The 72089-nt window shown below is 41.6% G+C and overlaps 2 protein-coding genes across 2 annotated transcripts; both read left to right on the top strand.

Annotated features, from left to right (window-relative positions):
- The first annotated feature begins 15838 nt into the window (after positions 1-15838).
- Positions 15839-33428, top strand: snapc2 (small nuclear RNA activating complex, polypeptide 2). Its single transcript, XM_083788720.1, has 8 exons — positions 15839-15894; positions 23363-23629; positions 25639-25812; positions 26455-26857; positions 27519-27614; positions 29050-29138; positions 30284-30380; positions 32166-33428. Exons 2-8 carry the CDS (start codon positions 23393-23395, stop codon positions 32498-32500), a joined length of 1431 nt encoding a protein of 476 aa, XP_083644846.1. The 5' UTR covers positions 15839-15894; positions 23363-23392; the 3' UTR covers positions 32501-33428.
- A 3973-nt stretch (positions 33429-37401) lies between these two features.
- Positions 37402-47615, top strand: LOC310875280 (sodium- and chloride-dependent neutral and basic amino acid transporter B(0+)-like). The gene is made up of 14 exons (XM_083788463.1): positions 37402-37517; positions 38817-38948; positions 39295-39441; positions 40153-40267; positions 40754-40886; positions 41412-41552; positions 42010-42145; positions 42454-42546; positions 42669-42794; positions 43155-43273; positions 43744-43843; positions 45896-46005; positions 46407-46574; positions 47387-47615. Exons 1-14 carry the CDS (start codon positions 37448-37450, stop codon positions 47504-47506), a joined length of 1710 nt encoding a protein of 569 aa, XP_083644589.1. The 5' UTR covers positions 37402-37447; the 3' UTR covers positions 47507-47615.
- The last annotated feature ends 24474 nt before the right edge of the window (positions 47616-72089 follow it).

Genomic DNA, 72089 nt, shown 5'->3' with positions numbered 1-72089 from the left:
GACTGAATTGCCAATGGCAGGACATGTGAGGTTCTCAAACGGCTCATCGTATGCCTTTAATCAGATGGTGGGTGGATCGTTGTGCATGGAGAACAAATTCAGCCCCCTCACCCACTCCTCTAATCAGTCACTGCTGTGTTGTCATCAGCTCAGTCTGCAGGGAGATAACACTGCCCCTCATGCGCTGCTGTTTAATCAACCCGAGGTCACAGCCAAAGGTCATTATTTACAACGACCCTCCATTCAATCTATACCGCCTGTCTCACCCTCACAGCTCCATTCAATCTGGACCGCCCTGTCTCACCCTCACAGCTCCATTCAATCTGGACCGCCCTGTCTCACCCTCACAGCTCCATTCAATCTGTACCGCCTGTCTCACCCTCACAGCTCCATTCAATCTGTACCGCCTGTCTCACCCTCACAGCTCCATTCAATCTGTACCGCCTGTCTCACCCTCACAGCTCCATTCAATCTGGACCACCTGTCTCACCCTCACAGCTCCATTCAATCTGGACCGCCTGTCTCACCCTCACAGCTCCATTCAATCTGTACCACCTGTCTCACCCTCACAGCTCCATTCAATCTCTTCCACCTGTCTTACCTTATCAGGCCGACAGACAGACAGACAGACCGTGTCAGTGCACAGATCCACAATCTGCCATCAAATGTTAACGAGAAATGTATAATTTATTCATTTCTATGTTTCAATTCTTTAAGTGGCTCAGGGAAGCAAGATGGATAGATTTTATTTTCCAATATGTTTTCTAACAATATGTAGCCTAATGTATTGTATGTATTATAAGACATATGCAATGCATTGATGTGTATTATTTATGGAATTCTTTATTTGAAGAAAATATAATAACAATGCAGATTTGTTGTGGACGTCTGAATGTTATATGTTAACCCATTTAGACGTAAGAACAGATTCCACAAATGTCTTCTAAATCCTAACAGTTTTCTGAAAAACCTATGTTTCTATTTAAGTTGGTGCTTAATCTTTTTCATATCAAGGACCCCCATAATTTCATTTATTTGGCCGCAGACCCCCATCTGAACATACCGGTACGTTGTTCCAGGGACCTCCCAGAAGCAAAGATTGGAGTTAAAAATGTTCGCTGTGAAAGAATATATACAAGATATGAGCTTGTAGATCTGCTATTTTTCAATAGCTAAAGCATAACCTAATGCATGAAACACCATAAGGGGTTCCTGTACAGAATGGGTTAGGTTGGCTGTTCAAGGTTTTGATTTAGCCTTGGAGAACAATATATCCATAGGTTGCATGTGTTTGGTCTGACGTATACTAACAGTCCGACAGGTATTAGTCCAACACCCTAGGTCCCTACCCACAACCCAAACCCTAAACCTATAACCTTGCAGGTTAGTTTTAACCTGCCACACATGTCACAATTGAATTGACTACAATGGACCTAATCCTACTAATGTAGAACGTAATCAATGAATGAATCAATCAAGCAAGCAAGCAAGCAATCAAGCAACCAATCTCTCTCAGTGGTCCTTGGCCTGAAAAACCTTAGACCTCTGATTTAGACGAAGTTCTGATGATGCCGACATAGAGGTGTGTAATAATAATACATGTTTTTACAGTATTTTTCCAAATAAATACTGTACAATGTGGTACGCCACCTCTGACGCAAGCTGCACTGCAGGGGGCTGTGTGTGTGTGTGTGTGTGTGTGTGTGTGTGTGTGTGTGTGTGTGTGTGTGTGTGTGTGTGTGTGTGTGTGTGTGTGTGTGTGTGTGTGTGTGTGTGTGTGTGTGTGTGTGAGTGAGCGTACGTGCGCGCTGCTCTGTGCATCGAACAAGTAAGTGTGTGCCTCTACATGCCCATGTCGTTCGCACGCACGCACACACGCATGCATGCACGCACAGCTGGTGCCCCAGATGACTTTGCAGCAGCCGTGGTGTCATTAGAGCACCTCCTCTCCTCTCCTCTCCTCTCCTCTCCTCTCCTCTCCTCTGCCTCTGCCTCTGCCTCTGCCTCTGCCTCTGCCTCTGCCTCTGCCTCTGCCTCTGCCTCTGCCTCTGCCTCTCCTCTCCTCTGCCTCTCCTCTGCCTCTCCTCTCCTCTGCCTCTCCTCCCTCCTTGCATCCCACTGTCACACTTCCACACATGTATAGTATCTAAATTGGTTATAGAATTTTATGTAATTTTGATATAATAATTGTTTAATTCCAGTTTTCTTTACCATGCATCTCTTTATCTACAATTGTACAATGTGTAGGCATTCATCAGACACTGTTTATCCAGAGTGACTGGATAAGTATAAGCGAGATAAACATATGCAGAGAATGCACAGAATGTATATAAAAAATATAAGTGATCTGTCTCTGAAAGTTTCATGTTCATTTTGGCATGCGCAAATTCACATATATTTATTCTACTTTGTAGGGTAGACAGACAGACAGACAGACAGACAGACAAAAAAAAAATAGTCTCTCTGTCTGTCCATGTGTTTTCTTATTTTTCCTCTGTCTCTCGCTGTCTCTTGATGCAACTACAATGAGTGTGTGTGCGTGCGTGCGTGCGTGCAGAGTACACAGTGATGTGTCCAATGCTTTCATTTCCAAATTCCAAACTGCCAGCCGACATCAGATCACCAAACCAAAAGTCCTAGAAAACATACAATGAAGTCAAACGTAGCCTACAATATTTCTATTATAAATGTAGTGAAGTCAAACGTAGCCTACAATATTTGAAATGTATACTGAAATCAAACATATAGCATACAATATTTCTATTATAATAAAAATTCACTGGAGTGAAATTCATCAGCTATAGGAAACAAATAAAATCCTGCAAAAAGTGGTCCTCACACAAGCTCATAGCGCGGCACCGAGTGCCGCACTACGAGCTTGTAGATCTGCTATTTTTTTTTAAAGAGTGAAAATGTGTCGCAAATCTTTGAATATATACAGTAGCCTATTCTTTCAGAGTGAACGTTTTTAAGTCAAAACTTTGCTTCTGGAGGGTCCCTGGAACAACATATTTTCAGATGGCCGAAGGCATGGGGAGAGAGTATGTTTTGCACTCCGTCCGTCAGTGCGGCCGTCCGTCAGTCCGTGTAATCTAATCTCTGGCACCGTTAACCTGTTCGATGCCAAACTTTGCCCACACACTCCCTGGATGCCAACGATGAACCTCTGCCCCCAATGTTCCAGAACGGCCTGTTATAGCGCCACCAGGAGGCCGACTTTTGTAAAACCTTTTTTTTTATATTACTGCAAATCGTTACACAGTATCTCTATAGTCCTGTGTTCAAGACGGATCTGTCCGATATTTCGTATTTCCTAATTGGCTAACATTGGCTTTCAAAGTTTGCAGGATTGGCCCGTTTTGAACAAAAAGCCTCAAATCATGAACGTAGCATGCAATTTACGTGAAATCTTTCACGCACTTTCCTACTAGGCTGAGGAATATATCCTTATACCCTTTTCACATTGGCCTGTTATAGCGCCACCAACAGGTGAATTTTTGCAAAACACATAGAAAATGCCTCAAATCGTCCATTGCCATCAAAGGCGTAAGCACAAATGGCACCCTTTTCACATTGGCCTATTATAGCGCCACCATGAGGCCACAGAACAGAACAGACAGACAGGTCACAGAACAGAACAGACAGACAGACAGGTCACAGAGCAGGCAGACTGGTCACAGAACAGACAGCCAGGTCACAGAGCAGGCAGACAGGTCACAGAACAGACAGACTGGTCACAGAACAGACAGACAGGTCACAGAGCAGGCAGACTGGTCACAGAACAGACAGACAGATAGGTCACAGAACAGACAGACAGACAGGTCACAGAACAGACATACAGACAGGTCACAGAGCAGGCAGACAGACAGGTCACAGAACAAACAGACAGGTCACAGAGCAGGCAGACAGGTCACAGAACAGAACAGACAGACAGGTCACAGAACAGAACAGACAGGTCACAGAACAAACAGACAGGTCACAGAGCAGGCAGACAGGTCACAGAACAGAACAGACAGACAGGTCACAGAGCAGGCAGACAGGTCACAGAACAGAACAGACAGACAGGTTATAGTCAGCAGAGCAGTCACGATATAAGAGGTCCACGTGCTGCACACTGCACTCCTCCAAACGCACGCACACGCACACACACACACACACACACACACACGCACACACACACACACACACACACACACACACACACACACACACACACACACACCTAGAGGCGTTTCCACAGAGCCTCTCTATAGGTCCTGATAGAACTCATCACAGCATGATGATGAAAAAAACTCTGTCCCGTTTCACATGCACGTTTCTAAATATCAAGGAGTCGGACCCCCGAGTGCACGTGACGTGTATATGAGTCCGGCTGCACGCAGGCGGGCGGGCCCCCATCAGAGGGAGCCGGCCGCGGGGCCAGCACTTTGACACCCTAAATATAGCATCTTCCCGCACTATATCATCCATCCATCTACCTATCTCATCCATCCATCCATCCATTCATCTACCTATCTCATCCATCCATCCATCCATCCATCTACCTATCTCATCCATCCATCCATCCATCCATCCACCTATCTCATCCATCCATCCATCCATCTACCTATCTCATCCATCCATCCATCCATCTACCTATCTCATCCATCCATCCATCTACCTATCTCATCCATCCATCCATCCATTCATCTACCTATCTCATCCATCCATCCATCCATCTACCTATCTGCCCGCACAGAATACAAAACTCTGATGCTGGCATTCAAAGCAACCAAAGGTATGGCTCCCCCATATCTTACAAGTATGATTGAACCCTACAAACCCTCCCGCGCACTCAGATCAGCCAACGCAGGGAAGCTGGAAGTACCCTCACTAAAAACGCCGGGACAACGCTCCACACGTCCCAAACTCTTCTCCCTTCTGGCTCCAAAACTGTGGAATGCACTTCCCATTGCAGTCAGAACTGCAGCATCACTCCCAATCTTCCGCCGTAGCCTGAAAACCCACCTTTTCAGACTCCATCATGGCCCTTAGCACTTACCCTAAACCCTTAGATAGCATTTCTGTTGGATTATATAGCATTTGATACAGACTTATAGCATGTTATGTAGACAGCACTGTAATTGTATTGTATGTAGTCATAGCACGCCATAGTACACATATATAGCATAGTAGTAAAGATGTATAGTTTATATGTATAGTGTATGTATAGTTTCACTATATAAATATTCCACTGTTACTTTCTTAGCTTACGCATGTTTCATGATAAATGCTTTTTATGTGATGTATTCCCATGCTTTGTTCTTGCTTAAATGTAAGTCGCTCTGGATTAAGAGCGTCTGCTAAATGCCTAAATTGTAAATTGTAAATTGTATCTCATCCATCCATTCATCTACCTATCTCATCCATCCATCCATTCATCTACCTATCTCATCCATCCATCCATCTACCTATCTCATCCATCCATTCATCTACCTATCTCATCCATCCATCCATCTACCTATCTCATCCATCCATTCATCTACCTATCTCATCCATCCATCCATCTACCTATCTCATCCATCCATCCATCCATTCATCTACCTATCTCATCCATCCATCCATCCACCTATCTCATCCATCCATCCATCCATTCATCTACCTATCTCATCCATCCATCCATCCATTCATCTACCTATCCATCCATCCATCCACCTATATCATCCATCCATCCATCCATCTACCTATCTCATCCATCCATCCATCCATCCATCCATCTACCTATCTCATCCATCCATCCATCCATTCATCTACCTATCTCATCCATCCATCCACCTATCTCATCCATCCATCCATTCATCTACCTATCTCATCCATCCATCCATCCATCCATCTACCTATCTCATCCATCCATCCATCCACCTATCTCATCCATCCATCCATCCATTCATCTACCTATCTCATCCATCCATCCATCCATTCATCTACCTATCTCATCCATCCATCCATCCACCTATCTCATCCATCCATCCATCCATCTACCTATCTCATCCATCCATCCATTCATCTACCTATCTCATCCATCCATCCATCCATCTACCTATCTCATCCATCCATCCATCCACCTATCTCATCCATCCATCCATCCATCCATCTACCTATCTCATCCATCCATCCATCCACCTATCTCATCCATCCATCCATCCATTCATCTACCTATCTCATCCATCCATCCATCCATCCATTCATCTACCTATCTCATCCATCCATCCATCCATTCATCTACCTATCTCATCCATCCATCCATCCACCTATCTCATCCATCCATCCATCCATCTACCTATCTCATCCATCCATCCATTCATCTACCTATCTCATCCATCCATCCATCCATTCATCTACCTATCTCATCCATCCATCCATCCATTCATCTACCTATCTCATCCATCCATCCATCCACCTATCTCATCCATCCATCCATTCATCTACCTATCTCATCCATCCATCCATCCACCTATCTCATCCATCCATCCATCCATCTACCTATCTCATCCATCCATCCATTCATCTACCTATCTCATCCATCCATCCATCCATTCATCTACCTATCTCATCCATCCATCCATCCATTCATCTACCTATCTCATCCATCCATCCATCCACCTATCTCATCCATCCATCCATCCATCCATCCATCCACCTATCTCATCCATCCATCCATCCATTCATCTACCTATCTCATCCATCCATCCATCCACCTATCTCATCCATCCATCTATCCATCCATTCATATACCTATCTCATCCATCCATCCATCCACGCAAAGAATCCACAATAGGCAATTAATTAATTCACCATCTCCAACATGAGATAGATAGATAGATAGATAGATAGATAGATAGATAGATAGATACCTATCTCATCCATCCATCCATCCATTCATCTACCTATCTCATCCATCCATCCATCCACCTATCTCATCCATCCATCCATTCATCTACCTATCTCATCCATCCATCCATCCACCTATCTCATCCATCCATCCATCCATCTACCTATCTCATCCATCCATCCATTCATCTACCTATCTCATCCATCCATCCATCCATTCATCTACCTATCTCATCCATCCATCCATCCATCCATCTACCTATCTCATCCATCCATCCATCCACCTATCTCATCCATCCATCCATCCATTCATCTACCTATCTCATCCATCCATCCATCCATTCATCTACCTATCTCATCCATCCATCCATCCACCTATCTCATCCATCCATCCATCCATCTACCTATCTCATCCATCCATCCATTCATCTACCTATCTCATCCATCCATCCATCCATCTACCTATCTCATCCATCCATCCATCCACCTATCTCATCCATCCATCCATCCATCCATCTACCTATCTCATCCATCCATCCATCCACCTATCTCATCCATCCATCCATCCATTCATCTACCTATCTCATCCATCCATCCATCCATCCATTCATCTACCTATCTCATCCATCCATCCATCCATTCATCTACCTATCTCATCCATCCATCCATCCACCTATCTCATCCATCCATCCATCCATCTACCTATCTCATCCATCCATCCATTCATCTACCTATCTCATCCATCCATCCATCCATTCATCTACCTATCTCATCCATCCATCCATCCATTCATCTACCTATCTCATCCATCCATCCATCCACCTATCTCATCCATCCATCCATTCATCTACCTATCTCATCCATCCATCCATCCACCTATCTCATCCATCCATCCATCCATCTACCTATCTCATCCATCCATCCATTCATCTACCTATCTCATCCATCCATCCATCCATTCATCTACCTATCTCATCCATCCATCCATCCATTCATCTACCTATCTCATCCATCCATCCATCCACCTATCTCATCCATCCATCCATCCATCCATCCATCCACCTATCTCATCCATCCATCCATCCATTCATCTACCTATCTCATCCATCCATCCATCCACCTATCTCATCCATCCATCTATCCATCCATTCATATACCTATCTCATCCATCCATCCATCCACGCAAAGAATCCACAATAGGCAATTAATTAATTCACCATCTCCAACATGAGATAGATAGATAGATAGATAGATAGATAGATAGATAGATAGATAGATAGACAGACAGACAGACAGACAGACAGACAGACAGACAGACAGACAGAGAACTGAAGACCGAAATGAAAAATGAAGACCTCTCAGAATAAGCAGTGCACCTTGCATCCTTCCTCAGGGGAAGACAGAAGAGGAGGAGGAATATATTCCTTATAGAATGTGAATCCACCGGCCACAAAATGGCCGATTAGACAGAAAAGGATGCTGATCGACACACGCACGCACACACACACGCACGCACACACACACACACACACACACACACACACACACACACACACACACACATATAATGTACATGATCACCAGATCGCGTGCGTGATCCATTCCGCGGGCTATACTGTACAACAGAATCTTTGGGCTACAGTGGAGGAATCGTGACGGGATCGCTTCATACAAACACACGTATAAAAGAAGAGCCGTTTTCTACAGCATAAACCAGCCGTATATAGTTCCTGTCTATCATTCATCATATGTTAGCCTATTAGACATATCAATTATTGATGATATATATAGCTATTCATTTATTCACCCAGACATTCAATCTGAAATAAATGGTATAACTTCATTTGAATATGCTGCATGCAGGAACATATCACGCTCATTTTTCTTCATTTGTAGGCTATGATAATAAAATATAGGCTAATAAAGCGTTTATCGAACAATAATGCAATTGTGTGTTTCGTAATTTAATTATTATTATTATTAAAACATTTTACCGTTTATTGTAGCCCGGTTGAGTTGCTCTGGTGTTGTGGGTTCGTTGCGTTGCTGGTTGGTCGAATGGATCCGTGAGTCGGTGGTCTCTCTCTCTCTCTCTCTCTCTCTCTCTCTCTCTCTCTCTCTCTCTCTCTCTCTCTCTCTCTCTCTCTCTCTCTCTCTCTCTCTCTCTCTCTCTCTCTTATCTCTCTCTCTCTCTCTGTCTCTCTCTCTGTCTCTCTCTCTCTCTCTCTCTCTCTCTCTCTCTCTCTCTCTCTCTCTCTCTCTCTCTCTCTCTCTCTCTCTCTTCTCTCTCTCCTCTCTCTCTCTGTCTCTCTCTCTCTGTCTCTCTCTCTCTCTCTGTCTCTCTCTCTCTCGGTTCTGAGGCGGTGGGTTTTGTGGAGGCAGAGAGACAGACAGGCCGAGCGGAGAGAAACAGACAGGAGATGGGGGGGGGGCGGGTCTTCCTTCCTTTGAATGTGACACATCGAGGATGGGAATAAGCCCCTCCCTCTTATTACCCCCCCCCCCCCCCTTATATCTCTCTCGCATACCGCATGTATGGATCGACTGGATGCCGCACAGTGCATGCGTGCGGGTGCGTGCGTGTGTGTGTGTGTGTGTGTGTGTGTGTGTGTGTGTGTGTGTGTGTGTGTGTGTGTGTGTGTGTGTGTGTGTGTGTGTGTGCGTGTGTGTGTGTGTGTGTGTGTGTGTGTGTGTGTGTGTGTGTGTGTGTGTGTGTGTGTGTGTGTGTGTGTGTGTGTTTGTTTGTTATTATAGCTGACATCTATAAATGACAGCTATTATGTCAGTTATTACACTAAATAACCAATACACAACATGTAGTCGAACAGGGGTTTTCCCTATATGACTCTAGGGACCATGCAGCAGCCTGACTAATCATTCTCCTGTATGGGAGAACCACTGTGTCTGCTGGGGATATGGGTGAAATTAAATAATGACAGCTATAGTGCATATGTTGGAAAAAATATTCAAGTGTTAACTTGACAAGTTTGGTTTCTTTTCATTTGCTGCTGTGGTGTACTTTGAATCATATAGCATATTCATAACTACTTGGTTAGTCATATTGCAAGCCATTTCTCACTTCATCACCCACCACAATGTCTTAACTATTTGCATATCAATTGTTCCACAGGCAGGAATCCTTTGACTTCTCAAGATAATTCTTGGGAGTGATCTTTTGATCTGATATTATCTTTAGGGTCTCCAAACTAGACCACCTGGAGCTTTAGCTTTAGGCCTTCCTGTTTGACTGATAAGTGACAGAGGAGCCATTCTTTAGGGTAGGAGGCTACAGTTTGTCTCCATGCATTTTATGAGTAGGCAGGGATTGTCACAGTTGGGGGTCTTTGTGCTGTTTCCCCTGACACACACACACACACACACACACACACACACACACACACACACACACACACACACACACACACACACACACACACACACACACACACACACACACACACACACACACACACACACACACACACACACACACACACACACACACACACACAGGGACAAAAGGTGACAACCCACTGCATGAGAGAGATGTACTGTATATGCGTTGGAAATGACTTGAGGAGAGTTGGAAAACGGAGGAGGCCATGCAGGACAGGCTTGACCTGGCCTGAATGTGCGATACCATGATAAGATGACTTTGCTATGCTTGTAACCTAATGTATTGGGAGATGCCTCATTGTAACCTAATGTAACATGGGAGATGCCTCATTGTAACCTAATTAGTGATGCACCGAATATTCGTCCGCAGAAAATATTCGGCAGAAAATGGCTAAAAATGCATTTTCGGCCTATTCGGTTTCGGCCCAAATAGGCAGAAAATATATCACCGAATAGTGTATGCAATTAATGCATTCAAAGAGCTGAATAAATGTTTATGGATCCATAACAATTTAAGTTAACATAACATTTGTAGAATCAAACTCAGGTTAATGGGTTAAGTGAGGATACTAAAACAGCGATATTCAGTTACACTTCATACCAATGATACTGTGCGGGTGTAGGTATGTTAAGTGATAACCACTTTCAACATGGCATTATAGGCAAAAGCTTTCTAAATCTTTCACATTTTCCAAACATCTACAAGCTTGTAGGTCAACATTTTTTTCTATTTGTTGTACAACAAAGTATATAGTGCTTAAGTGGCATTCTGGACTAGACCTGTATGGCTGGAAACATTGTGGTTGCAAGGACTGCATTTCTGACCTTTCAGATACAGGACTGTGTCACAGTATACCAAGTGATTGAGAGATTATTTATTCTGTAATTACTCTGTATAAAAATACTATTTTAACTAGTGATGCACCGAATATTCGGCCGCAGAAAATATATAAATATATAAAAATATATCACCGAATAGTGTATGCATGCAATTAATGCATTCAAAAGGGCTGAATAAATGTTTTATGGACCCATAATAGTGATTATTATTTAAGTTAAGTTTGGCCATAACCATTTATTTTGCCATAAATCAGGTAGCTTTAAGGTACGGCCATGACAGCAATGGTATAGGAAAAAAGATGTATAATATTAATCATATTCGGATATTTGGTATTCGGTTTTCGGCCAACTGTTTCCTATATTCGGTATTCGGTTTCGACCAAGAATTTCCCTTTCGGTGCATCCCTAAACCTAATGTAACATGGGAGATGCCTCATTGTAACCTAATGTAACATGGGAGATGCCTCATTGTAACCTAATGTAACATGGGAGATGCCTCATTGTAACCTAATGTAACATGGGAGATGCCTCATTGTAACCTAATGTAACATGGGAGATGCCTCATTGTAACCTAATGTAACATGGGAGATGCCTCATTGTAACCTAATGTAACATGGGAGATGCCTCATTGTAACCTAATGTAACATGGGAGATGCCTCATTGTAACCTAATGTAACATGGGAGATGCCTCATTGTAACCTAATGTAACATGGGAGATGCCTCATTGTAACCTGATGTAACATGGGAGATGCCTCATTGTAACCTGATGTAACATGGGAGATGCCTCATTGTAACCTAATGTAACATGGGAGATGCCTCATTGTAACCTGATGTAACATGGGAGATGCCTCATTGTAACCTAATGTAACATGGGAGATGCCTCATTGTAACCTAATGAAACATGGGAGATGCCTCATTGTAACCTAATGTAACATGGGAGATGCCTCATTGTAACCTGATGAAACATGGGAGATGCCTCATTGTAACCTAATGTAACATGGGAGATGCCTCATTGTAACCTGATGTAACATGGGAGATGCCTCATTGTAACCTGATGTAACATGGGAGATGCCTCATTGTAACCTAATGTAACATGGGAGATGCCTCATTGTAACCTGATGTAACATGGGAGATGCCTCATTGTAACCTGATGTAACATGGGAGATGCCTCATTGTAACCTAATGTAACATGGGAGATGCCTCATTGTAACCTAATGTAACATGGGAGATGCCTCATTGTAACCTGATGTAACATGGGAGATGCCTCATTGTAACCTAATGTAACATGGGATATGCCTCATTGTAACCTGATGTAACATGGGAGATGCCTCATTGTAACCTAATGTAACATGGGAGATGCCTCATTGTAACCTGATGTAACATGGGAGATGCCTCATTGTAACCTGATGTAACATGGGAGATGCCTCATTGTAACCTAATGTAACATGGGAGATGCCTCATTGTAACCTGATGTAACATGGGAGATGCCTCATTGTAACCTGATGTAACATGGGAGATGCCTCATTGTAACCTAATGTAACATGGGAGATGCCTCATTGTAACCTGATGTAACATGGGAGATGCCTCATTGTAACCTGATGTAACATGGGAGATGCCTCATTGTAACCTAATGTAACATGGGAGATGCCTCATTGTAACCTGATGTAACATGGAGATGCCTCATTGTAACCTGATGTAACATGGGAGATGCCTCATTGAGTGAATAAAAAGAAGGACTTTGCCTGGGAAATCGGAGCTCATTTCTTGTTCATTCTACATTAGGAAAATAAGGTGACAATCTACAGACCCCTGGAAGAAATTATACGAGTCTGCTTTCTTTCGTTTGAACAGTTTTAGCTATATGGGAACGGGGCCGCATTCGAACAGTGGCTATTCTACAAGCTCACTGATCTTGTAGATCTGCTATTTTCGAGTGGTGCAACATATCACTCCTGGCTGTGTCCCTGCTGTGTCCGAGCAGAACATATAACTTTTGGTTGGTTTTCATAAAGTGTCTCTGTCATGCAGCCCAACACACACACACACACACACACACACACACACACACACACACACACACACACACACACACACACACACTAAGGCTGTCCCCGAACATTCGGGGTTCGGACATTCGCTCGTTAGGGTTGGCACTCGAATCTTATAATTAATGGGCTGCATGAGTTCAAGTCTGTTGCTCTGCCCAGGTTGGCGGAGGGTGCAGAGCCCAGGATCACATTAGATAATTGACACAGGGCTGAAAATGGGTCACAAAATCGTGGGATATTCTTTTTATAAAAAAAGGTCAATAACAGGTCTATAGACATTAGTTAGTAGCAGTAGGCTACTTGCACGCTCTGCTTGCACACAAGTAGGCCATGTATGGCTGATGGATATTTTATATTTGTTAACAAACAAATGCCATGTTTCTCCATGTCTTCAAATTTGTCTGGTTACATCCCTACATTTTGTTTTTCGGAATTTCTTGTTTGTGACTATACAGTATGTTGTTTTCCATTAGAATTTAATATGTCATGTCACACTGATTTCATGTTCCTGAAGGCCATGCTACAAATCTGCATTTTGTTTTCCAGTGTGTCTCCACTTGCTAACCTCAAGGTCGGCGGGCCTCTCCAAGTTGCATCAAGGTTCGAGAAGCTCATTCCATCCACGTGTGGGACCAACAAGGACGCATCTAATCACGACAGTCCGAGCTGACGTCATCTCCCTCATAAAGCCATGGACAATGCTTCAGAACTTCATTCAGACTCTATTCGGATGTAATTTCTGAATCTCACAATACTTTCTTATTTCTTATTATTCTCTAATTGAATTATTCTTCACTAACTTATCCAACCTATAGGATTTGTTGTGGTCTCAATTCTTGCATCTTCTCTAAATTAATATTTTTAGGGTTCTTTCTATAAGTATTCTCTGCCTTGGTAATTTGAGGTCTTTAAAGGGACAATGTACTAATTTTGAGTAATATTTAAAAGGCACTTATATTATCATCTTATCTTTTTTGAACTAAATCTTTATCCCACATTTTTTCACTGAGTGTAATGTAATCCTGGGCACTACACTTCCCCTGCCAACCTGGGGGGGGGGGGGGATGGGCGCTGACTGACCTCATGCTTCCTTCTATGCATGAGGAGTCCAAGCTGCTTCTTTTCCCCTAGACAGGGGAGAGTTTTCCCGGCCGAACGTAGCGCGTGAAAGGAACACGTTATTCTGACCAGTTCCTTTCCCCTCCATCAGGCCCGTGGGGCGTGGGGCCTCTACAGCGGTGCCCGTCGGGCACTGGCCTGCTTGGAATGATGCAAGTTGGAAATTAATGCCCCACCCAGATATTATGTCTGTGTCCATTATATGCCCATATATGGAGTTCTTTGTCAGGCATGCCCAAATATGTCCCTTTTTCATGCCCATATATGGAGTTCTTTGTCAGGCATGCCCAAATATGGAGTCTATGAAGACATCAGAACAGGCCAGCTCCATGGTCACTGGTTATGGTCAGGGGCCCTGTCCAGAGCCCGGGCAGAGGCCTTTTTGGGGCGGTTCTGGACAACCGTGTGTCAGACCGACTCGACACCGCGGGCACTGCACCCCCTGTGGTGGGAATCTGAGATGGAACGTGTGTGTCGAATCTGAAATCGGTGGGGCGAACGGTTCTCGAGTTTTATTATCATTTATCTTATTTATCACTTATTTATTATTTTTAAACTGAACGTGTGAGTGTGAGAGGCACTGAATAAGTTGACGTGCCTACAGTGTCACCTGCTGGAAGAAATTAGGTACTACACAGTAGTACAGTAATATCAGAGTTTATGACGTGTACGTTTTGTTACCTGTAGCCCTACTTTCGTTTGAAATGTTCCCATTCTGTATAAATCTGTGAAATACAATTTTCAATCAACCAATCAATAAGTCTTTATTAAAGGTTTTCAGGTCACTTATGGTTTAACGTTAAATAGGAAAATGTGCGCGCGGTGCATCATGGTAGCGTGGCCGAGCGGTCTAAGGCGCTGGATTAAGGCTCCAGTCTCTTCGGAGGCGTGGGTTCAAATCCCACCGCTGCCAGCCAAGTTGGCTGAGCCAACTTTTTTATTTTATTTTAATTAATTAAGATGTCTCTCTTTTGGTCAGCGGTGGTGATTGAAAGATACATAGTTAGGCCTAATGGTGATAAAGTAGTAGGAAATAAACAAAACAACAATTACAGTGGGAACTAAGTAGCCTACATTATGAGTAGGCCTATGACTTACAATTTTGAGATTTGTGTAGGCCAATTTCCAATTTAATATTGTACTCCACTACATTAAAAAAAAAAAGTTGAATTAATTTGTATAATATTTCACCACTTACAGTAAAACACATTGAGACAGAATCTCTTTTTCGAGTGCAGGGAACTGGCCAAGAGGCAGAAATAAAATGACACATAGGCTACATGACATTTAGACATTACAGAATAAACATCCATGTTTAACCTCACAATTATCATTACAAAAACATGCATTAATCGCTTGGAAAATAGCTGATAGGCGATTTTTGCATCTCGTTTAGTCCGCTCCGTACCGTAACTGCACGCACAGACGCGCAGCAACAATCCAAACAATGGTTTTGGAGCGCAGTCAGTTTTACGTTGATTTCTTTTGTAGGTGTTTTACGGTTTTGCTACGTTCTGTTTGGACCACCACGCACGCGCAGTAGCAGGAGCTACTTCCGGAATTTCCGGCAACAAGCAGCAAGAACGCTCGAGCGGCGTGGATGATCGACAGTTTTATGTAAGTATTTACATATCATATTTAATCCATTTAATGAATACTATCTCTCTCTACCATAACCCTGGGCAATGCCATAGGCTGATTGCCTCAAATCGTATCGAAGCAGTGATTAAGGCAAAGGGATTCCCAAACAAGTATTGAAGATTGACATTTCTGTTTTGAAAGTACCATATTTTGATTGATTTGATGTGATCCTAATTTCTTAATGTGACATTCAGATTAAAACAGTCATGCTCTGCAAAAAGTAAATGATGATTTCTTCACAGTATTCTAATGTTTTGAAATTCAGTGGCTTTTATGCCTGGGCTGGAAGCCAACATTGTGTAAAGATAAACTACTGTAGGCTCGAGGATCGTTTGCTTTTGCCTGAAGGCTGGCGTGTTTTGATGACGCAGTGTTGTGATGCGCCAGAGTTGGCTGTGATGAGCTGTGTGGTGGAATAACAATAAACGGAGCGACCGGTGGCGTTCCAATGATAAACTCCTTGTCATCTATCCTTATAAAGAGAGTCTAAAGCCTGCATATTCTTCTAGCTGCGGCCGGCGCTACATTGGTGGCAGCGGTATTTGGATTGTGGAGTTTTTTTGACAGTTTCTCTCCGTGGATAGTTACTGGAGTTTTGAATCAGGACTGACTGTGTTTACATTGGACTTGAGCACGATGTACGGCGGATATAAAACTAAAAGCGAGGACGCGTGGGAGACGGATGGAGACGAGCGCAGACGTGCTGATTTGTCTGTGACTAACTTCAGAGTGGAGCTCCCGCAGCCGTTCCGTGGGGACGGACAGAAGCCGTTTGCTACATGGATAAAACAGTTTGAAGCCGCGGTTCGCGCTCAGACGAGGGGGGCGTCGACCGCGGTCTACATGGATACTTTAGCCAACATTCTACCTACCAGGCTGGACGGGGCAGCTTTCCTGTTGTGGGACAGTCTACATGGATCTGTACAATTGGATTATGGACGTGTGAAGGAGAGGCTGAAGGAGGCATTTGGGATGAAACAATACATGCTGTATTTTCAGACCTGCGTGAATGCACGTCCCCGCCAAGAAAACGAGAGTTTGGAAGTTTATGCAGCAGATATTTCCAGGCTTGTGGCAGAGGCGTTCCCTGAATATGACTGGGCTGCACAGAATGGTGAGAAGTTTAGGCGTTTTCTTGCTGGACTGGACCCTGCTCTCCAAACTAAGTGCCACGAACAGGGAGCGACTGACATGGACGAAGCCTTGATAATAGCGAGCCGCTGTGAACGAGCACGGCAGTCTGTGCTGGGGGTGGGCACGGCACCTGTGTCGCCCTACAGTCTTCCATATCCTGCTGTTGTGGCTAGCCTAAGTTCACCACCAGCTGCTGTTGTGGACTGTAATGCTAATGCTGCAGAGAAGCTCGTGCATGCGGTCGAACGCCTCACCTTGAAGATGGATAACTTACAGACTGAGGTGAGGGAGCTGAAAACACGTGGCCACAGGTCTGAGGAAGGCAGACGGGGCTCCCTTAACCGCGAGGACCGGCGTAGAGACGCAGGGGAGCGCGGAGGACAACGAGATGCCTGTCACTGTGATTGTGGCAGGTCTGGCTGCAGGTCTACGTTCGGGAGCCACCAGAGGGATGACCGTGCGAGGGGCCGTTCTCCACAACGTGAGCCGCAGAGAGGTTACAATGCCAGAGAGTGGTCCCCACGAGAGCGGGGGGCCCGAGCTGACTTCTCGCCACACCGGTCAGACGATGGGGAGCGGCGCGCCACAGAGGATCGACAACAGAGGCGTGGAGTGAGGTTCCTGTCTCCCGCCAGGAGGTCACCATCTTCATCCCCGCACGGACGGCAGCAGGGAAACTACAATTAGCTGGCGTCGGGACCCAGATGCCAGCTTCACCACCCAAGGGTCAAAGTGAAATCTCAGCGACAGCAACTCCAGGTCAGACGGACTCATGTGCGGTGGGTGAGTCCAAGTGTACGGCCTATGTTAAAGGGGTCGTAGAGGGTCTAGACGTGACTGTACTTATTGACTCTGGTTCAAGTGTTTCATTGATTTCTGAAGAATGTAGAATGTCCATTCCGACTCTAAGTAGACGTGCATTGAGTAAGCAGTACAGCTTTGCCCGTGCAGTTAATGGTCAATTATTGGACACCTTGGGTACGATGACTCTGCCCATACGGATGGGTGGCGGTCACTGGGAGCACGTTGTTCATGTGGTACGGGGGGCAACACAAGCGGTTCTGTTGGGGTTTGATTTCATGCTGATGAACCATGCTGTTTTGGACACTGGTCAGGGACTGCTCAGCCTCGGAGATTTTGAAGTGCCTCTCATGCATGTCGATGATTTCATACCCGAGTGTTGTAACATATCTGTGTCTGTTGCTACGACTGTACCGCCTTTTTGCGAAATTATTGTACCGGTTCGGGTTGAGCCACCTCGCCTTGCTGGACCACACACCAGTTCTTATTTAGGTTATTTGGAGCCTGAGGTGCGTGACACGCTAGGCCTAGTGGTCGCACGCACGGTGGCACCGGTAAAAGATGGGTGCACGGTGGCGCGGTTGCTCAACCCAACAAACACTGAACTGAAACTTTATCCTGGTTCCCGCCTGGGTGTTATTCACCATGTTAATGAGTGTGATGTACTTAACGATGCAAAGGTTGTCACTCCTGCACAGGATGCGGTTTCACTGCCAGATTTAAGTAACTGTCCATTGCTTGTAGAACAGAAGCGACAACTGCAGGCTCTGGTGGAGGAGAACCGGGTGGTGTTCCGCACCGGACGGGGCGGAGCAGCGAACCCGTCTCTTGTCAAACACAGCATACAGACGGGTGACAACCCCCCAGTGAGGCGGCGGGCTTACCGCACCTCCCCCGAGAAGAGGAGGGAGATAGACAGTCAAGTCAAGCGCCTTTTGAAAGAGGGTGTCATCGAGGAGAGCTGTAGCCCCTGGTCCTCTCCAGTGGTGCTCGTAAGAAAGAAGGATAAGTCATGGAGGTTCTGTGTGGACTACAGGGGCCTCAACTCCGTGACAGTCAAGGACTCTCACCCGCTACCGCGGGTGGATGATACGCTGGATGCACTGGCGGGGGCTACATGGTTCAGCACCTTGGACTTCTCAGATGGGTACTGGCAAGTGGAAGTGGCACAGGAGGACCGAGAAAAGACCGCCTTCAACACTGGTCAGGGCCTGTATCAGTTCAGGTCCATGCCCATGGGTCTGACCAATGCACCGGCGACCTTCCAGAGGATTATGGAGCTGGTGTTGAGGGGGCTGCCGTGGCACATCTGCATGGTGTACCTGGATGACATTCTGGTATATAATAGTTCATTTGAGGACCACATCTCAGCTCTGAGGGAGGTCTTTACTAGGATTGGGGCTGCTGGCCTGCGGCTGAATGCCAAGAAGTGTCATCTGGCCCGCAATCATGTGGTTTTCCTTGGCCATGTGATCTCTGCGGAAGGGTTGCGCCCCGACCCCCGGAACACTGAGAAAGTCAGATCATGGCCCGTGCCGCGGTCTGCCACAGAGACTCGTGCATTCCTGGGTCTCTGTTCATACTACAGGAGATTTGTGAAGTGCTTTGCCGATCGTGCGGCACCCCTGAATCATCTTACGGAGAAGGATGTTTCGTTCCAATGGACGGTGCAATGTCAGGAGGCGTTTGAGTTCTTGAGAGACTCCCTTTGCGCTGAACCCATTATGTGTCACCCAGAGTTTGATCGGCCGTTTGTACTGTACACCGACGCATCCCAGTTTGCCGTGGGGGCTGTGTTGGCGCAAGAAGTGAATGGCTTGGAGAGGGTGGTGGCCTATGCTAGTCACTCCCTCACAGGTGCCGAACGTCGGTGGTCCACGTTCGACAGAGAATTATGGGCAATCGTGTGGGCTGTTCGTAACTTCAGGCACTACTTGGGTGGCCTTCCATTCACGATTGTCACAGACCACCGGCCTTTGGTGGGTCTACGACGGCTCACTATTGACGATGACAGGACAGGGCGTCGTAGCAGATGGGCCCTGGAGCTTGATCCGTACGAGTGGGTTATTGTCCACAAGAGTGGGGCTCAGCACACTAATGCTGATGCTCTGTCACGCAGACCCGAAGCGGGTGCGGAGACCTTGGACTGTAAAACCCCTAACAGTGTCTCGACTCTCATCGACGTGGGTACTCAGGTGACTATGGCGGAAGTCCCCGGTGCAGTGTGCGTCGTCGAGAGTCCGGTAGTGGTCTCTCTTACAACCCCTTCTATGGATGGCAGCTCCGGTGGTCCTCCTTCGGATCTCCAGGAGCCTACAGATCTGGCCTCGATGTACACCCTTTCACACGATGGCTCCAATGTCAAGGAGCTTCAGCGAGAGGACCCGGACATAAGGGAGGTCCTGGAGTGGTTGGAGGATGGACGAAAACCTCCTTCGTGGAGGGTCAAAGGTGATACTCTAAGAGCTCTATGGAGGGTGTTTGAGGAGCTAACGTTGGTTGACGGACTGCTGTTCAAGGTGAACCGTTTGCAGGATGGAAGGGAGTTCACGCTGGTTGTCGTCCCTGCTGCGCTGAGATCCGAGGTCCTGGGGCACCTGCATGGAGGCCCACTAACGGCACATCTGGCGTATGATAGGGTGATGGCACGCGCAAAGGTGGTGTGTTATTGGCCGGGGATGGGAAAAGACATCCGGAAGTATTGCGACCAGTGCTATGCATGCCAAAGACGGAAGTCCCCGGTGCCCCGCCATCATGCTCCTATGAGAAGCACACCGGTGGAGAGACCATTCCAACGTGTCGCTGCAGACATACTTGAGTTGCCAATCACGACTAAGGGCAGCAGGTACGTGTTGGTTGTGCAGGACTATTTCTCCAAGTTTGTGAATTTGTATGCCATGCCGGACCAGAGAGCCCAAACAGTCGCAAAGCACATGCTCGTGGAGTACGTCTTGGAACATGGAGTAATGGAGACTCTGCACACAGATCAAGGGGCCCAGTTTGAATCGGAGGTAGTGCGGCATCTCTGCGAGATGTTGGGGGTGAAGAAAACACGCACCACGCCATACCATCCGCAGTCAGATGGGATGGTGGAACGATTTAATCGGACACTGATAGATCAGTTGGCAAAGACTCTCCTGTCTTATGAAGGAGAGTGGGACTCTTTCCTGTCACAAGTTGGTTTTGCCTACAATACAAGTGTACATGACAGTACTGGGTTCACCCCTTTCTTCCTCACGCACGGCAGGGAAGCTCGGACGCCTGTGGATGTTCTGCTGGGGTCACGAGTGCAGGGCAACGCTGCTGGTGGTCCCCCAGGGGACTTCGCCGGTTCCCTCCTGGGGTCCTTGGAGACGGCATTCGGCCGGGCTAGGGAAAACAGCCAGGCAGCGAGCGGTAGTCAGAAGGGTTATTATGACAGGAGGATGAGGCACAAGCCTTATGTGCCTGGGGACCTTGTGTGGTTGAATGATCCCACAGAGAGTCGACGTAAGCTGGCTCCACATTGGAAGGGCCCTTATCTGGTGCGTTGCAGAATGGACCGGAATGAGGAGATCGGGGTCACCTATCAGATTAGTAGCCCGTTTGGCGGGGAGGCCCCTCTGCAGGTCGTCCATTATGACAGGCTGCGTCCCTACACTCTGCCTGTAACGTATCCGTTGGGGGGCCCGGAAAAGGGTCTCTTTCCCTCTTCCTCACCTGCTGTGGGGCAAGGGGAGGCAGTCCCTCACAACGACCATGCAAACTCGTTCCTTCCTCCTGCGGACGTGGACTGTGATCCTGGGGGGGGGGATGTTGCTCTCAATTCCCCGGTGCACACGCCTGCTCCGCCTGTGGTCTCTCGGGCTGGGAGGTCGGTGCGAGCCCCTGTACGTTTTGGGGATTATGTGATGGACTGACGGGATTAAGTACTGTGTATGTGCCTTCTGTGTTACTTTTTCTTTCTATATTTTGTATTTGTATGGCATGAGTGTGTTCTCAGGGATGCAGAATTGTTGGGTGGTGTGTGATTATGCGCCTGTTTTCTCGCTGTTTGAGTGGTTTTATTTTGTTTTAGTTTGTTTTTTTGATAATTTGGAATTCATGGTTCTGGAATGTTTTTTTTTCCTTCTCAATATGCCTTGTTGTTTACGTCGAAATGGGGACATTTCTTTTGTAAGGGGGGACGTATGTAGGCTCGAGGATCGTTTGCTTTTGCCTGAAGGCTGGCGTGTTTTGATGACGCAGTGTTGTGATGCGCCAGAGTTGGCTGTGATGAGCTGTGTGGTGGAATAACAATAAACGGAGCGACCGGTGGCGTTCCAATGATAAACTCCTTGTCATCTATCCTTATAAAGAGAGTCTAAAGCCTGCATATTCTTCTAGCTGCGGCCGGCGCTACACTACTACTAAAATACTTTTTGAATGGAATTATGGAAATAAAAATAAGGTGCTGTTTCTAGGTCTGATAATTATAATGTACTGTGCATGAAATTTACCATTACATTTTATTCTTTATTTAATCTCAAAACTGGCATTTCTTCCACATCTGAACTATGTCTGTTATGTAGCTAGCCCCTTTCGGGACCCTACATAAAGCTTTTCTGAAATTTTGATGAGTTAAATGTCAGAAACTTCAGTACCATTGGGTTCTGCTTGGAGGGCTATGTAGCATACATGCAAGTGTGTACATGTTTTGGGGGGTGAAACATTGAACAACTCAACAGTAATCAAACAGACAGTATAAGTGTATGCAGGTAATCTGCTCATTTAACAATAAGACCTTTTCAATACCTCTAAAATGAAGGTAATGATAATAAGACCATTACTGTATCAATAGTGTTTATAGTTTCAATGTTATTATTTCTTTGGATATTGTTTTATTTTGACATTTATTTAGAGAGGATAGGCTAAGCCCCTTAAGGTGCATCATTCAACTCGTTTTCATGGTTCTTGGTTTACTACTGATCCTATATCAGTGGTTTTCAAACAAGGGGTTATGTTTGAGTGGTTTACTACTGATCCTATATCAGTGGTTTTCAAACAAGGGTTATGTTTGAGTGGTTTTCAACCCTTTTCATGCGTCCATTATTTATTGGGCATTTGGGCCATGGATCACCATGACATTAGCCTCTCAGTGGGGGGACTTTGACCTTTTTTTACAGGGGCCAGTTTCGAAATGCAGCCATCCGTAGGTGCTCTTTGAGAGCGGATTTGAAGGAGTCTAGGGATTCACATTTCTTAATGGCCGTCGGAAGGGCGTTCCACATTTTTGTGACATTAGAGCGAAATTAATTTAACCCCTTGTTTGAGCCGAATCTGGGTTGAACGTGGTTTGTGGTAATAATATGATGGGTCTGACAATAATAATGCATATTGTTAATGTTTACTTATATTTCACATAATCAATCAATCAACAGTATGACAATAATTGCAAGAAACTCCGATTCGATTACGATTACTAAATTAGTTGGCAACTAATCAATTTGATCGTGATTACTAAAACTACCGGTACTTGTTTTCACAGTTGACAGAGATACTTCTACAAAACCATCAGATCCGCCATGAAGCCGCCCACTCGTTCGCGATCGAAACCGACCCGCTTCTTTGCCTCCGCCGGCACGGAACTGACGCCGCACACACCGGAGCGCAGGCACCACAGGGTGCTCCGCTGGACACCCTCCCAGCGGCAGAGGCTGCTGAACGCACTCAAAGCGCTGGGCAGGACCAGCGACGCCGGCTCCGCCCCTCTGGACTACACTGCCCTGCAGACACGCATGCCCAAAACACCTGTCGATGAGGTAAAAACACACCTGCCCCAAAACGCCTGTCGATGAGGTAAAAACACACCTGCCCCAAAACACCTGTCGATGAGGTAAAAACACACGTGCCCCAAAACACCTGTCGATGAGGTAAAAACACACCTGCCCCAAAACACCTGTCGATGAGGTAAAAACACACCTGCCCCAAAACGCCTGTCGATGAGGCAAAACACACCTGCACAATAAAAAATCAAATATCAATCAAATAAAACAATCACATGCGATCGGTTTTCTCTGTTCTCTGTTGTGCCAGAAACAGAGAGAGAGAGAGAGAGAGAGAGATAGTGCTGCACTGTTGCCTGCTAATGAGAGAGAGAGAGAGAGAGGGGGGCTGGGGGAGAGGGGAGTTGCGACACTCAGTTCACACGGGTGTGATTTTTTTTTTGTTTATTGTGAAAATGTAACGGCAGCATATTACATATTTTTTGTGGTCCTTGACATGAAATATTGAGAACCACTGATAGAAACATGCGTTTTTTCAGAAAATTGTCATGTCAAGACATTTTTTTAATGTTGACGTCGGGCCTAAATGGGAGAAGTATCTGCCCCAAAAACTGTTAATGAGGTAGAATAAACAATGAGCTGAAATGACGGTTCTGATGCTGATGAACAGATCTGTGTTTCCAGCTTGTAGATTTTCTACTTTTGATGCTTTTGTGTGACGACATTTACAAAAACAAAAACATCAAAAGTTAGAATGTGGATATCGTATGAATACAGCGACGGATATGGTGGCGGTTCTTCAGAACAACATCATGTTTTATAGATCCAGGACATGTTGCAGGCTCACCAGAACAATGTTCTGACCCATAATATTTTTATTATAGATCCAGAACATGGTGACCATAATGTTTTATATATATCCAGAGCATAGTTGAAGCGCTCCAGAACAAAGTTTCTGACCCATATGATCCAGAGTATGGTAGTCTCTCCAGAACATAGTTCTGACTCATATTAATCCATTTAGACCTGAGTTCTGTGGTTCTCAATATTTCATGTCAAGGACCCCCCAAAATTATATGTATTTGGCCGCCGACCCCCATTTGAAAATATGTTGTTCCAGGGACCCCCCCAGAAGCAAAGATTTGAGTTAAACATTTTCGCTCTGAAAGAATATATATTTCATATTTGCGCCACATTTTCACGATTTTTCAAAGATAACAGACCTACAAGCTCGACGACCCCTAATGTTTTATCATACCATACCATACCATCTTTATTTATATAGCACATTTTAAAACAACAACGTTGTACCAAAGTGCTTTACAGTAAAACATTAAAAAACAACTTCAACATTAAAAAACAACTTCATTTAAAAACCACAAAACAAAACAACCACAAACAACATGCACAGTGTCACATTAAACATCGAACATCTCATACTGTGCTTGGAAAAGCCAAGGAATAAAGGTAAGTCTTGAGGCGTGACTTAAACACCTGGAGGGTGGGGGCTTGTCTTGTGTGCAGAGGCAGCTCATTCCAGAGATCCAGTGCATGGTGGAGGCTCTCCAGAACAAAGTTCTGACGACCCCTAATGTTTTATCATAGATCCAGTGCATGGTGGAGGCTCTCCAGAACAAAGTTCTGACGACCCCTAATGTTTTATTATAGATCCAGTGCTGGTGGAGGCTCTCCAGAACAAAGTTCTGACGACCCCTAATGTTTTATTATAGATCCAGTGCATGGTGGAGGCTCTCCAGAACAAAGTTCTGACGACCCCTAATGTTTTATCATAGATCCAGTGCATGGTGGAGGCTCTCCAGAACAAAGTTCTGACGACCCCTAATGTTTTATTATAGATCCAGTGCATGGTGGAGGCTCTCCAGAACAAAGTTCTGACGACCCCTAATGTTTTATTATAGATCCAGTGCACGGTGGAGGCTCTCCAGAACAAAGTTCTGACGACCCCTAATGTTTTATCATAGATCCCGTGCATGGTGGAGGCTCTCCAGAACAAAGTTCTGACGACCCCTAATGTTTTATCATAGATCCCGTGCATGGTGGAGGCTCTCCAGAACAAAGTTCTGAGCCACGTGAGCCACGGTCTACGGAAGGAGAACAAGGAGGAGCGGAGACTCGACACACCCATAGAGCTGTGGGTGGAGCAGGCCTGTCGCGTGACCGGAGCCCTGGAGGAACCCATCCTCACAGCGTTCTCCCAGGTAGGTATAAACACCTCACTGTGTGGAAGAAGAACCAAGCGCGTAGCTCACGCCAAAACAACACGTCTGGTCGGGACTCGGGAGCTGTCGTAGACTTTTGTCTGCACTCGTTTTTCTGTGGTAGACAAAGTGGCGCAGCTTTGTCTGACCAGCTGAGAGGCATCTAAACATTATGTAGGCTATTCACTCCAAAAATGTATAGCTATACAATTCAATTCAAAGGGCTTTATTGGCATGAGAAAACATACGTTTACATTGCCAACGCAGAAAGAAACAATACAACAATACAGTAATACAATCAAAACAAAAATGATGTACATTTGAAAGTCAGAATCTTCAATAGATCAATTTCTATGTACCAAGAACACTCGATGCAGATAGTGGAGGAATATACACAATGATTAGTCTTTGGGGTGGTTGTGTTCCATTTGATATCCTTCTCCTATCACAGCAACTCACAAATCTTCATGCTGCTGTATTTGCACATTGTTGTATTTGCACATTGTTGTACTTCGCCCAGCAGATATGGGAGTTTTTTGTCATTGGTCATGTTTTCTAAATCTCCGTGCTATACAACTAATAAATAATACATGTTTAAGACTCTCTCTCTCTCTCTCTCCCCCTCCCTCCCTCCATTTTCAGATGTTCACCATCTCCTCCATGGAGCCAGGCTCTCAGAGGTCCACCCACCCTACCCATGTCCCCCTGAGCAGCACTGTGCCACCGCCACGCATCCCGGCCCCCCACCCTCTGACCAGCACTTCCTCACCATCGAGAAGCCTGGCCGGCGGTCGAACCGTCAACCTCACACCCACTCGGACCCCCGGTCCACCCCAAACCACAGCACAGAGGACCCCCGGTCCACCCCAAACCACAGCACAGAGGACCCCCGGTCCACCCCAAACCACAGCACAGAGGACCCCCGGTCCACCCCAAACCACAGCACAGAGGACCCCCGGTCCACCCCAAACCCTACAGTCACAGACTCCTATGGGTGGTCCTCTGAACCAGACCACCGGCTCGCCTCGTCTGCGCTCCCATCAAGGTTACACACACACACACACACACACACACACACACACACACACACACACACACACACACACACACACACACACACACACACACACACACTCCCATCAAGGTTACTCTCTATTTATTATTCACTTTCAATTATTTAATTTTTTTTTCCAGTTTAGCTTTTAAAATAATGAAGGCCAATATATATTTAAAAAGATTTAATTTAGGAAAAAATCCAATAATTCATTCATGCATCCATTCATTCATTCAACGCTCCACACGTCCCAGACTCTTCTTCTCCCTTATGGCTCCAAAACTATGGAATGAACTGCCCATTGCTATCAGAACCGCAGACTCACTCCCAATCCTCTGCCGCAGTCTGACAACTCTCGTCTTCAAAATCCATCTTAGCCCGCAGCACTTGCCCTAGCCTCGACGACCTTACAGGCTAAAATGATGTCATTTAGATAGACGTATTATGTAGATATAGCATTCTATAGTGTATACTTTTAGTTTCATTGTACAGCTACTCTACTGTTAGACGGATGTTAGGTTCTTAGCTTACTTATGATCCTTTATGACTATTTCTATTGTACCATGTGGTGTTCTTGCTTACTGTAAATTGCTCTGGATTAAAAGCGCCTGCTAAATGCCTTAATTGTAATTCATTGATTTCATCCATTCAGCCCGGCAGTGCCACAATGTGGATTTCTCTAAGATCTACAGCTACCTGGGTGAAGTGGACTCAGAGAAACAAGACCGTTGTGTCCTCACTGCCATGGGTGAGTTCTCTAAGATCTACCGCTACCTGGGTGAGGTGGACTCAAAGAGCAGGTCAGAAGTAATCACTGTCATGGGTGAGAATCATAGACACATAAAAAGGTAGACGTCTCCTTGGGCTCTGGGGCGTGTCTCTCTCTAGAGAGAGGAGGCAACATGGAGGCAAGCTTTCCCTGCGAAGCATAGCAAAATCTTACTAAGCTTCCTCGTGCGTCACAGAAGGGGAAGTTTGGTAGGCCAACCAGAGGTGCGACTCCCTCTTTCCCAGCGGCACTTGCTTTGGCAATGTAACCGCTTGTTTCCTCGTGCCATTAATAAAGCTCCCCTTGATTGAATGAACACTGAGAATACACACGTTTATCGATAGACCAAGTGTAGCTATATTTAACAGTAATTATTACTATTATTATTATTATTATTATTATTTTCTATATTCAGCTATTAGTGTAGATTTCCATCCTACACAAACATTGAATTCCCATTGACAATGAATGGAGAATTCTACGTCATAGTGTCTGAGCAAATAGGCATAGGCCCTCATTTATCAATTGAGTGTAAAATCTGCCCCAAATTCGAGTGTAGGTTTTGTAGTACACTCACGTCGCCCCAGCATTTATAAAGTGATGGCAAACAGCTGATCCTTCCTTCATTTCATTCCTAGCAGTGATAAATGTGACGGCTGAAATCAATCTGGCACGCCCTATGAAATCAAGCCTCGCCCTCGTTTTTGCGACATGAACAACTGCAATACGACCATAGCTGCATTTCCTCCTCCTGTTCTGTCTGTCTCTGTCAGTGTCATGACCATGCACGTTTATGACAGTCCTGGAAGTGCTGGAACAACATATTTTGAGATGGGGGGGGGGGGAGGGGCACATTGCCCTTCTCCTTGGCTCAGGGGTAGAAGTCGCCGGTAGAACAGCCGAATGGGAACCACAAATTTCCCAGTTCGATCCCGGGCTCCTCCCCCAGTGTCGAAGTGTCCTTGAGCATGTGTGTGTGTGTGTGTGTGTGTGTGTGTGTGTGTGTGTGTGTGTGTGTGTGTGTGTGTGTGTGTGTGTGTGTGTGTGTGTGTGTGTGTGTGTGTGTGTGTGTGTGTGTGTGTGTGTGTGTGTGTGTGTGTGTGTGTGTGTGTGTGAATGTAATGCACAATCTATGTAAACGTGCTTTGGATAAAAGCGCTATTTTGCACCATTTGCCATTCATGAAACAGTTTGAGAGCTACTGATATAGACCCCGGTGGAAAAGTGCTTTTAGATCTGCAATTTCTGAATAGCTACTGCTGTGTAGTGGCTCTACAATGAGCTTGTAGATCTGTGGAGTGGTTCTACTACAATGAGCTTGTAGATCTGTGGAGTGGTTCTACAATGAGCTTGTAGATCTGTCTTATTGGTTAATCTTCCAGAATTGTCATAAATGTCTTCTTCTCTGCCTCAGAAAGTGCCGTGGTGTTGGAACTACTGATGTGTCTGCCTGAAGAGCTCCACCTACTGGATGGCAGTGAACTGCACCGCCACTTCATGGAGGTAGTGTCCATTGATTGATTTGATTGAATATTTTATTAGTCAGAAATATAACACAGAGTTACAGTTCAGTCAGATAGATTGAACCAATATGTTAATACAGAATGAGAATGCAAGTGTGGATATAATAATCCATCTTGGTGTTCAGGCTGCACACTTTGTGTGTATGTTATTTGGGGGACCTTGGCACAATGTGTCCCATCGCAGCACGCTGTGAGCTTGTAGATCTGCTATTTTCACCTGTTTGGATCCCGGGCTGCAGGAATCTAAACACATGGGCGTCACATGGTTAGAGGTGACGCACGCTATGCTTCCTACAAGCTCCCAACATTTACAGTTCTCAAGGTAGAATAATAGAGAAGAAAGGAAAACAAGTCATTAAACATGCAATATCCAGTGCCGTGGTCTATTCCACGGTAACCAAACGGACCCCCACATTGACACTAATTAGCCCACGGACCCCCGTTTTGAAAAGATATGCCAGGGACCCCCATAAGAGAAGATTTTTACGGCTCTAGCAGACCCCAATTTATATTGTAAAATCAAAGTCAATTTAACTCTGAGAGTGTAGTCTGTTGGGTGAGTCACTTATCACCCCGCGGCGTGATGTCATGTTGTAGTTTTCGGTGATCACCTTCTCACCTAAAACCAGTGTTGTTTTCGTCGACTAAAACTAAGATAAAAAATGTATTCTTCTCTGCAAGTCTCGGCACCATTCATCGGTTGGCGAAGAGCGAAAACACTGGACTCTACGGTGGTTGGCAGTCGATGTGTTGAAATAAAATTGTTTGACATAAAATTGTTTGAGCACCACTGATATAGAAACATCATCAGAAAAGTTTAGAATCTGGTCTCCGGTCTTAACCCATTCTGACCGGGCACCCATTTTGGTGTTAGCATCATGTTATGCTTTAGCTATTGAAAAATAGCAGATCTACAAGCTCATATCGCGCCACCGAGTGGCGCGATACGAGCTTGTAGGTCTGCTATTTTTTGAAAAATCGAAGAACGGCTGACATTTTTTAGAATCTGATCTCAGGTCAGAATGGGTTAATCAGACCAGTGTGTTGTCCAGTGGAAACCTGGTATGAATCTGATCTCAGGTCAGAATGGGTTAATGTGTCCGCTCTGCGTTCCTTTCCGTCCAGGTGTATGAAGTCCTGTCATCTCCTGTCATCTCCTCTGTGAAAGCTGAACGTTCCAGGAGGCCAGCAGCACCCTCCAGTGGACAAACAACACACTCAAGTATATACTCAAGTCTTTTTAAAATGGCATATCTCTGCCTTCGGGGAAATTAAAAATACCGGTATACATTTTTCAGAAAATGAAGGAAACCTTATTGAGGGGTGCTAGCCCCTCCTATGCCCAGCTTATTTGAGAAACATTATTATTATTATCGTTCCCTCATGATTTAATGTGTGGATTTATTGTTTATTACAATTTACAATTTAGGCATTTATCAGACGCTCTTAATCCAGAGCGACTTACAATAAGCAAGAACAAAAGCATGGGAATACATCACAAAAAAGCATTTATCATAAAACATGCGTAAGCTAAGAAAGTAACAGTGGAGTATCTATATTATGAGACTATACATATATACTATATATATATACTACTATGCTATACATATGTACTATGGCGTGCTATGACTATATACAATGCAATTATAGTGCTGTCTACATAACATGCTATAAGTCTGTATCAGATGCTATCTAAGTCTACAGAAATGCTATCTAAGGGGGTAGGGTAAGTGCTATGGGCCATGATGGAGTCTAAAAAGGTGGGTTTTCAGACTACGGCGGAAGATTGGGAGTGATGCTGCAGTTCTGACTGCAATGGGAAGTGCATTCCACAGTTTTGGAGCCAGAAGGGAGAAGAGTTTGGGACGTGTGGAGCGTTGTCCCGGCGTTTTTAGTGAGGGTACTTCCAGCTTCCCTGCGTTGGCTGATCTGAGTGCGCGGGAGGGTTTGTAGGGTTCAATCATACTTGCAAGATATGGGGGAGCCATACCTTTGGTTGCCTTGAATGCCAGCATCAGAGTTTTGTATTCTGTGCGGGCAGCGACCGGGAGCCAGTGGAGGGAGCGGAGCAGGGGGGAGACATGTGAGAATTTTGGCTGGTTGAAGACCAAGCGAGCTGCGGCATTTTGGATCAGCTGGAGAGGCTTAAGTGCACATGCTGGTAGGCCAGTAAGGAGGGAGTTATAATAGTCGAGTTTTGACAAGACTGTTGTCTGGATTAGGAGCTGGGCTGATTCCTGGGTGAGGAACGGTCTAATTCGTCGTATATTATAGAGTGTGAACCTACAGGATCGAGTGACAGCTGAATTGAATTCAGACTCGCTCAGTGTGAACTCGCAACCTAACCGACCCTACTCAGAAATTGGGTCACGGTGGCACAGTCGGTATAGTGCTGTTGCCTCACAGCTAGAAGGTCCTGGGTTTGATTCCCGCTGGGGACACTGTGGGCGCTTGGGGCGTGTTCTCTCCTCCGCGTCATCAGTGCCCATACCCGAAGGCGGGGTTGGCGAAAGGGCCTTTCTGTGTGGAGTTTGCATGTTCTCCCCGTGTCCCCTAGGGTAGGTACCCTCACAAAAACATGCAGTAATCCTGGTCTCTAAAACTACCTCCCCCTGGCCAGCCGGGGCGCCTGATGGAGGGGAAAGGAACTGGTCGGGATAACGTGTTCCTTCCACGCGCTACGTTCGGCCGGGGAAACTCTCCCCTGTCAGGTGAAAAGAAGCAGCTTGGACTCCTCATGCATAGAAGGAAGCATGAGGTCAGTCCGCTGGCCCCCCAGGTTGGCAGAAGAAGTGTAGTGCCCAGGATTACATTAGATAACTGACACTGGGTGAGAAAATGTGTTACAAAATCGTGGGATGAAAAAAAGTGTGTGTGTGTGTGTGTGTGTGTGTGTGTGTGTGTGTGTGTGTGTGTGTGTGAGTGTGTCACTGCGGTGTCTCAAGCGCTCCCCGGGGGAGTTTGAGTAAATGTACTTATGGACAAAACCGTCTATCTGAACACACAGGTCCAGCTCCGCCAGCCCGCCATCCGGACAGCCAATCGGATTCCACCGCACGCCATCCGGACGGCCAATCAGCTTCCACCGCCCATCTGGAAAAGAACGCTGACACTGCAACGCCGGTGGAATCGTCTAGCAACCGAGTCGGGAGGGGCGGAGCTACCAACAGCAAGGGGCGGGACCAGGACATGATGTCCTCCACCAACACCACCCCGACCTGTCAATCGTCCTCCACGCAGACAGAGAGCACCAATCACAGGCTCTCTGACTGGGAGAGGGCGGGGCTATGTCCCCTCAACCCTTTCCGCGTTCCGTTGAAGCTACTGGAGCGACACACCTAGACACACTGACTGCTTTTAAAGCTGCACTACGTGATCTGTAGAGGGTATGCGCATGCTTAAAGTGAATGGCACATCGAGTGGCAAAGCAACATGCAAAGTGAGTTTAACATTGTTTAACGTTGTTTAATGCAATCAGATAAGACTTTTCTGTTTGGATGCATGGGCTGTCGAGGCCAGGAAGTAGTTATTTGCCACACAGTAGGCGTTCCTGCATAACTTCCTGGTTTGAAGATGTTTTTATAGTCCTACTCCTCCCGTTGGACCACCTGGAACCCCCTCAAGGACCACTGGTGGTCCCGGGACCACTGCTTTAACCCCTTCACCGTGCTTAGGCCATTTTCTCCAGCTGTCCCCATGTATGGCCAGATCTCTTCACATCTACATCTAGGTCACGCCGCCAGGTGTTTCTTGGTCTGCCCCTTTTCCTTCTCCCTTGTGGCTTCCAGAACAGGGCGTATCTTGTGATACTAGATGCAGGCTTGCGAAGGGTGTGGCCAATCCATCGCCAGCGACTTTGTAGTATTTCTTCTTCCACAGGGTGAAAAAGCAGCACAATAGCAGCAAAATAAAAGCTGCCAGACTGGCTCAGATGCAATTTCTCGTGTTTATTTGAGAACGCTGACGCTTTTCGTCAAACGGCCTTCTTCAGAGCAGACTACTCTATGGAAGAAGAGGGGCTGCCATTGTGCGGTCTAGTATGTGCTTTAAACATGCTTAAACATGTAGTATGCATGCTTTAACATGTTACACAGAAGTGAACCTTTCAAGCCCCCCCAACACATAAAATAAACACAGAATTTGACAAACAGAAACATAGCTAAACAGTGTAGTACTAAACTAAGGAACAAGTCAATATAGGGCAATAATTTTACAAATAAAAAGGTAGAAATAGCAATACAAAAAGTGAGAATAATAAAAAATAGTAAGAACATTTGTAAAAAAACAGTTTTCAACTTCCTCTTAAAAACAGTAAGAGAGCTGGTCTTTTTAAGGTGCAGTGGTAGTGTTTTCCATATAGACTCAGACATCGTCCTCTGTGTTCTTAATGCGCATCTTCAGAGCGGAGGAGGAGCTGTTCTGCTTCTGGTTGGAACATAAACATCTATGGAATCCTTATATGAAGGTGCCAAGTTATTAACCCATTCTGACCTGAGATCAGATTCATACGAGGTTTCCACTGGACACACACTGGTCCGATGAACCCATTCTGAACTGAGATCAGATTCATACGAGGTTTCCACTGGACACACACTGGTCTGATGAACCCATTCTGACCCGAGATCAGATTCTAAAAATGTCAGTCGTTCTTCGATTTTTCAAAAATGGCAGACCTACAAGCTCGTAGCGCGCCACTCGGTGGCGCGCTATGAGCTTGTAGATCTGCTAAAGCACAACATGATGCCAACTCCAAAATGGGTTCCCGTTCAGAATGGGTTAAAATCTATTCAAATCTATTCAAATATTGAATAGGCCTATAGTGTACAGTAAGTAAGGTAGGCCTAATTTCCCTGTTGCTGTTCAAAATCATAAAGATATTTCCTACTGTGTACCGTACTGTTTCTCAGTCTTTAATATCACCTAGAGGCTAGAAATGTTCTCTGCAGTTCCTCTTTGTTTTCTGTCATGTTGTCAAACTGGCCCCACCTGATTTTTTTCTTCTAGGACATCATTCTTGTCTCGGGATCAGTCTACATCGTCTACACACAAGGGATTTAATTAATTTAGCTCCTATGCCACTAAAACGCCCTACCAACAGCCATTAAGACATGTGAATCCCTTGACTCCTTCAAAACTGCTCTCAAAGACCACCTACGGACGGCTGCGATTCGAAACTGGCCTTCTGGAAGTCTGAGTCCCCGCCCACCCACACACACCCCTTTTTCCCCATACAGTGGAGGAAATAATTATTTGACCCCCTGCTGATTTTGTAAATTTGCCCTAATACAAAGAAATGAGCGGCCTATAATTTTTATGGTACTTGTATTTTAACAGATAGAGACAGAATATCAACAAAAAAGTCCAGAAAAAAACATTATATAAAGGTTATAAATTAAATTCCATTTTATCAGGTGAGTTTATCAAAGTATTTGATCCCCAAGCACATCATGACTTAATACTTGGTGAGAAACCCTTGTTGGCAAGCATAGAAGTCAGACGTTTCTTGTAGTTGGTCACCAGGTTTGCACACACCTCAGGAGGAATTTTGGTCCACTCCTTTTTACAGATCCTCTCCCAATCCTGAAGGTTTCGAGGCTGTCGCTTGGCAACTCGAAGCTTCAGCTCCCTCCACAGATTTTCTATGGGATTAAGGTCTGGAGACTGGCTAGGCCACTCCATGACCTTAATGTGCTTCTTCTTGAGCCACTCCTTAGTTGCCTTGGTCGTATGTTTTGGGTCGTTGTCATGCTGGAAGACCCATCCACGACCCATCTTCAGTGCTCTGGTTGAGGGAAGGAGGTTCTTGTCCAAAATCTTACCGTACATGGCCCCGTCCATCAACCCCACAATGCGGTGAAGTTGTCCTGTACCCTTAGCAGAGAAACACCCCCAAAGCATAATATTCCCACCTCCATGCTTGACGGTGGGGATGATAACCATTGGAAACACATTACGCCGTAATGGATTGAAATCCTGAAGTGACCGCAAGGTCCCCGTGCTCAAGAAGACACATGTACAGGCCCGTCTGAAGTTTGCCAATGAACACCTAAATGATTCTGAGAAGGCTTGGGAGAAGGTGATGTGGTCAGATGAGACCAAAATTGAACTCTTTGGCATCAACTCGACTCATCATGTTTGGAGGGAGAGGAATGCTGAATACAAACCCCCAGAACACCATCCCTACCGTCAAGCATAGAGGTGGGAATATTATGCTTTGGGGGTGTTTCTCTGCTAAGGGTACAGGACAACTTCACCGCGTTGTGGGGTTGATGGACGGGGCCATGTACGGTAAGATTTTGGACAAGAACCTCCTTCCCTCAACCAGAGCACTGAAGATGGGTCGTGGATGGGTCTTCCAGCATGACAACGACCCAAAACATACGGCCAAGGCAACTAAGGAGTGGCTCAAGAAGAAGCACATTAAGGTCATGGAGTGGCCTAGCCAGTCTCCAGACCTTAATCCCATAGAAAATCTGTGGAGGGAGCTGAAGCTTCGAGTTGCCAAGCGACAGCCTCGAAACCTTCAGGATTGGGAGAGGATCTGTAAAAAGGAGTGGACCAAAATTCCTCCTGAGGTGTGTGCAAACCTGGTGACCAACTACAAGAAACGTCTGACTTCTATGCTTGCCAACAAGGGTTTCTCACCAAGTATTAAGTCATGATGTGCTTGGGGATCAAATACTTATTTCACCTGATAAAATGGAATTTAATTTATAACCTTTATATAATGTTTTTTTCTGGACTTTTTTGTTGATATTCTGTCTCTATCTGTTAAAATACAAGTACCATAAAAATTATAGGCCGCTCATTTCTTTGTATTAGGGCAAATTTACAAAATCAGCAGGGGGTCAAATAATTATTTCCTCCACTGTACCTTCATGTTTCTTTCCCTTTTTTTACTTTACTTTCTATATATATATATATATATATATATATAGCGGTGTAACGACACATTTTAACAGCGATACGATACGTATCGCGATACATGGTTGACGAGCCGATACATGGACGATATTGGTTCAGTATGACGATACAATTCAATGATTTGAAATAGATACAGTAACTATTTAGCAAAATGCATTAACTATCTGTAAAACTTGTGGAGTGTGGGTGTATAATCCTTTTAGACAAAGTGTTTGACTATAGCCTACTATACTGTACAGTTTAGCATTTCTGTCGAATAAAATATTCAATCGATCAAAGTTGAGGTGAAGTATATAGTCTGATCGCTCCCCTGTTACCAACTCCCTTCTGGCACTCAACTCCTCCCCCCTGTACTAACCTGACACCATACATTATTACATTCTTCCTCACCCTCACGCCAGGTGTGTGTGTGTGTGTGTGTGTGTGTGTGTGTGTGTGTGTGTGCATGCGTGCACTAAGTATTTGAATCAATAGGGACTAGGGCGCACAGGCCAACACACCCACCCATTACCAGCTTATCCAAAAACGTGTCGCCATGGACTAGACCTAAAAACAATAGGGTATGTGAGCAACTTGGATGCCTATAGTTACTCACAACACATGCTAAAATGAAGAAATGCAGCTGGAGAAATTCGACAGACATTATTGACGAGAATTCTGCCGTTGCTGAGCAGGTAGGAATTCAGACAAACTCCAGAGTGCCTTCAGGACCCAAAAGAGAAAATAGACGTTTGCCTGGGAGCCAAAGGTTTAGGCACTATATTATGTTAGTTCAGTGACAGGCGTCTCCTCATCTCTCCAGCTCTTGAATAAACAGAAAATACAATTGCACTTGTTTGTGGAGAGACATGGATACTCCTATTACTGAACATACACTCTATAGCAATGAGTACTATCAGAATATAGAGCTATTTTAACACTTATTTTAGCCTTTAACTTTTAAGGGCAAAATCATTTTACTTCATGGTAATGGCAGTCTGGCACCACAGAAACAGAACGCAGATCATTCCAAAGTGTGTTCTTAAATTAGATTAACAATAAATACTTTGCTAGAACAGTTTACCTGTCTTCCAATTGTTGTTGCTCTGAGCAGGTCTATAATCTATATCAAAATTAATTAGTGAATATGCTTGGCTAAAAATAATATTTATTTAAATATCTACGTATATATATATATGATATGAGATATAATGATACTTGTCAATGTGTTTGAAGTTTGATTGGATGTAGTTCCTGGTACAAAAGTTTTAACTTACTAAAAAAAGTGAGTACTTTTTTCCCTTCCCACAGGACGTCTGTTTTGACAATGGGGACGACGATACTCTGCGTGAAACCTGGAGCAATAAAAGCGAGTACCTGATCTCCATGATTAGCCACGCTATTGGCCTTGGTAATGTCTGGCGGTTTCCCTACCTGGTCTATAAGAATGGCGGCGGTGAGTACAGTATATGATTTCATGTCCTAGGGCATTAAGCAACTTGTCGACTAGTTTACTAGTCGACTAGTAAATCCACTAGTTGATCTTGCTGGTACTAGTTGACTAGTTGATTTTTTTAAATATATTTTTAGATTAGATTAGATTAGATTATACTTAAAGTCACCAATGTACACAGTTTTTATTTATTTCAAAAAATAAATAAGAGCAATATCAGAAAGCAGAATTTCCTGCAATTTTCTGGTGATGATGTATGGTTTTTTTTGAGTGGTGCAACCACTCCTACAACCAGCTTGCAATGTCCTCGTACCTGTTTGTTTGTGTGTGTGTCTGTGTAAGCACGAGTATGTGACTTAATAATAGCAGTAGGGGGCGCCAGAAACAGTGAGAGGGGTAGTGACTCTAATGAGAGAGAGTGAGAGAGAGAGAGAGAGAGAGAGAGAGAGAGAGAGAGAGAGAGAGAGGGGGGGGGGGGGGAATTGCACCACTCAGTTCACACGTGTGTGATTTTTTACATAATAGGAGTCGACTAGTAAACCAGGCAACTAGTCAACTAGTAAAAATGACTAGAAGTGAATGCCCTACTGACCCCTAGAAGGCGCTCGCGCACCACAAGGGGTGCACGCACCACAGTTTGGGAACCTGACACTGACGGTATAACAAGTTCGTTCGTCGACTACTACTATGACAAAAGATGTTTGTTGACTACCTTTTTCCACTGAAGAAAACTAAATGAAAACCATTCAAGAGACTATGACTAAAACTAAAATCAAACATACCGTACAAGCTCCTACTCAAACAACTCAAATAGAGCGCCGAAGTCCTGACGTCACTCGCTCGTCCCCTCAATTCCCCTGGTTCACGGAAGTGATTTCTCTATGGAGAATCACGTGGGCTCATCTTAAAATCGTTTCATATAAGTGTTGTGGTCCGAAAATAAACAAGCTGTCTCTGCATTATTGTCTGGGAGGTGTCTCTGTATCGTTTGCAACCGTCAGTCACTCATTATGATACAGTCTGTTTCTAGCGAAAAAGTAAATAATTCAGTAGCAGTAACAATAGCGTTTTCTCTCAGTCAGTTGATTCTTCATATCCATATGAGTGAAACGGCCTTTTCAAACACAGTTCTTATATTATGAGGCGATCTAAAATCCCCTATGGGGATTACAATGCAAATAAAAAGTACATGAACCCGTGGATTTGTGCCCTCTACCGATATAGACGTCAAACTTCGGTGCTCTATTAAAATAAATCTATTTCCTGTAATAAACACAATAACAACCCCCTCCACCCATGCAGGGGCCTTTCTCATCCCTTATCTTGTGGTGATGTTGGTGGCTGGCCTTCCTCTGTTCTTCCTGGAGAGCTCCCTTGGCCAGTTCTGCAGTCAAGGCCCCGTCAACATATGGAGTGCAGTGCCAATACTCCAAGGTGGGAGACGGTACATGGAGTTCTGAATTACTACTAAATAAAGACATCATAGAAACGGGCATTGAGCTCAATGTGTTACCTTACCGGTAACTTTTTGTTTCGTTTTTCACCATACAATGTGTTCAGAAAGGTTTTAGTAACCATTGGAGGAATGCTTACTGTTGTACACCTGCTCTTTATTTTTGTGAGAGCCACTCTATACAGTACATCCAAATGATTAATACTTTTTAGGGAACATGAAGAAATTATTTAAACACTATTATTTTTCATCTCAATGTCCTTGCTGTGCATGCGTTATGTGTACGTTATGTTTTTTGTGACATCGCTTTTTTCGTCTCTTCTCCAGGTGTTGGAGCTACCATGGTGCTGGTGAATGCACTGGTATCCATTTATTACAGTGCCATCATCGCCTACAGCATGTACTACATGTTTGCTTCCTTCCAGTCTCCTCTTCCATGGAGCAAGTGCTCGAGCTGGACTGATGCTACCTGTGGTATCACACCTACAGTACAGTAGCCTATAGGTTCCATTTTACTCTTAAGTTAAGTTATAACTATAAGCAGCTCGTAGATTTCATAGCCAATTTACCAACTCTGACCGTTAGTTGAAAACATTCAGTTTGTTTACTAGAGTGAAACGAATGCAAGCAGGTTGAAAAGGCAGACTGAGATGGTTTGGACATCTACACAGAGGAGGGCTAGTGAGTATCGGTATAGAAGGATATGCTGAGGTTGGAACTGCCATGCCAGGAGGCCTGGAGGAAGAACAAAGGGAAGATTTATGGATGTATACAGTGAAAGAGGTGTGAGAGAAGAGGAGGCAGAGGACAGGGTGAGATGGAGGCATATGGTTCGCTGTGGCGACCACTGAAGGGAACACACATGTAGGATACAGGACACTGTACTGTTCTGTGTAAACCAAGTGAGGAAGAAAGGAGAATTGGTTTGGCTATATGCTGATGCTTAGCAGTCCCACTGTAGAGCTAACAAGTATTTGTATCCACTGAGACTGATATGTTTCCCAATTAACACATGCTGTATTATATTATGCTACAAAATCAGTAAAATCAGTTTTCAGTTTCACAATGCTTCAAGCACTGTCCAATATATTCCGCATAAATGATAGCTTCACAAGAACATTTTATAATCATACAAACGCAGAATATTCAGTACAGTCAGTGACGCACTATCTTTACCTTCCACAGAGGTCTGCAATATGACCGGTCTGCAATTGACCAACGGGACTCTGGAAAATGGCACCTGTCCGGGCACAAGTGTTGCCTCCACTCCAGCACAGAGCCCCACTGAGCAATACTGGGAGTAAGAAATACAATTATATAGTATTGTACATGGAAGCAATTACTAACTACACAGGACAATTAAACCCTGAGTGTTACTTTAAAGGAGAATTCCATGCTAGACCTTTCTTTGTAGTTGTTACGTCCCCACCAAAGAGGTCCAGGTGTTATTTTGTGCAAAAGCGTATTATTGGCTATTTCCACTACCATAAGCCCTCAATGAATTGAATTTAATTGCATTGAATTGAATGGGGCATTGGGGTGTTGTGCGAAGTCACTTATTTCCATCGCTCAAAAATCATTTATTTGTATCCTCTCTTCATAATGTAAATAGTATCCCAACAAGCGGCACACTTTACTACTTATTTCGATGGAAATAAGCGAATTAGCACAAAAACCATTTTGCACAAAATAACACCTGGACCTCTTTGGTGAGGACGTAACGACTACAAATAAAGGTAAGAAAGCATTCTAGCATGGAATTCTCCTTTAACTCATAATATTTCAGTCGTGTGGTGCTGCAGCGATCGAGTGGTCTTGATGAGACGGGGCCCATAGTGTGGCACCTTGCCCTCTGTCTACTGCTGGACTGGGTCCTCGTTGCGGTGGCCCTCTTCAAAGGCTACAAGTCAACAGGCAAAGTACTCTCTCTGCTTTCTCTACCCATAATGGCTTCCTGTGCTATACTGTACGTCATTCCCACTTTGTTTGAAATGCCTGCAATTCACTGGCAATACATTTTTTTAGACCCTATAGTATTAGTATTCTCTGAGCATGTCATAATAGGCAAACATTTGGCTACGACATTTTAGTCAACTAAACCTACAGTTGATTTAGTCAACTAAAATGTATTTTGGCTGGCCTTAATGCCGTCGTAATGGCTGATTTTACACTTGCCGATCTACAAGCTCAGTTGTGAACTTGTAGATCTGCTATTTTCAGCATGCCACCAAGTGTAAATTGACTTGTGTCTTAATTATACTGGATCTCTTGTCCACTAGACCCTTTCAAACATCTCTCGTCTAGTTTTTATTTGTTGACGAAATTGTTACTTTTTCCATTTAGTTCTCGTCAGTGAAAGAAGGTCGTCTTAGTATTGGTCGAGGAAATCAATACTGGTACTGTATATGTATTATGTATATGTATATGCTTTTTCTCCCCCCCAGGTAGCGTATTTCACCTCCATATTCCCTTATGTGGTGCTGCTCATTCTGCTGATCAGAGGCCTTATACTAGAGGGCGCTGGAGATGGCATCGGGTACTACATTGGTTCCCAGTCCAATTTGACCAAACTTAGCGAAGCAGAGGTATAACGTCTAAAATATAAAATCGTTGCTGTCGGGAGGAAAACTCTATTTTTGAGGGGGGTTTTTTTGGCATAAATCGGTGCTATTGAACACCCTTTACGTCTGTGTGTGTTTCGAAAATATTGAACCAATGGAAAGTAGTAAAAAGTGCTTTGGACAAAACCTCTTAACTCCATTGGACCCTCAAACTGTCTGCTAAAGCAACTAACTCCACCACCTCTCCTCTCATGGAAGTAATAATACATGAAGTTACAACACCAACTTTGATGAGGCTGTATTTCTTTGTTTTAAAAATATAAGGTTTTCTTAATTTCCTGAAAAATGAACATTTTGGAGTTATGAGGTTTCCTCCCGACAGCAGAGATATACTATAATACTAAATAAGTCATCACCAAAAAATTGCAGGAAATTCTGCTTTCTGATATTGCTCTTATAAATGTACGTGAGCATGTTTTAGGTCTGGAAAGATGCGGCAGGTCAAGTCTTCTATTCTCTGACTATTGCATATGGTGGCATCACAACCGTGTGCTCCTACAGCAAGTTCCATAACAATGTGTTTCAAGACACTTTTGTTCTAGCTTTCAGCGATCTTGGTAAGTATACAGTGACAGTACGCACTCCTAAATGCAGCTTTCATAAAAACAAAAGTGAAATTAAGTAAAAAAAAAAAGAAGAAAAAAAGTCTCTGCTTATTCAAACATTATTGACTCATATACTGGATTCTAGGCCAGCCCCATGGGGTCTGGGGGAAATCATTTCTGTAAATACAGGCAGTAAATGTAAAAACGAATACAAGAGCTATGTATTAAATTAATACATGTAATATTTATATGTAGCCTACAGTACAATACACATGTGGGTTTAAAGTAAAGCATATTGTCTTTGTTGCATTTCTTCCAAGGAACCAGTGTGTTTGCTGGTTTTGCCATCTTTTCCATTTTGGGCCACATGGCTCACATCTCAGGGAAGCCTGTTGATGAGGTTGTTCAGGCAGGTGAGAGAGATTCTCTAGATTCCACAAAGTACTGTAATTCATAGGAGGGGGGGGAATCCTACCAAAGTAGTCAACACATTGTCCTTTGATCTGATCTCATTTCCACCTGTATTTGTGTGCAGGATTTGGTCTGGCATTCATTGCTTATCCAGAGGCACTCTCACAGATTCCCCTCGCTCCCCTGTGGTCTGTTCTGTTCTTTCTCATGCTGTTCATTCTTGGATTCGGCTCCCAGATTGCAATGATTGGTGAGTTTCAGATCGAAAGATTCTAGTAATATTTTCTCTCCCTGGAAATAAAAACGTCTGGGTTTCCGAGGCTAGTAATATAGCACACACACTGGCAATGTTCTGTATAGGCTGCTGCCTTCAGGAAGGAGATATGGTGTTCCAGCATACAATAAGGCAGTGTTGGAAATTAACTAACTATTTTCTAAATATTTCTGAAATGGGACATTCTCCATAATAATGTTTATTTGAGGTACTTTATACTTTTGCAGCACCTAATTTGAAAAATTGAAAATACAAAAGAAATACTAGTTTAGATCAGACGGAACCTGCGATTGTTTCAGTTTGAATATGTCATTGTCTTGTCCTTCCTGTCATTAGGGATCATCGAGACCAGCCTGCAAGATGCCTACCCCAAGTTCTTCAGATCCAGGCGCGCCATGGTTGCCGTGGTAACCTGTTCCGTCTTCTTCTTGCTCGGCCTCACGTGTCTCTCAAGGGTACGTCGGCACTAGCAGTGTTGATTTTGACAGCACATTTAGGTGTTCGTAATGCCTGATTTTACACTTGGTTGCATGCTGAAAAATGTGGTAATAATGCCTGATTTTACACTTGGTTGCATGCTGAAAGATCTATAAGCTCGTAGCTTGTCAGACATTTTAGTTTTTATTTGTTTTTATTTAGGCTTGGTTTTAGTCATCGTAGCTTAGTTTCTATTTAGTTTTCGTCCGTGAAAAACGGTAGTCGACGAACATTTTTTGTCATAGATTTAGTGGCTCAAATCAAACACTGTATGTTAGCTTCCTAAGTGCCACTTTATGTTACCTGATCATTTCACCTAATACCATACTGTGTGTGTGTGTGTGTGTGTGTGTGTGTGTGTGTGTGTGTGTGTGTGTGTGTGTGTGTGTGTGTGTGTGTGTGTGTGTGTGTGTGTGTGTGTGTGTGTGTGTGTGTGTGTGTGAGACAGGCAGGAATATACTGGGTGACTCTCACAGATGCGTTTGTTACTACCTGGGTGCTGCTAATTACTGGTTTCTTGGAGATCATTGGCTTCATCTACATATACGGTAAATACGAACAGGTTTGGGTCAAAAGGCGTTGCACTCAGTTTGATTATTGTATGTTGTCTAATAATAATAAACTTTATTTATATAGCACCTTTTTAAACAATGTTACAAAGTGCTTAATTAACATAAATCAAACGATCATAATCATCGACAACTATAGGCACTGCCACTAGAGGATTAAAATGGCCTCTCTATACAAATGGGTCTTTAGTTTTGATTTAAAAAGCAAACCTGAGGTCCAGTGGGAGACTGTTCCAGAGTCTGGGGGCCCTGGGCTGCAAAGGCCCTGTCACCCTTGGTCACCAAGTTGGTCTTAGATTAGATTCCATTAGATTCAATTTATTGTCACTGCACATAATACAAATACTTTGACAATGAAATGAAGAGTGGCGTCTAGCCAGAAGTGCAATACAGTAATGCAGTAGACCTAAATGGCAGCAGTGGAGTTCAGCAGGGAGACAGCAACAGGAAAGAAGCTGTTCCTGAGCCTACTAGTATGGGAGCCAATAGTCCTGTAGCGCCTCCCAGAGGGGAGAAGGGGAAAGAGTCTGTGGTTTGTATTTGGGACCTCTAGTAGGGCTAAATTAGAGGACCTCAGGCAACAGACCGGCACATGGGGTTCCAGGAGGTCAGATATGTATTGGGGTGCCAGGCCGTTAAGAGCTTAAAAGTCAACAATAAAATCATAAAATTATTTTTCTTTTTGGTGGCTTTCGCCTTTTATTTCATTTTATAGAGGGATAGGTATGCAGTATAGGCTCTTAAAATCAATTATAAAGGTTACAGGCAGCCAATGCAGTGTCACAAAAACTGGGGTCATTCTACACTCACCGGCCACTCATATGGCAGCAACTCAATGCATGTACAGCGCACACGGTCAAGGCGATCTGCTGCAGTTTAAACCGAGCATCAAAATGGGTGAAAAATCTGATGAAAGTGACGTTGAACGTGGCATGGTTTGGTGATGATGGCAAACATGCTGGTCTGTAGAATGCCAGAGCGCAGTGCTGATCTACTGCGATTTTCACACAACCATCTCTTGGGTTTACAGAATGCATCAGATTAGGCATCGTTTTTCCAATCTTGTACGATATTGGTGATCCAGCCTTTAGCTGCCTGTTATTAGCTGACATGTGTCTGCATGGCACCTGGTGTGATCTTCTTCTGTTGTTCAAAGCAGTGTTGATTTTGGCAGCAAATTTAGATTTTTGTTTTAGTCACAGTCTTTTGAATAGTTTTCATTTAGTTTTAGTCACGTGGAATGTTATAGTGTTAGCCTAGTTTTAGTTGAATAAATATCGCAGGATTTCAGTCGACTAAATCTACAGTTGATTCGGTTGACTAAAATGTATTTTGGAGGTCCTTTATGCCATCGTAATGGCTGATTTTACACATCAGATCTAGAAGCTCACAACGTTGTGATATCCTGTATATCGGCTATTTTCAGCATGCAGCCAAGTGTAAAATGACTAATACTGGATCTCTTGTCCATTTTAGTCTAGTTTTTATTTGTTGACGAAATTGTCAGTATATTTAGTCTTCGTTTTAGTCATCGTAACTTAGATTTTATTTTGTTTTCATTTTGTTTTCGTCAGTGAAAAAAAGGTAGTGGATTAACTTTTTTTGTCATAGTTTTAGTCGACAAAATCAACACTATAGTTCAAAGTCACTCAAATCACTTCATGACTCTGATGAAGACCGCAAGGTCGAAACGTCGTTTGTATACTCCGCACCTAAATAAAAGGCTCTAAATGTCTGTGCTGCTCCAGTCTCTTCTCCTTATGCAACTCATGATGTCCTTGCTCCTGTGAAGCACCGGATCAGCCGTTTCAGGCTTGAGGCGCGTTGGTAGACTCCCTTTGTCACTCAAATCACCTTTGACCCACATTCTGATGTTCGGTTTGAACTGCAGCAGATCGTCTTGACAATCTGTACATGCCTAAATGCAGTTGGATGAGTCTACCTGAAAAACTGAGTGTTCACTTCAGTATTATGTGCATACTGCCTATACATCTGTTTTGTGTCATGTTGTGCACTCTTTATGCTTTCTAGGAGGTAACCGTTTGATTGAAGACATAGAAATGATGATTGGGAAGAAGAGCTTCTGGTTCTGGTTGTGGTGGCGAGCTTGCTGGTTTGCCATCACCCCCTGCGTCATCATAGTGAGTCTCAAGCACTGTCCCTTTAGTTTATACATCACTTCACACATTCTATTATAGTTTATACCATGGCACAAAAAAAAGGCTTTGTGTGCACATTTGTTGCCAGAACCTTAATTAAAAAAGTAAATACCTTCACCGTCTATCTATGTCTTTAAAAAAAATGAAGATCCTCAATTAGGGATGTCCCGATCACCTTTATCTGATTCCAATCATATGATTTAGAGCAGGGGTATCGACAGATACTCTAAATTTTAGAGTATCTGTCGATACCGATTTTTCAACCCTATCCCCGACCCTCTGCATTAAGGGATCAAGATGTTGGTCTTCTAGATCCTCCTATAGTCACATCCTGAGATTTAAAGAGAAATGTTTACTTTTTCTTTCTGCTCTGACTATTGTAGGTGCTCCTGGTTTCATCTCTGACGCCGTTCATTCCTCCTTCCTATGGGAACGTGGCGTACCCAGCCTGGGGCCTGGCTCTGGGCTGGTGCATAGCGGTCTTCTCCCTCGTCTGGATTCCTGTCGTCGCTGTGTATAAACTGAGTACAGCAGAGGGCAGCCTATGGAAGGTGTGTGTGTGTGTGTGCTGTGTGCGTGTGATTGCTTCTGTTTGTGTGCAATACCGATGTATCTCTTGGGGATCTGTTTTCTTTTTCTGGAATCTAATTTGCAGTGGTGTAAAGTCAATATAACTACATTTACTTAAGTACAATTTGGTGAGCACGCTTATCCGACACACCCAAGGTCCGACATGCGGAAATCACCCATGTGTTGTGTCGTGCTTGCGGTTCGGGGTTGGTTTGGGTTTGGGGTAGGTTGTCGCACATGTCGGTCTAGTAATGACTGTCGGACCTTTGGTGTGTCGGAACTAAAGCCTGTAACATACAGTAACCAATTCAGCCATTTAAAAATAGCCCCTCACCCATGGGCCGTGGCTCAGCGGTCCATGCACCTTGGCCGGTAGTCCAAGTCTGGCACTGTGCCGCGGGTTCGACTCCCGATCCCGACGGCCTTTACTGCATGTCACCCCCTCATCTCTGTCCCCCATTTCCTGTCAGCCTACTGTCTGTAACTCTATAAAATATTTTAAAAAAAGAAAGAAAATAGCCCCTCACAATGCATCAAGACTCATTGTGAGCTTATAGGTTGGCTATTTTCAAAATATTTGTATACATTTTTTGAAAACTTGAAATGACCCATCCATTCCCATACTATGCATACTAGTACTTTATACTTCTGGTACTCCTAAGTTTGATGCCAAAAGTACATTTTGAATTCCAGAGTTCTACGTTCTACGTTGCAGTATTGACACAAAGAAATGCGAGTACTTTTTCGACCACTGCTAAACGTCCTCCTCCTGAACTCTGTTTACTTCCCACAGCGTGTGAAGCGTTTGTGCTCTCCAACTGAGGACTGGCATCCTTACCTGGATGCTCACCGTGGTGAACGCTACAAACACTCTCAACAGGCCGTGCAAGACCAACTTGTGGAATTTCTTTGAGACAAAAACAAAATGTTTTTTTTTCCTCCACCAGGGGCCACTGGACCATCATCTCTCAAGTCAAAGTCAAAGAAATTCACTATACTATATAATTTATATTTAGGACAGAGGACACACTATTGATTCAATTTGAAATAAGAAAGTCATTTAAAAGAAAAACTAGTTTTATTAAGGAATACTCCAATCTAATTTCAACACCTCATTAAGCATGGGAACAACACAGTTTTGTCCTGATGAAGATCTACAGTATTAAGCTCTAGTCTAGTCTAAACATTGACGAGCAGCATTAAACTTTAGAGGAGCTTTTTCAGCATCACCCAGTGTTGTAATATACAACATGCTGTGTACTGATACTTGGTACTTGTACGTGAATATGTATGGTGCACTGCCTGAACATACTAGCTGTGTTAGGGCACGCTGAAGGCCGCGTGCTGCAGGCAGTGATTGTGATGTCTAGTCAGTGACGTCATTAGGACATGAAGTATCCAAGCTATATATGATTATGTATGTGTAATAAACTGTGTGAATGTATTAATGTGACCAAGTCTTCGTGTCATGTTAATTTGTTCTCCCGGAGCAGGCCTGCCCGTATGTCCGTCTGTCCGACCCATGGAAGGGTCAATAAGGTCGTCACACACCAGAACCAGACGAGGGTCCAGTACTTAGTATAAAATCATAACAATGACAAGTTCTGCCTTGCCTGTGAGAGAGATACCGCTCCAGACCATGCCAAGCTGTTGTGGCTGTGTATGGATCTTCCAGATGCTACTGAGTTCCCTAACACTGAGTGTAAAATGAATAAAGTGTCAAAATTGCCAATAATAGGTGTTGTTTTTTCCTTATTATTGTGGGAGAGTGCTTTGGTGGAATCATCCAATCCACTGAGGCTAAGCAACTCAAAGCAAGGATGAATACCAACCATTTGCCATTTTGGCAAAGGTTTTGGAGGCACCCACCCTCACGTTTAGCTGTTTTGCTCATTCCAGGAATGCCTGATCCTTACAAGCTATACCGCATTGTAAAGGTGACTAATCAACGATAAAACCTAAATAACATTCAATACCAATTGCTATTATTAAAGGTGAGAAATAACCGGCCAAAGTTAAGTTTCCGAACTTATTTTTGGAGAGTCTATATGATTTTAGTTGGTTTCAGTTAGTTGTGTATAACACACAGTACAGTTTCAGTTAGTTATCGTTTGTATGTAAAGCTTTGTTTTACTTTTTACTTTTTTTACTTTTTATTTTATTTCAGCTAACTGAGATGTTTAATCAATTCCTGCTTTGGTTTTGTCTAACTATTAAACTATAATAACCATGCATGTTGCATGTAATTTTTTATTTTTTCCGTTTTATAATCTGTTGAGCGTCTGTCAGATGTGTATAAGGATTTTGACAGCAACATGCCTGTCATAATTTCACCCGCATCCCTATCTAATTATAGGACAGTATTAGGATGTTGATTTTCATTTTATATTTGTATAGGGCCCCAAATCACACCTCAGAAAGCATGAGTGTCTGGGGAGTCGTATTTTGACGGCAGTAACTGCCGTGCCAAGCCGTGCATATCCACGTGCCTTGCCTATTCCCACTATAGGCTGAGGAAGAAATGCCACTTGACAGTTTTCAAATCAGACTCATGGTGGCCTACAACAGGCCAAGTTGCGTCTCTCACAGTCACACACACACACACACACACACACAGGGAGAAGAGGACAGGGAGAAAGAGGTCTGGCGTGGTCCCACGACGGTCTGAGGCGAGCAGAGAGAGAGCCTTGAGGTGGGATCTACTGTCTGAGCAGAGACAGAGCCTTGAGGTGGGATCTACTGTCTGAGCAGAGAGAGAGCCTTGAGGTGGGATCTACTGTCTGAGCAGAGACAGAGCCTTGAGGTGGGATCTACTGTCTGAGCAGAGAGAGAGCCTTGAGGTGGGATCTACTGTCTGAGCAGAGACAGAGCCTTGAGGTGGGATCTACTGTCTGAGCAGAGAGAGAGCCTTGAGGTGGGATCTACTGTCTGAGCAGAGACAGAGCCTTGAGGTGGGATCTACTGTCTGAGCAGAGAGAGAGCCTTGAGGTGGGATCTACTGTCTGAGCAGAGACAGAGCCTTGAGGTGGGATCTACTGTCTGAGCAGAGAGAGAGCCTTGAGGTGGGATCTACTGTCTGAGCAGAGAGAGAGCCTTGAGGTGGACTGATGGACCTTTTATTTGGGCGTGGTGTTTTCACTGACGAATGAATGTCTTGACTCAGTCTGTGTCATAGGCTGCATACGCCTTGGTTAGAGCACCCGACAGGTAAACAATACTGTGGCATAATGTTCATTGTCCATCGCTATCATAGCGCACGGCACTCATCAAAAACACATAAATGAAACACAGCGTCAGCATGCATAATCTAAATTAAACTCAAAATATAAATAAAGCAATAAAACACAATATAAAGTTAACCATTCATCATGCTGCTCTACGTGGCACTGTGCATTCTGTGACATTAAACCAAATGGCAATTTCCACTCTAGGACACTATACTGTTCTACATTTTTGTTTAATAAAATAGGCTATTCATTTAATCAATCAAACTGCATTAACTAACAGAGATACTAGGACTAACCAAGCTATCCATGTCAACATGCTCTATAGGAGTCTCAATAACAGACCATAAGTAACGTTTAATGTTTAGTAATGTTTAATGTAGCAGAAGAGGCCATTCATTGAACAGAGTTTTGCACAATTTTAACATCCCAGATCGATTGAAATATGAATCTACTGTGCTGTGCTACACCATGATATATTAAGAGTACAATAACATTCCATTGTGAATAAAAACGTATTAACCACAGTGTAATGCTAAAGGTTTCATCACAGGGCTGTCTGCTTCATGTAATATAATTATTAAAAGTGTTGTTGGTGACAGTTATATGGGTCACGTGGTGTTGCGTGCTACTAGCCTACGTCACTCATAGTAAAGTCAGCTGTTCGCGAGGCGGCATTTCATGAATGGAAGGAGAGAGGGGGTGAACGGGGAAGGTCCAACTTCGTTGACCGCAATCGCTTTTTACTATGCTGTGATTCACTGTGGTAATGTTCTCTAACTTTAATACAATATAACAAAAGCAGCACCCTGGCCTGGAGCAGTGATTCTCATGCAGACAACGACTAAAGCAAGCGAGTCTGACAGCTAAAACGTTTCCCCGCTTTAGCCTCTCGGCGTCATACGATATAGACGCCATAGGCTACAAGTGTATTGTGAATCAATGGATGGAGTGCTATCCTTACTTTTACGGTTTTACCTGTCAGTTTTTTTTGATTGATTGATTGAAATATTTATTAACAGTTTGCTGAATTTACAGTACATTTCAAGCACAAACTCAATACAAAGACTGTTAACTGTGAGTGGACGACCCAATTAAGCATTACACTTGTTTACAACAGGGTACACATTGTTCAATTCATCAAAACATTTAGAGACATACAAATAGACATTTCTATGTAGCTAAAGAACAGAACAGGAATTCATCAGGAAGCAAAAAGGGAAAAGATACATACAGTGAGGGGAAAGGGGGGGGGGGTGGCTGGGGTCCGGGGACCCCCAGTGTAGGCCTACCTACCTGTCAGTTGCTGGGGTCCGGGGACCCCGTTAGGCTGCTGGCTGGGGGTCCCAGAGATAGAAATGCCACTAAATGGGGGTCCGCAGTCTAATGCATGTCAAACTAGCCCTAACCATAACCTCACAAAAACAAGTGGTCCGTGTTGTAGCAAAATTACCAACGGGGTTTGAACAGGCAAAGTTACGACGTTAGGACTTCAAGTCGGACGACTAGTCCACTAGACCACCAAGGACACTACCAAGTTAGAGATCGGGCTCTGTAGGCCTATTGTGTATTTAAGCCGTGACATCAGCCACTTCCGGGTTCTACTCAAGGAAGTTCCACGTCATCTATTTTCTTTATCGTGGACACTTTACAGTTAAATTAATAATTCTACTCGAGTTGGAAGCATTAAGACCCATTGTAACCCTCAATGGCTTCCTTTCTGACAAATAATGTTATTGTAAAAATAAAAATAAAAGATTCACGCATATGTAGCTATTTTGTATTTACAATGAGACGCGGATGGGACCCGGATGTAACGTAGGAGGACTACAATATGACTACAAGAAATTCGCGGTTAAATCTCGCGGGCGTGGCCTCACCCCGGAAGGAAGTGACGGACGGAACCCTCAAATACGGAAGAGACGCGTAGGGGTGAGTTTGGTCAGTGTTTGTTTGGAAGTGCCACGTCACCATCGGGTCCTGAGCAGGTATGTTATTTAATACTTAACGCTGTTGTTGTTTTTGTGTTCAAACGTCGACCACTTATGAAGTTACTTGTTATGATGTTTATATATGATGTTTCTACAAAACTATAAAACAGTGTTTCAGTAGCCGAATGGTTACTGTCGACCACTGACCACTGTGCGATGGTATTCTCCTGTGGATCGGTGGTGGTGTTGGTCACAACTGGTGGCCAACAGTCGTAACCAACACCGCCACCGACCCACATAGAATACCATCGCACAGTGGTATCAGGCCAACCACAATCAGCTAGCCCTCAAACCAAACCCTTTGACCTAGAAGAACTCGAAACTGCAATGGGAAAGTTGAAACCCGGAAAAGCAGCAGGGATTGATGACATACTGGCAGAAATGATACAGCACCTGGGACCTAACGCAAAGACCTGGCTTGTGGGGATGCTGAACACATGCATAGCACAGAAAAACATCCCTTCTGTCTGGAAAGAGGCCAAAGTGGTTGCAATCCCTAAACCTGGCAAAGACCCATTATCCCTGAAGAGCTACCGACCCATTTCCCTCCTCCTCCTCTACAAGCTCTATGAGAGGCACTAACATTTCTGAACAGACTATATTTACATCAATATGTCTGGGTCCCCACCTACTCACTCAGGGTTGACGTGTCACACCTGCAGTGATGGGAGGGGCACCAAAATTTGGTGTTTTGATTGGTTAATGGGTATAGTATAAAAGTGTATGTTTTGTGTACACATGACCTGATGAAGATCAGAACGTCTTTCTTATACATGTTGTGTGCGGGCTCCATCCAATACCTACACCAGTTGTGATTCAACAGAGTTTGCTGTGACCGTTGTGAATTATGGGTGGTGTGGTCTTTGCCAAGACGGTGGATTGTGGCCCATGCCTTCCTGCTGTTATTTGTCATGTTGGTGTTCTCTATATCTTTTCGTCCTGGGCATGACGTTAAACTGTTCCATTCGAGAGGACCGGCAACCCTCGAATGTCGAATGTATAGTTGGGTTTTTGATGGGTTGGGTTTCAGGTGGTTGTATTGTAGTAGCTTGACATTTCTTGGAGGGCACTTTCAAGGACAGACTCAATCTTCTGGAAGTCTGCTTGTTGGGTCGTAATGCAGAGGTCGTCGGCGTAGATGAAACGCTGGCATATAGGCATTGGGTAGTGGCTGGTCGTTTGTGTAGATATTAAAAAGGAGGGGTGGCAAGCACGCTACCTTGTGGGAGGCCGTTCTTTTGGGCTTTCCATTTACTCCTCTGGTCATTTAACTGGACATAGAAGCGCCTGTTGTTGAGGAGGCTTTTCCTGACCATTGTGCGGTGTTGGACAGTGTCGTAGGCAGCAGAGAGATCTCTGAATGCTGCTCCAGATATTTGTTTTCCCTCAAACACATCCACAATGTGTTGGGTGAGGTTGAGCTCTGTCCAGCACAGGAGCGGCCGGGACGGAAACCAGCTTGGTCTTTAGTCAGCTTGGTATCTATGAGTGGCAACGAGGCGTTGGAGTAGCAGCCTCTCATAGAGCTTGTAGGCAGTGTTGGGCAAGTTACTTTGAAAGCGTAGCTTGTAAAGCTACAAGTAGCTCACCATGGCAGTAGCTTGATCAAGCTACATAGCTACCCCTGGAGAGATGTAGCTTGTAAAGCTACAGCTACATGGAAAAAGTAGCTCAAAGTAGCTCAGCTACTTTTTATTTTTCAGCGTTAAATTGAGAATGTACATGCGGGAGACCCCTCCTCCCCTCTGGGAGACCCCTCCTCCCCTCTGGGAGACCCCCCCACCCTGCTCCCCTCGGGGAGACCCCTCCTCCCCCTGCTCCCCTCTGGGATTCCCCTCCCACCCTGCTCCCCTCTGGGAGACCCCTCCTCACCCTGCTCCCCTCTGGGAGACCCCCCCACCCTGCTCCCCTCTGGGAGACCCCTCCTCACCCTACTCCCCTCTGGGAGACCCCCCCACCCTGCTCCCCTCTGGGAGACCCCTCCTCACCCTGCTCCCCTCTGGGAGACCCCCCCACCCTGCTCCCCTCTGGGAGACCCCTCCTCACCCTACTCCCCTCTGGGAGACCCCCCACCCTGCTCCCCTCTGGGAGACCCCCCCCACCCTGCTCCCCTCTGGGAGACCCCCCCACCCTGCTCCCCTCTGGGAGACCCCCCCACCCTGCTCCCCTCTGGGAGACCCCTCCTCCCCCTGCTCCCCTCTGGGAGACCCCCCCACCCTGCTCCCCTCTGGGAGACCCCTCCTCACCCTACTCCCCTCTGGGAGACCCCCCACCCTGCTCCCCTCTGGGAGACCCCTCCTCCCCCTGCTCCCCTCTGGGAGACCCCTCCTCCCCTCTAGGAGACCCCTGCTCCCCCCTGGGAGACCCCTCCCACCCTGTGATACCAGGGCCAATCAGAGGCCAATTAGAGGCAGCTGTCAAGTGCTGATATGCCCTCAAAGCAATCAGAAAAAGGAACAGTCCTTGATTGAAGGGGGTTCTAGTACAAGAATTAACACAGCAACCAATGGTCAAAATTAATATATTTCTTTCATGTTATTGCCCAAAATTGTAGCTTGTAACTTGAGTAGCTAAGCTACAAAAAATGACCCAAAAGGTAGCTGAGCTACTTGACGAGGTACACAAATATGAATGTAGCTAAAATACCACAAGCTACAGCAAAATGTAGCTCAGCTACGTAGCTCAGCTACATGTAGCTTAATACTCCCCAACACTGCTTGTAGGTGATGCAGAGGAGGGAAATGGGTCGGTAGCTCTTTGGGGATAATGGGTCTTTGCCAGGTTTAGGGATTGCAACCACTTTGGCCTTTTTCCAGACAGAAGGGATGGTTTTCTGTGCTATGCATGTGTTCAGCATCCCCACAAGCCAGGTCTTTGCGTTAGGTCCCAGGTGTTGTATCATTTCTGCCAGTATGTCATCAATCCCTGCTGCTTTTCCAGGTTTCAACATTCCCATTGCAGTTTCAAGTTCTTCTAGGTCGAAGGGTTTGGTTTGAGGGCTGGCTGATTGTGGTTGGTCTGATACCACTGTGCGATGGTATTCTCCTGTGGGTTGGCGGCGGTGTTGGTTACGACTGTTGGCCACCAGTTGTGATGCAACAGAGGTCGCTGTGAGCGTTGTGAATTATGGGTGGCTCCCAGAGGTCCTTGATCCCCATGGGGTCCAACAGTGGTCATTAAAGCGTGCACACACATGCACACATGCACCTACACACGCACAGGCGCACATGCGTATGCACACCTGGACCTGTAAATGAACAACAACACAAAAACTAAGGCACTGGTGTCTGACTTCTGGTTTACTGGAACGGGGTTCAACTCCCTGCAGTGCCCTGCTCAATGTGTTGTATTTACATGGTTCATTGATCCATTACTTAGGCCAGTAGTTTAATAAGGTGACGATATGATATATATGATATGGTACTTTATCATATATATATGCAATTTATCTTGCAACACAGCAGCCAAGTATGCAGAACACATATACACGCATTTGACATAACGCAAACAACAAGACAATTGACATACATAAAGACATGAAGACAAGAGCAATATCCACCGCTTAGATTATCCTGTGGCTACTGGCTACTACAACTGCTGATTAAACCCTTTTGTATTTATTAAAGAGCTGGAGAGACAGGAATATTCCTGTTACTGAACACTTAACACTGTTACTGAACACACACTATAGCAAGTATTACTGTCACAACTCACAATAACTTTGTAATGCTACTGATGTTATGTTAGACTATATTTACATCAATATGTCTGGGTCCCCACCTACTCGCTCAGGGTTGACTTGTCACACCTGCAGTGATGGGAGGGGCACCAAAATGTGGTGTTTTGATTGGTTAATGGGGGCACTCCCTTAGTAGCCCATCGTTTTTTGAAATTTTGGAGAAAAAAAAATAACCTCGTTTTTCATCATTTTTGAACATGGGCTATAGCCCATACCATACGGCATACTATAGAACGCAGTTTTTCATCATTTTTGACGTTAAAAAAACATGGGTTATAGCCCATCGTTTTTTGAATTTTGAGATTTTTTTAACCTCGTTTTTCATCATTTTTGAACCATGGGCTATAGCCCATACCGTACGGCATACTATAGCACTCCGTTTTTCATCATTTTTGACGTTTTGAAAAAAATGGAAAAAAAAACATGGGTTATAGCCAGTAGTTTTTTGAATTTTTGAATTTTTTTCAAATCCTCAAAAATGATGAAAAACGGCGTGCTATAGTATGCCCTACGGTAGGGGCTATAGCCCATGTTCAAAAATGATGAAAAACAAGGTTATTTTTTTTTTCAAAAGTTCAAAAAATGATGGGCTATAACCCATGTTTTTTGAAAATTTGAATTTTTTTCAAATCCTCAAAAATGATGAAAAACGGCGTGCTATAGTATGCCGTACGGTATGGGCTATAGCCCATGTTCAAAAATGATGAAAAACGAGGTAAAAAAAGATAATAATCAAAATTTCAAAAAACGATGGGCTATAACCCATGTTTTTTGAATTTTTGAATTTTTTTCAAATCCTCAAAAATGATGAAAAACTGCGTGCTATAGTATGCCCTACGGTAGGGGCTATAGCCCATGTTCAAAAATGATGAAAAACGAGGTAAAAAATGAATATATCAAAATTTCAAAAAACGATGGGCTATAACCCATGTTTTTTGAAATTTTGAAATTTTTTCAAATCATCAAAAATGATGAAAAACGGCGTGCTATAGTATGCCCTACGGTAGGGGCTATAGCCCATGTTCAAAAATGATGAAAAACGAGGTTAAAAAACATGGGTTATAGCCCATCGTTTTTAGAATTTTGATTTTTTTTAACCTCGTTTTTCATCATTTTTGACCATGGGCTATAGCCCATACCGTACGGCATACTATAGCACTCCGTTTTTCATCATTTTTGACGTTTTGAAAAAAAAGGAAAAAAAAAACATTGGTTATAGCCCATCGTTTTTTGAATTTTTGAATATTTTTTTTAACCTCGTTTTTCATAATTTTTGACCATGGGCTATAGGTAGCCCATACCGTACAGCATACTATAAAACTCAGTTTTTCATCATTGTTGAGGTTTTGAAAAAAAAGAGGGTTATAGCCAGTAGTTTTTTGAATTGTTTTATTTTTTTCAAATCCTCAAAAATTATGAAAAACGGCGTGCTATAGTATGCCCTACGGTAGGGGCTATAGCCCATGTTCAAAAATGATGAAAAACGAGGTTAATTTTTTTTTCAAATTTTCAAAAAACGATGGGCTATAACCCATGTTTTTTTGAAAATTTGAATTTTTTTCAAATCCTCAAAAATGATGAAAAACGGCGTGCTATAGTATGCCCTACGGTAGGGGCTATAGCCCATGTTCAAAAATGATGAAAAACTAGGTTAAACTTCTTTTTAAAAATTTCAATAAACGATGGGCTATAACCCATGTTTTTTGAAATTTTGATTTTTTTTCAAATCCTCAAAAATTATGAAAAACTGCGTGCTATAGTATGCCCTACGGTAGGGGCTATAGCCCATGTTCAAAAATGATGAAAAACGAGGTTAAAAAAATATTAAAAATTTCTAAAAACGATGGGCTATAACCCATGTTTTTTTTTATTTTGAATTTTTTTCAAATCCTCAAAAATTATGAAAAACGGCGTGCTATAGTATGCCCTACGGTAGGGGCTATAGCCCATGTTCAAAAATGATGAAAAACGAGGTTAAAAAAAAATCTAATTTAAAAAAATGATGGGCTATAACCCATGTTTTCGAATTTTTTTCAAATCCTCAAAAATGATGAAAAACGGCGTGATATAGTATGCCCTTCGGTAGGGGCTATAGCCCATGTTCAAAAATGATGAAAAACGAGGTTAAAAAAAAAGTCAAATTTTCAAAAAACGATGGGCTATAACCCATGTTTTTTGAAATTTTGAATTTTTTTCAAATCCTCAAAAATGATGAAAAACGACGTGCTATAGTATGCCGTACGGTATGGGCTATAGCCCATGTTCAAAAATGATGAAAAACTAGGTTATTTTTTTTTCAAAATTTCAAAAAACCATGGGCTATAACCCATGTTTTTTGAAATTTTTATTTTTTTTCAAATCCTCAAAAATGATGAAAAACGGCGTGCTATAGTATGCCCTACGGTAGGGGCTATAGCCCATGTTCAAAAATGATGAAAAACGAGGTTAATTTTTTTTTTCAAATTTTCAAAAAACGATGGGCTATAACCCATGTTTTTTGAAATTTTGAATTTTTTTCAAATCCTCAAAAATGATGAAAAACGGCGTGATATAGTATGCCCTTCGGTAGGGGCTATAGCCCATGTTCAAAAATGATGAAAAACGAGGTTAAAAAAATATCAAATTTTCAAAAAACGATGGGCTATAACCCATGTTTTTTTAAATTTTGAATTTTTTTCAAATCCTCAAAAATGATGAAAAACGGCGTGCTATAGTATGCCGTACGGTATGGGCTATAGCCCATGTTCAAAAATGATGAAAAACTAGGTTATTTTTTTTTTCAAAATTTCAAAAAACCATGGGCTATAACCCATGTTTTTTGAAATTTTGATTTTTTTTCAAATCCTCAAAAATGATGAAAAACGGCGTGCTATAGTATGCCCTACGGTAGGGGCTATAGCCCATGTTCAAAAATGATGAAAAACGAGGTTAAATATTTTTTCAAAATTTCAAAAGATGATGGGCTATAACCCATGTTTTTTGAAATTTTGATTTTTTTTTCAAATCCTCAAAAATGATGAAAAACTGCGTGCTATAGTATGCCCTATGGTAGGGGCCATAGCCCATGTTCAAAAATGATGAAAAACGAGGTTAAAAAAAAATCTAATTTAAAAAAATTAACCCATGAACCCATGTTTTCGAATTTTTGATTTTTTTTCAAAACCTCAAAAATGATGAAAAACGGCGTGCTATAGTATGCCCTACGGTAGGGGCTATAGCCCATGTTCAAAAATGATGAAAAACGAGGTTAATGTATTTTTTTCAAATTTTCAAAAAACGATGGGCTATAACCCATGTTTTTTGAAATTTTGAAATTTTTTCAAATCCTCAAAAATGATGAAAAACGGCGTGCTATAGTATGCCGTACGGTATGGGCTATAGCCCATGTTCAAAAATGATGAAAAACGAGTTTTTTTTTTTTTTCAAAATTTCAAAAAACCATGGGCTATAACCCATGTTTTTTGAAATTTTGATTTATTTTTCAAATCCTCAAAAATGATGAAAAACTGCGTGCTATAGTATGCCGTACGGTATGGGCTATAGCCCATGTTCAAAAATTATGAAAAACAAGGTTATTTCTTTTTTCAAAATTTCAAAAAACGATTGGCTATAACCCATGTTTTTAGAAATTTTGATTTTTTTTTCAAATCCTCAAAAATGATCAAAAACGGCGTGCTATAGTATGCCCTACGGTAGGGTCTATAGCCCATGTTCAAAAATGATGAAAAACAAGGTTATTTTTTTTTTCAAAATTTCAAAAAACGATGGGCTATAACCCATGTCTTTGAAATTTTGATTTTTTTTCAAATCCTCAAAAATGATGAAAAACGGCGTGCTATAGTATGCCCTACGGTAGGGGATATAGCCCATGTTCAAAAATGATGAAAAACAAGGTTAATTTTTTTTTCAAATTTTCAAAAAACTATGGGCTATATAACCCATGTTTTTTTTTATTTTGAATTTTTTTCAAATCCTCAAAAATGATGAAAAACGGCGTGCTATAGTATGCCGTACGGTAGGGGCTATAGCCCATGTTCAAAAATGATGAAAAACAAGGTTATTTTTTTTTTCAAATTTTCAAAAAACGATGGGCTATAACCCATGTTTTTTGAAATTTTGAATTTTTTTCAAATCCTCAAAAATGATGAAAAACGGCGTGCTATAGTATGCCGTACGGTATGGGCTATAGCCCATGTTCAAAAATGATGAAAAACTAGGTAATTTTTTTTTTCAAAATTTCAAAAAACCATGGGCTATAACCCATGTTTTTGGAAATTTTGATTTTTTTTTAAATCCTCAAAAATGATGAAAAACGGCGTGCTATAGTATGCCCTACGGTAGGGGCTATAGCCCATGTTCAAAAATGATGAAAAACGAGGTTAATTTTTTTTTTCAAATTTTCAAAAAACGATGGGCTATAACCCATGTTTTTTGAATTTTTGAATTTTTTTAAAATCCTCAAAAATGATGAAAAACGGCGTGATATAGTATGCCCTTCGGTAGGGGCTATAGCCCATGTTCAAAAATGATGAAAAACGAGGTTAAAAAAAAATCAAATTGTCAAAAAACGATGGGCTATAACCCATGTTTTTTGAAATTTTGAATTTTTTTCAAATCCTCAAAAATGATGAAAAACGGCGTGCTATAGTATGCCGTACGGTATGGGCTATAGCCCATGTTCAAAAATGATGAAAAACTAGGTTATTTTTTTTCCAAAATTTCAAAAAACCATGGGCTATAACCCATGTTTTTTGAAATTTTGATTTTTTTTCAAATCCTCAAAAATGATGAAAAACGGCGTGCTATAGTATGCCCTACGGTAGGGGCTATAGCCCATGTTCAAAAATGATGAAAAACGAGGTTAATGTTTTTTTTCAAATTTTCAAAAAACGATGGGCTATAACCCATGTTTTTTGAAATTTTGAATTTTTTTTAAATCCTCAAAAATGATGAAAAACGGCGTGATATAGTATGCCCTTCGGTAGGGGCTATAGCCCATGTTCAAAAATGATGAAAAACGAGGTTAAAAAAAAATCAAATTTTCAAAAAACGATGGGCTATAACCCATGTTTTTTGAAATTTTGAAATTTTTTCAAATCCTCAAAAATGATGAAAAACGGCGTGCTATAGTATGCCGTACGGTATGGGCTATAGCCCATGTTCAAAAATGATGAAAAACGAGGGTTTTTTTTTTTTCAAAATTTCAAAAAACCATGGGCTATAACCCATGTTTTTTGAAATTTTGATTTATTTTTCAAATCCTCAAAAATGATGAAAAACTGTGTGCTATAGTATGCCGTACGGTATGGGCTATAGCCCATGTTCAAAAATTATGAAAAACAAGGTTATTTCTTTTTTCAAAATTTCAAAAAACGATTGGCTATAACCCATGTTTTTTGAAATTTTGATTTTTTTTTCAAATCCTCAAAAATGATCAAAAACGGCGTGCTATAGTATGCCCTACGGTAGGGGCTATAGCCCATGTTCAAAAATGATGAAAAACAAGGTTATTTTTTTTTCAAAATTTCAAAAAACGATGGGCTATAACCCATGTTTTTGAAAATTTGATTTTTTTTTCAAATCCTCAAAAATGATGAAAAACGGCGTGCTATAGTATGCCCTACGGTAGGGGCTATAGCCCATGTTCAAAAATGATGAAAAACAAGGTTAAATATTTTTTCAAAATTTCAAAAAATGATGGGCTATAACCCATGTTTTTTGAAATTTTGATTTTTTTTCAAATCCTCAAAAATGATGAAAAACTGCGTGCTATAGTATGCCCTATGGTAGGGGCTATAGCCCATGTTCAAAAATGATGAAAAACAAGGTTAATTTTTTTTTCAAATTTTCAAAAAACGATGGGCTATATAACCCATGTTTTTTTTTATTTTGAATTTTTTTCAAATCCTCAAAAATGATGAAAAACGGCATGCTATAGTATGCCGTACGGTAGGGGCTATAGCCCATGTTCAAAAATGATGAAAAACAAGGTTATTTTTTTTTTCAAAATTTAAAAAAACGATGGGCTATAACCCATGTTTTTGAAAATTTGAATTTTTTTCAAATCATCAAAAATGATGAAAAACGGCGTGCTATAGTATGCCCTACGGTAGGGGCTATAGCCCATGTTCAAAAATGATGAAAAACGAGGTTATTTTTTTTTCCAAAATTTAAAAAAACGATGGGCTATAACCCATGTTTTTTGAAATTTTGATTTTTTTTTCAAATCCTCAAAAATGATGAAAAACTGCGTGCTATAGTATGCCCTACGGTAGGGGCTATAGCCCATGTTCAAAAATGATGAAAAACAAGGTTATTTTTTTTTTCAAAATTTCAAAAACGATGGGCTATAACCCATGTTTTTGAAATTTTGAATTTTTTTCAAATCATCAAAAATGATGAAAAACTGCGTGCTATAGTATGCCCTACGGTAGGGGCTATAGCCCATGTTCAAAAATGATTAAAAACAAGGTAATTTTTTTTTTTCAAAATGTCAAAAAACGATGGGCTATAACCCATGTTTTTTGAAATTTTGAATTTTTTTCAAATCCTCAAAAATGATGAAAAACAAGGTTATTTTTTTTTTCAAAATTTAAAAAAACGATGGGCTATAACCCATGTTTTTTGAAATTTAGATTTTTTTTCAAATCCTCAAAAATGATAAAAAACGGCGTGCTATAGTATGCCCTACGGTAGGGGCTATAGCCCATGTTCAAAAATGATGAAAAACGAGGTTAATTTTTTTTTTCAAAATTTCAAAAAATGATGGGCTATAACCCATGTTTTTGAAATTTTGAATTTTTTTCAAATCATCAAAAATTATGAAAAACGGCGTGCTATAGTATGCCCTACGGTAGGGGCTATAGCCCATGTTCAAAAAATGATGAAAAACGAGGTTATTTTTTTTTCCAAAATTTCAAAAAACGATGGGCTATAACCCATGTTTTTTGAAATTTTGATTTTTTTTTCAAATCCTCAAAAATGATGAAAAACTGTGTGCTATAGTATGCCCTACGGTAGGGGCTATAGCCCATGTTCAAAAATGATGAAAAACAAGGTTATTTTTTTTTCAAAATTTCAAAAAACGATGGGCTATAACCCATGTTTTTGAAATTTTGAATTTTTTTCAAATCATCAAAAATGATGAAAAACTGCGTGCTATAGTATGCCCTACGGTAGGGGCTATAGCCCATGTTCAAAAATGATTAAAAACAAGGTAATTTTTTTTTTTCAAAATTTCAAAAAACGATGGGCTATAACCCATGTTTTTGAAATTTTGAATTTTTTTCAAATCCTCAAAAATGATGAAAAACGGCGTGCTATAGTATGCCCTACGGTAGGGGCTATAGCCCATGTATCAAAAATGATGAAAAACGAGGTAATTTTTTTTCTTCAAAATTTCAAAAAACGATGGGCTATAACCCATGTTTTTTGAAATTTTGAATTTTTTTCAAATCCTCAAAAATGATGAAAAACGGCGTGCTATAGTATGCCCTACGGTAGGGGCTATAGCCCATGTTCAAAAATGATGAAAAACGAGGTTATTTTTTTTTCAAAATTTCAAAAAACGATGGGCTATAACCCATGTTTTTAGAAATTTTGATTTTTTTTTCAAATCCTCAAAAATGATGAAAAACTGCGTGCTATAGTATGCCCTACGGTAGGGGCTATAGCCCATGTTCAAAAATGATTAAAAACAAGGTAATTTTCTTTTTTCAAAATTTCAAAAAACGATGGGCTATAACCCATGTTTTTGAAATTTTGAATTTTTTTCAAATCCTCAAAAATGATGAAAAACGGCGTGCTATAGTATGCCCTACGGTAGGGGCTATAGCCCATGTTCAAAAATGATGAAAAACAAGGTTATTCTTTTTTTTCAAAATTTCAAAAAACGATGGGCTATAACCCATGTTTTTGAAATTTAGAATTTTTTTCAAATCCTCAAAAATGATGAAAAACGGCGTGCTATAGTATGCCCTACGGTAGGGGCTATAGCCCATGTATCAAAAATGATGAAAAACGAGGTAATTTTTTTTCTTCAAAATTTCAAAAAACGATGGGCTATAACCCATGTTTTTTGAAATTTTGATTTTTTTTTTCAAATCCTCAAAAATGATGAAAAACGGCGTGCTATAGTATGCCCTACGGTAGGGGCTATAGCCCATGTTCAAAAATGATTAAAAACAAGGTAATTTTTTTTTTTCAAAATTTCAAAAAACGATGGGCTATAACCCATGTTTTTTGAAATTTTGATTTTTTTTCAAATCCTCAAAAATGATGAAAAACGGCGTGCTATAGTATGCCCTACGGTAGGGGCTATAGCCCATGTTCAAAAATGATGAAAAACAAGGTTATTCTTTTTTTTCAAAATTTAAAAAAACGATGGGCTATAACCCATGTTTTTTGAAATTTTGATTTTTTTTTCAAATCCTCAAAAATGATGAAAAACTGCGTGCTATAGTATGCCCTACGGTAGGGGCTATAGCCCATGTTCAAAAATGATGAAAAACAAGGTTATTCTTTTTTTTCAAAATTTAAAAAAACGATGGGCTATAACCCATGTTTTTGAAATTTTGAATTTTTTTCAAATCCTCAAAAATGATGAAAAACGGCGTGCTATAGTATGCCCTACGGTAGGGGCTATAGCCCATGTATCAAAAATGATGAAAAACGAGGTAATTTTTTTTCTTCAAAATTTCAAAAAACGATGGGCTATAACCCATGTTTTTTGAAATTTTGAATTTTTTTCAAATCCTCAAAAATGATGAAAAACGGCGTGCTATAGTATGCCCTACGGTAGGGGCTATAGCCCATGTTCAAAAATGATGAAAAACGAGGTTATTTTTTTTTCAAAATTTCAAAAAACGATGGGCTATAACCCATGTTTTTAGAAATTTTGATTTTTTTTTCAAATCCTCAAAAATGATGAAAAACTGCGTGCTATAGTATGCCCTACGGTAGGGGCTATAGCCCATGTTCAAAAATGATTAAAAACAAGGTAATTTTCTTTTTTCAAAATTTCAAAAAACGATGGGCTATAACCCATGTTTTTGAAATTTTGAATTTTTTTCAAATCCTCAAAAATGATGAAAAACGGCGTGCTATAGTATGCCCTACGGTAGGGGCTATAGCCCATGTTCAAAAATGATGAAAAACAAGGTTATTCTTTTTTTTCAAAATTTCAAAAAACGATGGGCTATAACCCATGTTTTTGAAATTTAGAATTTTTTTCAAATCCTCAAAAATGATGAAAAACGGCGTGCTATAGTATGCCCTACGGTAGGGGCTATAGCCCATGTATCAAAAATGATGAAAAACGAGGTAATTTTTTTTCTTCAAAATTTCAAAAAACGATGGGCTATAACCCATGTTTTTTGAAATTTTGATTTTTTTTTTCAAATCCTCAAAAATGATGAAAAACGGCGTGCTATAGTATGCCCTACGGTAGGGGCTATAGCCCATGTTCAAAAATGATTAAAAACAAGGTAATTTTTTTTTTTCAAAATTTCAAAAAACGATGGGCTATAACCCATGTTTTTTGAAATTTTGATTTTTTTTCAAATCCTCAAAAATGATGAAAAACGGCGTGCTATAGTATGCCCTACGGTAGGGGCTATAGCCCATGTTCAAAAATGATGAAAAACAAGGTTATTCTTTTTTTTCAAAATTTAAAAAAACGATGGGCTATAACCCATGTTTTTTGAAATTTTGATTTTTTTTTCAAATCCTCAAAAATGATGAAAAACTGCGTGCTATAGTATGCCCTACGGTAGGGGCTATAGCCCATGTTCAAAAATGATGAAAAACAAGGTTATTCTTTTTTTTCAAAATTTAAAAAAACGATGGGCTATAACCCATGTTTTTGAAATTTTGAATTTTTTTCAAATCCTCAAAAATGATGAAAAACGGCGTGCTATAGTATGCCCTACGGTAGGGGCTATAGCCCATGTTCAAAAATGATTAAAAACAAGGTAATTTTTTTTTTTCAAAATTTCAAAAAAAGATGGGCTATAACCCATGTTTTTTGAAATTTTGATTTTTTTTTAAATCCTCAAAAATGATGAAAAACGGCGTGCTATAGTATGCCCTACGGTAGGGGCTATAGCCCATGTTCAAAAATGATGAAAAACGAGGTTATTTTTTTTTCTTCAAAATTTCAAAAAACGATGGGCTATAACCCATGTTTTTTGAAATTTTGATTTTTTTTTTCAAATCCTCAAAAATGATGAAACACGGCGTGCTATAGTATGCCCTACGGTAGGGGCTATAGCCCATGTTCAAAAATGATGAAAAACGAGGTTAATATTTTTTTCAAATTTTCAAAAAACGATGGGCTATAACCCATGTTTTTGAAATTTAGATTTTTTTTCAAATCCTCAAAAATGATGAAAAACGGCGTGCTATAGTATGCCCTACGGTAGGGGCTATAGCCCATGTTCAAAAATGATGAAAAACGAGGTAAAAAAAAAATCCAATTTAAAAAAACGATGGGCTATAACCCATGTTTTTGAAATTTTGAATTTTTTTCAAATCCTCAAAAATGATGAAAAACGGCGTGCTATAGTATGCCCTACGGTAGGGGCTATAGCCCATGTATCAAAAATGATGAAAAACGAGGTAATTTTTTTTTTCAAAATTTCAAAAAACGATGGGCTATATATAACCCATGCTTTTTTAAATTTAGATTTTTTTTTCAAATCCTCAAAAATGATGAAAAACTGCGTGCTATAGTATGCTCTACGGTAGGGGCTATAGCCCATGTTCAAAAATGATGAAAAACAAGGTTATTTTTTTTCCCAAAATTTCAAAAAACGATGGGCTATAACCCATGTTTTTGAAATTTTGAATTTTTTTCAAATCCTCAAAAATGATGAAAAACGGCGTGCTATAGTATGCCCTACGGTAGGGGCTATAGCCCATGTTCAAAAATGATGAAAAACGAGGTTAATTTTTTTTTCAAAATTTCAAAAAACGATGGGCTATAACCCATGTTTTTTGAAATTTTGATTTTTTTTTCAAATCCTCAAAAATGATGAAAAACTGCGTGCTATAGTATGCCCTACGGTAGGGGCTATAGCCCATGTTCAAAAATGATGAAAAACAAGGTTATTATTTTTTTTCAAAATTTCAAAAAACGATGGGCTATAACCCATGTTTTTGAAATTTTGAATTTTTTTCAAATCCTCAAAAATGATGAAAAACGGCGTGCTATAGTATGCCCTACGGTAGGGGCTATAGCCCATGTTCAAAAATGATGAAAAACAAGGTTATTTTTTTTTTTTAATTTCAAAAAACGTTTGGCTATAACCCATGTTTTTGAAATTTTGAAATTTTATCAAATCATCAAGAATGATGAAAAACTGCGTGCTATAGTATGCCCTACGGTAGGGGCTATAGCCCATGTTCAAAAATGATTAAAAACAAGGTAATTTTTTTTTTCAAAATTTCAAAAAACGATGGGTTATAACCCATGTTTTTGGAAATTTGGAAATTTTTTCAAATCCTCAAAAATGATGAAAAACGGCTTGCTATAGTATGCCCTACGGTAGGGGCTATAGCCCATGTATCAAAAATGATGAAAAACGAGGTTATTTTTTTTTTCAAAATTTCAAAAAACGATGGGCTATAACCCATGTTTTTTGAAATTTAGATTTTTTTTTCAAATCCTCAAAAATGATGAAAAACGGCGTGCTATAGTATGCCCTACGGTAGGGGCTATAGCCCATGTTAAAAAATGATGAAAAACTAGGTTAATATTTTTTTCAAAATTTCAAAAAACGATGGGCTATAACCCATGTTTTTGAAATTTAGATTTTTTTTCAAATCCTCAAAAATGATGAAAAACGGCGTGCTATAGTATGCCCTACGGTAGGGGCTATAGCCCATGTATCAAAAATGATGAAAAACGAGGTAATTTTTTTTTTCAAAATTTCAAAAAACGATGGGCTATATATAACCCATGTTTTTTTAAATTTAGATTTTTTTTTCAAATCCTCAAAAATGATGAAAAACTGCGTGCTATAGTATGCTCTACGGTAGGGGCTATAGCCCATGTTCAAAAATGATGAAAAACAAGGTTATTTTTTTTCCCAAAATTTCAAAAAACGATGGGCTATAACCCATGTTTTTGAAATTTTGAATTTTTTTCAAATCCTCAAAAATGATGAAAAACGGCGTGCTATAGTATGCCCTACGGTAGGGGCTATAGCCCATGTTCAAAAATGATGAAAAACGAGGTTAATTTTTTTTTCAAAATTTCAAAAAACGATGGGCTATAACCCATGTTTTTTGAAATTTTGATTTTTTTTTCAAATCCTCAAAAATGATGAAAAACTGCGTGCTATAGTATAGTATGATGGGCTATAACCCATGTTTTTGAAATTTTGAATATTTTTCAAATCCTCAAAAATGATGAAAAACGGCATGCTATAGCATGCCCTACGGTAGGGGCTATAGCCCATGTTCAAAAATGATGAAAAACGAGGTTAATTCTTTTTTCAAAATTTCAAAAAACGATGGGCTATAACCCATGTTTTTGAAATTTAGATTTTTTTTCAAATCCTCAAAAATGATGAAAAACGGCGTGCTATAGTATGCCCTACGGTAGGGGCTATAGCCCATGTATCAAAAATGATGAAAAACGAGGTAATTTTTTTTTTCAAAATTTCAAAAAACGATGGGCTATATATAACCCATGTTTTTTTAAATTTAGATTTTTTTTTCAAATCCTCAAAAATGATGAAAAACTGCGTGCTATAGTATGCTCTACGGTAGGGGCTATAGCCCATGTTCAAAAATGATGAAAAACAAGGTTATTTTTTTTCCCAAAATTTCAAAAAACGATGGGCTATAACCCATGTTTTTGAAATTTTGAATTTTTTTCAAATCCTCAAAAATGATGAAAAACGGCGTGCTATAGTATGCCCTACGGTAGGGGCTATAGCCCATGTTCAAAAATGATGAAAAACGAGGTTAATTTTTTTTTCAAAATTTCAAAAAACGATGGGCTATAACCCATGTTTTTTGAAATTTTGATTTTTTTTTCAAATCCTCAAAAATGATGAAAAACTGCGTGCTATAGTATGCCCTACGGTAGGGGCTATAGCCCATGTTCAAAAATGATGAAAAACAAGGTTATTATTTTTTTTCAAAATTTCAAAAAACGATGGGCTATAACCCATGTTTTTGAAATTTTGAATTTTTTTCAAATCCTCAAAAATGATGAAAAACGGCGTGCTATAGTATGCCCTACGGTAGGGGCTATAGCCCATGTTCAAAAATGATGAAAAACAAGGTTATTTTTTTTTTTTAATTTCAAAAAACGTTTGGCTATAACCCATGTTTTTGAAATTTTGAAATTTTATCAAATCATCAAGAATGATGAAAAACTGCGTGCTATAGTATGCCCTACGGTAGGGGCTATAGCCCATGTTCAAAAATGATTAAAAACAAGGTAATTTTTTTTTTCAAAATTTCAAAAAACGATGGGTTATAACCCATGTTTTTGGAAATTTGGAAATTTTTTCAAATCCTCAAAAATGATGAAAAACGGCTTGCTATAGTATGCCCTACGGTAGGGGCTATAGCCCATGTATCAAAAATGATGAAAAACGAGGTTATTTTTTTTTTCAAAATTTCAAAAAACGATGGGCTATAACCCATGTTTTTTGAAATTTAGATTTTTTTTTCAAATCCTCAAAAATGATGAAAAACGGCGTGCTATAGTATGCCCTACGGTAGGGGCTATAGCCCATGTTAAAAAATGATGAAAAACTAGGTTAATATTTTTTTCAAAATTTCAAAAAACGATGGGCTATAACCCATGTTTTTGAAATTTAGATTTTTTTTCAAATCCTCAAAAATGATGAAAAACGGCGTGCTATAGTATGCCCTACGGTAGGGGCTATAGCCCATGTTCAAAAATGATGAAAAACGAGAAAAAAAAAAAAATCAAAGTTAAAAAAATGATGGGCTATAACCCATGTTTTTGAAATTTTGAATATTTTTCAAATCCTCAAAAATGATGAAAAACGGCATGCTATAGCATGCCCTACGGTAGGGGCTATAGCCCATGTTCAAAAATGATGAAAAACGAGGTTAATTCTTTTTTCAAAATTTCAAAAAACGATGGGCTATAACCCATGTTTTTTGAAATTTTGATTTTTTTTTCAAATCCTCAAAAATGATGAAACACGGCGTGCTATAGTATGCCCTACGGTAGGGGCTATAGCCCATGTTCAAAAATGATGAAAAACGAGGTTAATATTTTTTTCAAATTTTCAAAAAACGATGGGCTATAACCCATGTTTTTGAAATTTAGATTTTTTTTCAAATCCTCAAAAATGATGAAAAATGGCGTGCTATAGTATGCCCTACGGTAGGGGCTATAGCCCATGTTCAAAAATGATGAAAAACGAGGTAAAAAAAAAAATCAAATTTAAAAAAACGATGGGCTATAACCCATGTTTTTGAAATGTTGAATTTTTTTCAAATCCTCAAAAATGATGAAAAACGGCGTGCTATAGTATGCCCTACGGTAGGGGCTATAGCCCATGTATCAAAAATGATGAAAAACGAGGTAATTTTTTTTTTCAAAATTTCAAAAAACGATGGGCTATATATAACCCATGTTTTTTTAAATTTAGATTTTTTTTTCAAATCCTCAAAAATGATGAAAAACTGCGTGCTATAGTATGCTCTACGGTAGGGGCTATAGCCCATGTTCAAAAATGATGAAAAACAAGGTTATTTTTTTTTCCAAAATTTCAAAAAACGATGGGCTATAACCCATGTTTTTGAAATTTTGATTTTTTTTCAAATCCTCAAAAATGATGAAAAACTGCGTGCTATAGTATGCCCTATGGTAGGGGCTATAGCCCATGTTCAAAAATGATGAAAAACGAGGTTATTTTTTTTTTCAAAATTTCAAAAAACGATGGGCTATAACCCATGTTTTTTGAAATTTTGATATTTTTTTCAAATCCTCAGAAATGATGAAAAACTGCGTGCTATAGTATGCCCTACGGTAGGGGCTATAGCCCATGTTCAAAAATGATGAAAAACGAGGTAAAAAAAAAAAATCAAAGTAAAAAAAATGATGGGCTATAACCCATGTTTTTGAAATTTTGAATATTTTTCAAATCCTCAAAAATGATGAAAAACGGCGTGCTATAGTATGCCCTACGGTAGGGGCTATAGCCCATGTTCAAAAATGATGAAAAACGAGGTTAATTCTTTTTTCAAAATTTCAAAAAATGATGGGCTATAACCCATGTTTTTTTAAATTTTGATTTTTTTTTCAAATCCTCAAAAATGATGAAAAACTGCGTGCTATAGTATGCCCTATGGTAGGGGCTATAGCCCATGTTCAAAAATGATGAAAAACGAGGTAACTTTTTTTTCCCAAAATTTCAAAAAACGATGGGCTATAACCCATGTTTTTGGAAATTTGGAAATTTTTTCAAATCCTCAAAAATGATGAAAAACGGCTTGCTATAGTATGCCCTACGGTAGGGGCTATAGCCCATGTATCAAAAATGATGAAAAACGAGGTTATTTTTTTTTTCAAAATTTCAAAAAACGATGGGCTATAACCCATGTTTTTTGAAATTTAGATTTTTTTTTCAAATCCTCAAAAATGATGAAAAACGGCGTGCTATAGTATGCCCTACGGTAGGGGCTATAGCCCATGTTAAAAAATGATGAAAAACTAGGTTAATATTTTTTTCAAAATTTCAAAAAACGATGGGCTATAACCCATGTTTTTGAAATTTAGATTTTTTTTCAAATCCTCAAAAATGATGAAAAACGGCGTGCTATAGTATCCCCTACGGTAGGGGCTATAGCCCATGTTCAAAAATGATGAAAAACGAGAAAAAAAAAAAAATCAAAGTTAAAAAAATGATGGGCTATAACCCATGTTTTTGAAATTTTGAATATTTTTCAAATCCTCAAAAATGATGAAAAACGGCATGCTATAGCATGCCCTACGGTAGGGGCTATAGCCCATGTTCAAAAATGATGAAAAACGAGGTTAATTCTTTTTTCAAAATTTCAAAAAACGATGGGCTATAACCCATATTTTTTGAAATTTTGATTTTTTTTTCAAATCCTCAAAAATGATGAAACACGGCGTGCTATAGTATGCCCTACGGTAGGGGCTATAGCCCATGTTCAAAAATGATGAAAAACGAGGTTAATATTTTTTTCAAATTTTCAAAAAACGATGGGCTATAACCCATGTTTTTGAAATTTAGATTTTTTTTCAAATCCTCAAAAATGATGAAAAATGGCGTGCTATAGTATGCCCTACGGTAGGGGCTATAGCCCATGTTCAAAAATGATGAAAAACGAGGTAAAAAAAAAAATCAAATTTAAAAAAACGATGGGCTATAACCCATGTTTTTGAAATTTTGAATTTTTTTCAAATCCTCAAAAATGATGAAAAACGGCGTGCTATAGTATGCCCTACGGTAGGGGCTATAGCCCATGTATCAAAAATGATGAAAAACGAGGTAATTTTTTTTTTCAAAATTTCAAAAA

This window comes from Protomyctophum parallelum, assembly GCF_964188405.1.
Source record: "Protomyctophum parallelum genome assembly, chromosome: 18".
In the NCBI taxonomy this organism is placed as follows: Eukaryota; Metazoa; Chordata; class Actinopteri; order Myctophiformes; family Myctophidae; genus Protomyctophum; species Protomyctophum parallelum.
The sequence above is the reverse complement of the archived record's forward strand: the minus strand, read 5'-3'. Positions and strand labels throughout refer to the sequence as shown.

What these genes read in the sequence shown, in the direction of transcription:
- LOC310875280 (XM_083788463.1), top strand. Translation starts at nt 37,448, where the DNA reads ATGATTAGCCACGCTATTGGCCTTGGTAATGTCTGGCGGTTTCCCTAC. An exon ending in GCCTCACGTGTCTCTCAAGG is followed by an intron (nt 43,274 to 43,743) that starts GTACGTCGGCAC and finishes TGTGTGAGACAG; the next exon opens with GCAGGAATATACTGGGTGAC. An exon ending in TCACCCCCTGCGTCATCATA is followed by an intron (nt 46,006 to 46,406) that starts GTGAGTCTCAAG and finishes TGACTATTGTAG; the next exon opens with GTGCTCCTGGTTTCATCTCT.
- snapc2 (XM_083788720.1), top strand. Translation starts at nt 23,393, where the DNA reads ATGAAGCCGCCCACTCGTTCGCGATCGAAACCGACCCGCTTCTTTGCC. An exon ending in CCAAAACACCTGTCGATGAG is followed by an intron (nt 23,630 to 25,638) that starts GTAAAAACACAC and finishes GTTTTATCATAG; the next exon opens with ATCCCGTGCATGGTGGAGGC. An exon ending in TCCTCACAGCGTTCTCCCAG is followed by an intron (nt 25,813 to 26,454) that starts GTAGGTATAAAC and finishes CTCCATTTTCAG; the next exon opens with ATGTTCACCATCTCCTCCAT.